Source organism: Lissotriton vulgaris, chromosome 8, assembly GCF_964263255.1.
Source record: "Lissotriton vulgaris chromosome 8, aLisVul1.2, whole genome shotgun sequence".
Classification (NCBI taxonomy): Eukaryota; Metazoa; Chordata; class Amphibia; order Caudata; family Salamandridae; genus Lissotriton; species Lissotriton vulgaris.
The window spans coordinates 146,845,796-146,917,884 of NC_141696.1; the positions used below are offsets into that span (position 1 = coordinate 146,845,796).

Genomic DNA, 72,089 nt, shown 5'->3' on the forward strand with positions numbered 1-72,089 from the left:
GACTGTGTCCCCGTGATAAGGGCGCAGATCCACCAGTCCAAAGGCAACGGTTAAAATCTTCAGAATGCGGAGAGTACCGCGCCCCCATTAATGTCTACAAGTCCATTGGCGCATCCAACTGTTCTGCGCCCAGAATCCTAAGAGGGAGGGGAGCTCACAGCTTCATTCCTACAAAATCTAGACCAAAAGATTGAAAGAACCTTACAACTAACTCCTAACCTGCTTGGGGTGGGGCTACTAGTGCCTCCACGGACCTCCAACGCAAAAACAAACCACTATATTCTCAATGACAGCTCTGACGCCGATTTGCAGAAATCACCTTCGACAACAATTAACAGCGCTACCAATAGCGCCCTACTGTGGCAGTTATCTAAGATGGAAGTCGAAATAGATCTTCTGCAATCGATTGTTGGCCGCATAGTTAGCAGAAGTTCTAGGGTGGAAGAACTGGAAAATAGCATCACCCAGTACCTGGTCTCCAACCTGTGAGAATGTTCCTGTTCCTGCTCAATCCTCATGGAAAATGGGCGTCTCTGCCTGAGGTGCTAGCGGGCATAGTAGAGATAGCCAACGGAAGCAGGGAGATGCCGACCTCGAGCAACATCGCCAACAGGGAGACTGTTAACAGTCATCCTCAGGCGGCAAGACAGATGGAAGGAGACCTATCTGGCCCGAAGATAATGGTCGACCCAGTCCAAATAATGGAACATAGGAATGAGAATTCTGCCCGCAGATGCAGAGTAGCACAATGCACACAAAGCCCCAACAGAGGGGGAAGCAGGGGCAGCGACGCCCTGGCAACGGACTCTCAAGAACATACTCCCAACAAAATGGCCACTCCAGAAACCACTCTATCAAGGAGAGCAAAAAAGAAGCTGAAGAAACAACTGATAAAAACAAAGTTAAGAGGGAGACAATCACAGCTATGGAAGACCAATGACCAACCCCCACAAGGAGATGCTAAAGTTAGCCAGCCATATCGAATCTTCATAGCCAAAAACTGGGGCAAGAAGGACCTTCCCATCGCCCCACATCCCAGAGACCAGCATTAGCAGCCAACCTTATCAAGCAACACCATCACGAAGGGCCAAAAAACGACAGCAAGCTCAGGCCAGCTCATAGGCAGCAAAACAATTGTAGAAATAAGCCCTGCACCTATTGTAAAAACTTTTAAGCCAGGGACACCCACAATGCTGCCGCATCCGGGTGGCTCCAATGCACTCCGGTTAAGGCCCGTGCACCAGTTCGGAACAAGGAGCAATCAAGGCCGGCGAAACAGGCCTCAAGTAGGACCTGTCATAAGCATGCAAGGAAGTACAAGCACTGGATTAATCACAGTAGAGCACGTCCTAGGAAGGGGAAAGGCAGCCCAAATTCCGGGTCTTCCAACAATCATCTATGAAGTAGTACTAACCCCAAGATTTCACAGCACGGGCCAGCACGACATTCTGAACTGGAATAACATTCTTCGCCTTTTCAAACACCTTGCCACCCTTGACCAGATTCACACGAGGATCTAGAATGGGTGATATTCTTGAGCATCAAGGGGGACATACATGGTTACTCAACAGTAGTGGGACTGAAACATAGGGAAATTCAACTAGCCGTCCTGAATAACTCTACACAAGTTGCAGAGTGGAGCATTGATGTTCAGCCTCTCTCGCTCCCAAAATATCCACACGTCTTAGCACCAGATAATGGGGGCAAGGGCCCCTGGTCGTTCCTGCACGGAACAAACAGCTCTGGTTCCTTGGCAGAAGAAGGATGGGCTCCAAAGACCCAATGGGTATCAAAATTTCATGCAGAAACAATCAACAGGTCATCTCCGTAACTCCCCTTGAACCAAATCTGATGTAATTCCAGAAAGTTGGCAGCTGCGTTCCTAACAGCTGCGATACCAGGCCTGGCCGGGAAGAGGCCAAGGAAGGAAAATCTTCTAAGCAGCAACTAACAATAATCTCATGGAACATTGCAGGGATCAGTAAAATCAGTGAAAACTAAAACTTAAAGCAGTTCCTGGAAACTGGAGATATACCCTGCCTTCAAGAGACCTGGGCACTGTCCAGCACTCCATTGGCGGGATACCACGAACACTATGTGGCAGCAACAAAAAGGAATCTCTTTGGCTGTCCGTCTGGCGGTCTATCCGTTTTTATAAAACACGCAAGCACCCTTGCTGCAATTGACATTAACCTGAACTCCTCCAGGCTGCAAGCTCTACAGATTGGTGACCTGAATCTCAACTCACATCCACTGTGCCTTCTGATAATAAATTGTTATATCAACCCGGCGCAGACCACCATGAAAGTCCATATGGAGGCACCGTCATGGAAATTAGATGACCTTTTAAATAAATACAAATCATATCAAATTATCCTAGCGGGAGACTTCAACCTGAAGGATCTTGATGAAGCTGAATCCCCCATCACAGTCAGGGCAGGGCTACTCTCTTTATGACCTCCTTGCTAATCACAAGCTGATCACAACCCACGCATGGAAAGAAGCACGCTCGAAGGCCTGGCGTCCCCAACCGACTTTCCGCAACATCTCCAGAATCGACTACATCGTGGTCAGTGAAGTAATGGCGGCTAGTCTGGAAGATGTTGATGTCATGGATAGGACGGAAAGCGACCACAGGCCACTAAATGCAGTGTTTCAGCTGGAAGTACCGTCAGCCACCAGTCTCCAAGTCATTGGGGAGTCAAGAGGGGAAAAAAAACAGTGTCCTGAGGAGGATCAAATGGTCGGACAAAATAGGCAAAAAGCTCCAAACCTGGTTGGATCAGAACCGGGAAGGAAGCTCATCAACGTCGATCTCACCCATAACGAACTGGGAGAACACAGTAGAAGATCTACAAGAGAAGATCTGTCACCACTAACCACAAGCCCCCAGGCTCAAAATGCAACTAACTGCTGGAAACATTTGCCTAACCAAAGACATACGTGAAAGTAAATGGCTCATGCGCAAGACACTTGAAATAAAGAAAAAAGGGGCAGACAAATGGAGGGTCCTTCGATTACATCCCTGAGGGCAGCCCTAAGGAAGAAACTGTGAGAACACAAAACAGCCCACATAGAGAGGGAATGGCTCAAAGTCTTCTCCCTGCTCAAGCAGAATAATCCAGCAGGATTATGGAGACATATAAATCAGCTGAGCAGCAGAGGAGTCCTAAGATAAAACAGAGTAGCAGAACAAGACTGGGTGACCCACGTGAAGCAATTATATTCAATCGCTCCCTCACGCAAAGCCAGCCCAGTTGAGACCAACCCTGGGCAGGACAACCTCAACATCCCAGTGCAAAACCAGGAGTAATGACTCCAAGCCACAGCATCGCGCCCACGGGCCAGACAGCCCAGGCTGAGGCACATTGCACCCGCAAGCCCAGATAAACCCTCAAATGATCATCAAGACCCTCAAGAAGATGAATAATGAAGGGGCCCAATGGGTTACCAGTACTGGTCTTAAAAACAGCTCCTGACTTTTGGGCAACAATATTAACCCCTCTTTACAACTACACTTTTTTGACCGCTAAAACCCCAGATTCCTGGAGGGGCTCTATATTGGTCCCAATCTTCTAAAAAGGGGACCGCCTGAAGCCATCAAATTACAGGCTAATTGCCCTGTTGGATCTTGAAGTCGAGGCTTATGTCTGCCTCCTATTGAAGAATCTGGAGACTTGGGTAGAGGATAAAAGCATCATCTCCTTCCACCAGGCCGGCTTCAGGTCACAGTCATCGACTATGGATAATGTACTGGCACTAGCACACCTATCAGCCCAGGCATCAAAGAAGAAAAAGCCTCCACTTTTCTGATGCTTTGATCTGTTAACTGGGTGTGAGTGTTTGATTGGTTCAGATGCTCCGTCCATCACCACCCCCATTTGTACCGTTTTGTTCGCCATAAATTGGCAGGGTATGCTCAGACGTGAGTCCCTTGCTCACTTTGCCACTGGATTCAAGCAAGCCGGGCTGAAGACGTCTGGAATGCCAGAAACCGGTCCTAGGAAGCCTGAATCCAGTCCAGGGAAGGCATGGCTTGGCAGTTCGGGCTGGACTGTTCCCATGAGGCACAGGGTCAGACTGATTTGCAGATGGCCATGTCTGAACTGGGGTGGCAGAGTGGGTTAAAGAACGGCGATGGATTCAACACAGATCTGTTGACTGGGTGTGAGTATTTGATTGGTTCAGATGCTCCGTCCATCACCACCCCTTTTTGTACCACTTTGTTCGCCATAAGTTGGCAGGGTATGCTCAGACGTGAGTCCCTTGCTCACTTTGCCACTGGATTCAAGCAAGCCGGGCTGAAGACAGCTGAAATGCCTGAAACCGGTCCTCGGAAGCTTATTTCCGGTCCAGGGAAGGTATGGCTTGGCAGTTCGGGCTGGACTGTTCCCATGAGGCACAGGGTCAGACTGATTTGCATATGGCCATGTCTGAACTGGGGTGGCAGAGTGGGCTAAAGAACAGTGATGGATTCAACCCAGATCTGTTGACTAGGTGTGAGTGTTTGATTGGTTCAGATGCTCCATCCATCACCACCCCCTTTTGTACCGCTTTATCTTCTACAGCACAGCCTTCGACAAAGTTCTACGCAGAAGACTATGGTGAAAACTAGAAAACTGGGGCATCCCGCCAAACCTCTTGAAGGCAATTAGATCGCTATTCGAGGACACCTGGGTGCATGTCAAAACAAATGCTGGCACAGTGTCCCCCAACTTGTATACTGCGGACTTGGGGGACGCCCTGAAAGGAACCAGCCGAGTAGCACCAAGGCTAGGAAGCGTGAGGCTGCCGGTGTTGCAATACGACGATGATACTGCTATAATGGATCACACGAAGGTGGGCCTACAAAGATACCTAAACGCACTGAACCATTTCAACAACGATAATAACCTAACAGTTAACCAGGAGAAGACTAAGGTTGTCATCTTTGGGCGCTACCATCTGAAAAAGAAAGCACAGTGGCAAATAGGAAACCTGCAAATAAACCCAGTGGCGTCATACAATTACCTAGGGGTTTCGCTTATGGAGGGAGCCAAGGTAAACGTTCATCTGAAACAACAGTCATCTAAGGCCAGTAAGGTCACACACCTGCTAAAGCAATTTAGTCAACACCTGGTAAGCCCATCGGCTGTACCAATATTGACCGCTATAATAGCAAAATTGCTGCCAGCTATTAGCTATGGTCACCTGGCCTTTCCTGGCTCACAGCATGCCCTTCTGATCTGAGCCAAAGCCAAAGCATACAAATATGTGCTTCTCATTCCGAGGTCAGCGAGGAACTCCAAGGTAAGATTGGAGCTGGGCTTGCCGAGGCCAGACCTGACGTGCCGGGGCAGATCATAAATTTATATATAAGGATTTTAAGGGACCCAGCAAATTCTTTAAAACAACATTTGAGATTCATCCTAGAGGGGCCTCGCTCGGCCTGGCACACCGGCCTTGGCAAAGCTCTCACTGTGCTGAAGATCGAGGAAGAGAGCATCCCGCGGCTGGAAATTCCACTGAACGCTTGGAAAAAAGCCATAAACAGACAAGTGTGCAAAATATCTTTTGACCTCGACCACAAATCTCTCCACTCCAGCTCCCTTCTAGACCTTCTCAACAACTCCTACATGGTAGGCAAAGAACAACCCTACCTAAGTGAGGCCCTCCCACCACAAGCCCGAAGTAAAATTCTTTCTATGAGACTAAGCACACTAGAAATTGCCGATTTTAACCCTACATGGGTGCGCAGGGGGAAACCACAAATTGCAGACTGTATCCCTACAGGAGGGAATCCTGGTTGCACCTCCTATGTTGCTGTCCTAACCTCAACAACAAACGCCAGTGACTCCTGCTCCCAATTTGTATAACCAACAGTACAAAGTCTTGCCGTGAAGCGTCAGCCTTGTGCTTTTCCTCAGCAATCACGACGACACTAGCAAGATTGGGGAAATTCACACACCATATTAGGATTGCCCTAAAGGCTGCCAATGAACACAATCAAAACCTGGAATGGATCACTGCAATTCCAGCGGAAGAAGGCAGCAAGGCCCCGAACCAGCACTGAAGCATCGGCCCCTCTTCTTTCGCCCAATTAAGATTGCACCACCCCATGGACTCCAACTGAGGTGCTATGACGAACGGCTTATAGACTTGATAAGTGGACTGTTTTCAGCAACCACTGGGGGCTGCCAGCTGTTCGAGCGGGCGTCGGGAGGGGGTGGAGGGTGGCATATCTTCCAAACAGAATCTAATACTAATTTTAGTCTTATCGACTGTTTTTTCACTATAAAGATTTTAATTAATTGTACAGTTAATAAATAAATACAAAATACACTGCACTGTTCCATGGACTACTGGAATGCTCAATCACTATCACTCCCAGGTCCAGTATCATGCCAATCTCTGCTTTTATGCTCTTTTTCCATGGACCTTGCTGTTCCTTGGCAATCTATCTCCTGTGTCTATGTCAAACACACAAAGAGCTGTCAACCCTGGGGTCAGTGAAAAGAGAGGGAAAATCTATACCATTAACTCTCTACACCTTTCTTGCTGATTAGAAATCATTTTAAGGGTAAGTTGGAACCTTTTTATAGAACCTTCCTTCTCACCACTGTGCAATGGGTCAGTGAGTGGATCACTATCCTCCTCAACCCCCTTTGTCCTTGCCATAATATTCATGGAAAAATCTTTCAGGAGATCAAGCTTCGGTAGTTTGGCATGGAACTCTCTTCTTGGCTTATGTGTGGCACCTATCTTCAGCAAGTACTTCACCTCAGAAATCTTTTTTACTATCTTGTATGTCCCACACCTCTTATCTTTCCTAGTGTCCAGTCAGTGTTGCTTTGTGGTCATACCACTCCTTCATATGCTCTTGCATCCAATTCCGGAGGCCAATCACATAGTCTATCACTCCCTTTTCTCTTACTAAGGCGAGTGGGCCAAGCACTGGGGGCATATTTACAAGGGGATTGTGCCACAGGAAGGTCACTTTTACTGACGTACCTGTTGCGCAATGCCCAGCTCCATATTTACAAAGTGGCGGTATGGTTAGTAATTGTGTTGGTACTGCCATTGGTAGCACTGGCAGCGGCAATGGGTTATGGAAGCAGCAGTGACCTCCTGGCGAGGGCAATGGCACCTATTCTTTTACATGTAAAAAACTGATACACCCTGACTTTTTGGGCAATAAGGCCTCCCTTAGGGGTGACTTACTAGTATTTAAAAGGACGCTGTAGCCCTGTCAAAAGGGTTTATTTCGGGAGGTCGAACTGGCAGGTTTAGAACAGGCAACAGTGATAGTCCTGGAGTTGAGTTTGTTATGTAACTGCAATGGGTTGCGCAATGTGTGTTGCAACCACTGCTGAAATTTGACAACCCTGTGTACACTTTGTACCACATACCAGGGACTAATATGTGAGTTAAAAGTGCCAATCAGGTGTGCACCAAGTGCATCATGTTTATTTGGGGAGACCCAGACTTAAGATGGTCAGTTGCACCAGTGCCTCACCTTGCTCTCCACCCTGGAAAAGCAGCAATGGGCATTACAGTGTGTGCCTCCACAAAGTCTGCACTGACCTACTCACTACCGTTGCAAATCTGAGGGTGTGATGTGCCTTATGTCAATCTCTGTGTAACCCATTTTCTGAAGTTAGTTAAAACGCTATGACTTCCTAGAGCTGAAAGGTAGCATAAATCTTTGTGATAGATTAACATAATTATGATTGAAGGACTGCCAATCGCAGTTTTCAAAATATTTGATTTTCTGTTTCTGTATTTTTGCGATTGTCTCGATCTTACTCATTGGTCATGTTTTGACAAAAAGGACCCAGAGTAGCTTAGCAAAATTAACAAGACTGGTTGATCAATTGGCATGTGCGAGGACCACAGGTTGAAACAGCTGTACAAAACATATTTATATAAAGTTATTTCATTTTCGAATGTTTGATAACTAGGTTGGGCTTCAGCTAAATATGCAAACATGATATGGTATATTGTTATACTACACAAATACGTTTAAACTCATTTCCACTGTGATAAAAGCAATCAAGCTTTGTACATTGGCACTTGTCAGAGTGATAAAACTGTGATAAAAAGACAGCGTATACAATTTGGCGATAAGGACACAAGATATTGCTAGTATTAGAACTGTATTTATAACATACATTTTGTTCAATACCACTTATGAAAAAATAACATACATATCATACATTTACGGAATACAAAAATAAATAAAATCCATATTTTCACCAAAAATTAAAATATATCTTTTTTTTCAGGAAAATGTCACGTTGGCCAATGACTATGCTAGAACAAGACCTTATTCATTCACAGTTTATAAATCAACCAATATGAATAATAGATTTGCTGCATTTTCATACAACCTTCCTTTTTACACAAACATATTTCACTTCTTCCAATTAATAGCTTGAGAACATGGTTAGCATTTAGTGAGAGTGCAAAGAGATAAGGTTGTACGACTGCGTCAAAGAACAGCTTTGTGGATGCAGTGGATGCAGATAGGTTTGCAAACACTTATCAAAGAATCTATTTGCACGTGTACCTTCAAATTAGCTGAGCAAAAAGCATGATTTACAATGGCAAAACATCGGATAGAAAGATCCAAGACTCACAATTGGGATTTTTTCACAAGGGAATTCCACCTGATTGGTTGAGTATCTATGTGAGGAAATCTGCACTCGGTGGTGGGTATTTGGGCTCCCTGCCAACGCTGGTTCCTAAGGCAGACCTACCGGCACTGGTTTCTAAGGCAGACCTGCTGGCACTGGTCTCTAAGGCAGACCTGCCTGCACTGGTTTCTAAGGCAGACCTGCCGGCACTGGTTTCTAAGGCAGACCTGCTGGCACTGGTTTCTAAGGCAGACGCGCCGGCACTGGTTTCTATTCTAAAGTGGACCTGCCGGCACTGGTTTCTAAGGCAGACCTGCCGGCACTGGTTTCTGAGGCAGACCTGCTGACACTGGTTTCCAAGGCAGACGCGCCGGCACTGGTTTCTATTCTAAAGCGGACCTGCCGGCACTGGTTTCTAAGGCAGACCTGCCGGCACTGGTTTCTAAGGCAGACCTGCCGGCACTGGTTTCTAAGGCAGACCTGCCGGCACTGGTTTCTAAGGCAGACCTGCTGGCACTGGTTTCTAAGGCAGACGCGCCGGCACTGGTTTCTATTCTAAGGCAGACCTGCTGGCACTGGTTTCTAAGGCAGACGCGCCGGCACTGGTTTCTAAGGCAGACCTGCCGGCACTGGTTTCTAAGGCAGACCTGTCGGCACTGGTTTCTAAGGCAGACCTGCTGGCACTGGTTTCTATTCTAAGGCAGACATGCTGGCACTGGTTTCTAAGACAGTCCTGCTGGCAATGGTTTCTAAGGCAGACCTGCCGGCACTGGTTTCTAGGGCAGACGCGCCTGCACTGGTTTCTTCTCTTTGGCAGACATGCATGCGCTGGTTTCTAAGGCAGACCTGCCGGCACTGGTTTCTATTCTAAGGTAGATGCACTGGCACTGGTTTCTAAGGCAGACCTGCTGGCACTGGTTTCTAAGGCAGACGCGCGGGCACTGGTTTCTATTCTAAAGTGGACCTGCCGGCACTGGTTTCTAAGGCAGACCTGCCGGCACTGGTTTCTAAGGCAGACCTGCTGGCACTGGTTTCTATTCTGAGGCAGATGCGCTGGCACTGGTTTCTAAGGCAGACCTGCTGGCACTGGTTTCTAAGGCAGACGCGCCGGCACTGGTTTCTATTCTAAAGTGGACCTGCCGGCACTGGTTTCTAAGGCAGACCTGCCGGCACTGGTTTCTAAGGCAGACCTGCTGGCACTGGTTTCTAAGGCAGACGCGCCGGCACTGGTTTCTATTCTAAAGCGGACCTGCCGGCACTGGTTTCTAAGGCAGACCTGCCGGCACTGGTTTCTAAGGCAGACCTGCCGGCACTGGTTTCTAAGGCAGACCTGCTGGCACTGGTTTCTAAGGCAGACCTGCTGGCACTGGTTTCTAAGGCAGACGCGCCGGCACTGGTTTCTATTCTAAGGCAGACCTGCCGGCACTGGTTTCTAAGGCAGACCTGCTGGCACTGGTTTCTAAGGCAGACGCGCCGGCACTGGTTTCTATTCTAAGGCAGACCTGCTGGCACTGGTTTCTAAGGCAGACACGCCGGCACTGGTTTCTAAGGCAGACCTGCCGGCACTGGTTTCTAAGGCAGACCTGTCGGCACTCGTTTCTAAGGCAGACGCGCCGGCACTGGTTTCTATTCTAAGGCAGACATGCTGGCACTGGTTTCTAAGACAGTCCTGCTGGCAATGGTTTCTAAGGCAGACCTGCCGGCACTGGTTTCTAGGGCAGACGCGCCGGCACTGGTTTCTTCTCTTTGGCAGACATGCATGCACTGGTTTCTAAGGCAGACCTGCCGGCACTGGTTTCTAAGGCAGACCTGCCGGCACTGGTTTCTAGGGCAGACGCGCCGGCACTGGTTTCTTCTCTTTGGCAGACATGCTGGCACTGGTTTCTAAGGCAGACCTGCCGGCACTGGTTTCTAAGGCAGACCTGCCGGCACTGGTTTCTAAGGCAGACCTGCCGGCACTGGTTTCTATTCTAAGGTAGATGCACTGGCACTGGTTTCTATTCTGAGGCAGATGCACTGGCACTGGTTTCTAAGGCAGACCTGCTGGCACTGGTTTCTAAGGCAGACCTGCCGGCACTGGTTTCTATTCTAAGGCAGACATGCTGGCACTGGTTTCTAAGACAGTCCTGCTGGCAATGGTTTCTAAGGCAGACCTGCCGGCACTGGTTTCTAGGGCAGACGCGCCGGCACTGGTTTCTTCTCTTTGGCAGACATGCATGCACTGGTTTCTAAGGCAGACCTGCCGGCACTGGTTTCTAAGGCAGACCTGCCGGCACTGGTTTCTAGGGCAGACGCGCCGGCACTGGTTTCTTCTCTTTGGCAGACATGCTGGCACTGGTTTCTAAGGCAGACCTGCCGGCACTGGTTTCTAAGGCAGACCTGCCGGCACTGGTTTCTAAGGCAGACCTGCCGGCACTGGTTTCTATTCTAAGGTAGATGCACTGGCACTGGTTTCTATTCTGAGGCAGATGCACTGGCACTGGTTTCTAAGGCAGACCTGCTGGCACTGGTTTCTAAGGCAGACCTCCCGGCACTGGTTTCTAAGGCAGACCTGCCGGCACTGGTTTCTATTCTAAGGTAGATGCACTGGCACTGGTTTCTATTCTGAGGCAGATGCGCTGGCACTTGTTTCTAAGGCAGACCTGCCGGCACTGGTTTCTATTCTAAGGTAGACCTGCCGGCACTGGTTTTTAAGGCAGACTTGCACTGTAACTTCACTGGCCTCATTTACCAGACTTTCGTTGTGGAATATAATCATCAGGGTGATTTTGAATTCTAACCATTCCTGGAAATCTTGGTAAACTTTGGATTCCTGACTTTGCCGGGGAACTTCTACACTGAAAGTTATTTGTATTCTGGTCTACAACTATTGGAAGTGTTTATATATTCATTTATTTACATGCGAGTGTCACAGGATAATTTAGGATGCTCAGTGTGCTGATTAATTTGAATTTGTTTAGGGCAGAATAAAATTTACCAAGTGATCATATGTTTATTTGTGCATTGGTTGATTTGCAGAGTATTGTATGTGCCAGTTGTTTCCTTTTCAGTTAATATGCTTTAGTCCTAAATAACAACATCTATTGCGGCAATGGAACACACAGGTCTTCCATAAAAGCAGTAATTATAAGGTACATTCTTTCAGTGCTTAATTTGAGCCAGTGGTTTCCGGCGCTCAGCACAGGCACTTAATCATCAACACTGGCACTTTTCATGAGCACTAGTTAAGGACACATTTATTTACGGGGCAATTAAGGGATTGGCCCAGAATTACAGGATGCTGAGCCGACGCTGAGACTCGATACTGGTTTCCCAGCTCCAAAGTTGCCAGCTCTGGCCATTACACCACATCCTCTCCCCACTTTTATGGTTAGTAGTTGGTTTTGTTTTTGGCGGCGCTAACAGGAGAAATGAGCTGCTGCAAACAGGCTCCCGATCAGAGCCACGGAGCTTATTTTTCTACAAATTAACAACTCCATTCTTTGAGTCTGATTCACAAAGGGCCTCCACTCTTGTGGCAGAGGCCCCGCAGTCATGTGGGAGTCTCCACTTTTGGGGCAGAATCTCTGCAATGAGAATTTTTACTGTGGAGATTACGCCCTGAGTGCGGAGACACGCCCACAATGGTGGGGCCTCCAACACGAGTGCGGAGGCCCTCTGTGAATCAGGCCTTTTGAGTTTATCGCCTACCCAGCTTATAATTCGGAGACGTTACGGTTGACTTGGGTTTTATTTGTTCTGTAGGGATCCATTTCATAAAAAGGACATTGAGAGAAATTAAGTTACACAGGGACCAATTTAGAGTTTGGAGAGTGGGTTACTCTATCACAAACGTGACTAGTATCCGTCCGCCGTATTACATGCACTATTCGATATAATGCACTTATAATATGGCGAACGGGAAATCCACCATGTTTGTGAAAGAGTGACCAGTCCGCCAAACTCTAAATGATCCCATAGTGTGCGTTCCACACATCCAGCAGTCATTGACATCTTAAATGGCACTCCAATAGCATGAGGTACTAAATTGGTTCTATGGTACTCAGAAGTATTATGTGAATGTCTTCATACAAAGACAATTTATTTTCTTTTTTTCTCTTTGACAGAAAACCATTCATGTTGTTAGGAAGTTTGGAATCCAGCGTCTTGTCTGAAGAGGATTCAGTATCCAGTGTTTTTTCTTCTTTCTCCATCCAACTACCCTTCCCTATCACTTAACTGAGCGTGTCTTCGCTACATGTGTTTTGAATGCGAGCTCAGATCAGAGCTGGGAATTATGGAATAATCTATCAGTCAGACCATATCCACCGATTTGGAATCAAAATACAGGTTGGTGGGTCTACTTACATTTGCCACAAAAGACTGTTCACGTGTGGTGTACCAATGACAGTAGGTCCAACTATTGAGCTGAAGAACTTAGAGGAGGTGCTGGATGGGAACAGAATTGTCCCTGAAATCTAGAATAACCATGTGCATTTAGACCCCTGTAATCTAGATCTGAGTGGTTCTCCTAAATGGAGGAGTGGCAGATGGTTTGATACAGAGATACTGACACAAGTCAGTACATACAGTCCCCATTTAAAATCCAGGGCACTAGCAATCATTCCCCTAGCACCAAATAGAGTGGCATTTATTATGGGATGAAGGGTGTAGCTAGAGGGCAGTTTGTGAAGCTAATACTAAGCCAGCATAGGTGTGGAGTTATTTCTATTAATACATCCGTGAACTTTCTTCCCCTGGCCGGTTGTGCCATATCACAGAACAGTACACACCCCCCAGGTGTGCTCTAACTTTGGCCATGTGATACAGAAGCCAACAGGGGTGTCGTAACATCCACTGCCGCGTTCTCATGTGTATCACAGCTGAAGCGACTAAAAGAGGCAACATCAATTTTGTGAAAGATGTGTTTTTATGCCAGTTATCTCATCACATTGGCAATTTCACCAAACATTTGTAAAATTTTTCTTGCCCCAAACAGATAGTGGGTGTCACGAAACTTGTGTTCACTTCCTTTTTATGTTGACATCCTCTGCTGAGACTAGTTTTAATAGAGATGTGATTAAGGACTGTCTCAAACTAGTGGGGGTAGCCAGGATATCATGGATCAAATATGTAAAGAAACTATCATATGACATTGGTCATCCTGAATATTTTGATTCTCCAAACTGTTTAGAAAGTATATCGAGGAAAAACCTGAAAGTAACTTGTTTGAATTACCTAGAGAACAAGCGTTGGCTTTCTGAGAAAGAAAATATCTCAGTCATGGAGAATCACCTGATGTGGCAATGTAATGGTATTCAACTCTATTTGATACAGGTTCAAGGTTGCTACTCCCGTATGCTACTAACACGTTTCCGTGGTGGGTCCTTTTTAAGAATGGTTACATTCCCAGAGGTAAATTCATGGTCTAAAAAACTGTTACCATGCCCGTGCGATGATATTTCCACCCAATCCATGTTACATTGAATACTTTTCTGTAAATTCTATGATTTACCCAGGAGAAGATTTTTAATATCTATTTTAAAGAAGTGGGGAGTTAGACAATGCAGAACGGCATTCTTGAGGCTTCAAATGCTAGAAAATGAATTGATTATGTTAGCTATGTCATCATTTTTAAAAGCTGTTATTAGACATAGGAACACCGTGCATTAATTCTCTAGATTTACTGAATGAGTTCAATATTTGTGTCTAAATAATACAGCTGCTTCTTATCATATTAATGTATTTGGTATAAAAAGGATAATGATGAACACTACTAATGTTTATGTAAATGTGCTTCTCATTTTTTATTCTATTTATTGTGCTTTTATGTTTTTTTAAGAAACAAAATCGAATAAAGCTGTTTTTGTTTTGATTTGATTTGATGTTGACATCTATTTCATTTCTATTGACAACTTTGATAAGCTCTTTTGAAAAAGGATTGTGTTTCAGTTTAGGCCAAATAAATGTATTTGACAATTATGAACCTTTGAGGGTCTCCACCACTTTCCTTTCATGATAATTGTAGGGCACAGTGTGAGTATTCCGCTTCCCTTTGTGAGAACGCTAGTGAAAAGCTAGCAACTAGAATAGACTACAATATTCAAATGATTTGCAATTTCTTCTCTTCTCCAGTGAACTACAGTGTGCTCTCTTTTTATGGGAAACACTGCTTTTGTTGGCGGTTGACCTTGGAAAAACAAGCTGGTTCTACTGATTTCATGCTCTGCAAACAAGAAGCTACCTGCAGTATTTTTCTGTATCCTTATTGGTAGCCTTACTGTTCCCAGATTTTACATGTCCATTGTGCTTCTTACTTGGATTTCCTTTGGCCTGCTAATATTTACTGACTTGTCTGCTTCCTGACCGAATGGATAGCCACACTTAATTCACTCCTCCAAGAATGGATGCATTGGCTGCTAGTTTTTCCCCTACAAGCCGAAGCCCCCTTTGGTCTAAAGATTTGCTGTCATCTTAACGTATAATCAATAACCATCCTCCGCACTAAATCATTTAACTCACATGCCCAACGAAAGCTCACTGTGCCCTTCCTCTACTATTGACACAAAAAACACCAGAACCACCAGTATTGACCCTGTCCTGCCCAACCTAAAGCAGATTTCTACCATGCTCATAAAATCTGTGGCCAAGACATCCATGCAGGAAATAGGCTCATTGGAACGGGTTGCAGTGATATACCTAGGAGAAAACAACTTTTGTTGGTGTGTGACACAGTTTTTGTAACAGATACAGTAAATAGCTTCTTCCGAATAATTTGAACCTTTTGTGCTTTTGCTATTGGCACCATAATTGATATCATTATCTTGGTGAACAATAAAACATTGTGCAATAAATTACGTGGAGTTGTCCTCACCAATCAGCATAGGTTCAAGGTACCAACTGCGTAACCATCACGCGGAGTCCAGCAATATCTAACAACTTCAGTATTCTGAGACATGCATTGTCTTCAGCCATTGTTCAACATATGATTTCACAAGCAGGAAACAGGGTGGTATGAGCAGTACATACAAATGTACCTAGTTTCTTCAAGACATAAGTGGAATTCGGGTTTGTATTGACATGCATTCATGTTGGCATTCAGGTCATAGGCTGTGGATCCAGAACTGTTGTGTTCATGCTAAATCGCAACATGTTCTGGAGGTTTACCACCTCCTTATTGGTGGCGGTTGTAAAACGTATGTGACAACGGCAAAATAGTTGTTGCAAGAACACTCACAGCATGTGTTTAACCAAATCAAGAATTTCAATGGAAAGTACAAACAACCACAGAGCTTAAGCCTGTACAACAACCCATGCTGTGCCATGCCAGAAGACATTTGGTGAAACTAAAATGTCACTAGATATATTTTTTAGACTACTTCAGTCAATTAAAACATGCCCTCAAGATGGTTGAGGAAGCTCTCTGAAATTAGAAGAGAGTTAGGCAACCGTTTGTCTACTTTCTGGTCCTCTCCCAAAGGGAAGGTGGAAGTGTCCGACTAACTGATGTACCTAACTGAACACTGGCCCCAATGTAGCGTGTCCTCTACATCATCAGTCATCTCATCACAGCACTAAGCTAATATAATTCCCCCACCCCCTCCTTAAAAGATCTGCACTGGCTTTCCCTCCACTTCTTAGTCATCTTCAAATCCCCATCAATGCATACAAAGCTGTAACAACCATTGCACGGCAGAGACAGGCAGAAACAGCCTTTCAATATGGCTGTTCTAAAGCAAGTAGGCAATATTTTGCTCCTCTCAAAGTGAAGAAGTTCAAAAAAGTCAAAATGAGGTAACAACCCACTTGCACTGGTTTTTCAACTCCAACACACAACAGGCGTGTCCCATTGCTCCTGTATGTCTGAAATTAACTGAAATCCCTTCTGTTTGAGGACCACCCCATCCTCCATTGTTAATGGTAGGGTTGGTCTATCACAGATCTTCGGATGCATTTTTGCCCATGCATGCAGGATGAGTGTAAGTCAAGGACAGACTATTTCCAATAGAATTTGAGTGTCTTCATTGGATACCACCCCTTCCTGCCTAATACTTTCAATGAGCAATTCATTTAGGGAAAATCCACTTTGTGGACCCGTGAGAGGATGAGACATTATCTCAAGGATTGCAGGTGTTCCGTTGCTGCCGAGGACGGCTTCCAAAGCACTTGCCTGCCAGCAGGTATATGCATGGATTAAGGCAACTGTTAGCACTGGCAAGGGGCCGGGTCACTTTATATGCGATATTCATTGCATTCTGGGTTCCACAGTCAAGGTCCAGCTTCCGAAAGGAATAATATAACGTCTGGGTGATGTGAAAAGGTAAGAAACACACAATGAAAACCCCTGAAACAATAACTATCATTTTGATGGATTTCTTCCTGTAATCAGAGGTCTGTGAGGTTGCTGCCGAAGGCTGCATCAGGGTTCTCACTATTAGGCAGTAGCAGACGATGATAATGGTGAACGGGACACAAAACAACACCGCCATTTTCACATTACTGTAAATGATGAACTGATCAAACAGATCAATACTGGAGGTGTCGTGGCAGACAATATTGTCACCATTGGTGCTTGTGGTCACAAAGTACAGGATGGGACACTGGGACCCAATGATGATCACCCAGACGCTGAGGCAAGCAATTTTTGCATAGTGGACCTTCCGCCAATGCAGAGACTCAGTGGGGTAGCAGATGCCAAAAAAGCGATGGATGCTGATGCAAAAAAGGATGAAGATGCTGCAGTACAGGTTGGTGTAGAATGAGAAACGTACGAGTTTGCACAACACCTTGCCGAATGGCCAATGATTCTCCTTTGAGTAGTAGTAAGTCAGGAGTGGTAGAGTGACAACGTAAAGCATGTCCGATATTGCCAGATTGAACATGTACATAGTGGAAGCGTTCCATGGTCTCATCCAAAAGACGAAGATATAGAGTGCAGCGCAGTTGAGAACCAGGCCAAGAATGAACACAATGCCATAGGATATGGGAATGAGAAGGTATTTGAAGTCCTCATTGTATATGCATTTGTATGGAATGAGATCAGGTTCATCATCCGTTGTCCAGTTTCCTGTGGTCGTAAGGCTTGTACTCCATTGGTAGGAAGTGGTAACATTTTCCATGGGCTGAAAAGTAAAACCAACAAAACATTATTTCTCTATATTGCATGGTATTGTATGACTATCAAGCTCACAGTGGTACTCACTTGACACGCTTTCAAAAAATGAATCTTGCATTATTGTAAATTTAAAAAAAAGACAATATTGTACGTATTTCTTCAGCAGTGTTCCAAAAACAGCTTTTGTTGGATACGTTTTGTCTATTTCATTGAGTATAGACATTCTATTGAGTATCAACATTCCAATGAGTATAGACATTCCATTCAGTATAAACATTCCATTCAGTAACAGATGGTTCAGCTGACTATGCCAGCTACCTAATGAAGAACTGCTTTTCTCCAGATACACTAATATTAATTATGTTGTCCTGAAAAATCAATGCAAATCTAAGACCTGACAAATATACTCCTAGACAATTTGCAGAAAGGGCAACTCTCCCCAAAATATTCCAGGAGTCTTATTTACTATTCTAACTCTTGTCCTGGAACATTATGGAAAAAGTTATACATTTCACAAGTATTTTTTTAGGAAGGGTTGAAAAACACACGTTTTGCATTGCAGAAAGTGCTGCCGAGAGAAAACCACTAAAGGCAAAAAGCTAGGAATACCCACATATACTGAGACAGGAAAGTGTAGTCACACAGCTCATTGAGTCATTTACACATGACACTGTTACCAATGATTTAATTCTTCTCTGTCATAGTTTATATTTTTTATTTCCGGCCAGGGGGAGCCTGAATGAATCTATTTGAGCGCCTCTGAACTAGTTTTAGCTCACATTTGTCTGGTCACATTTCACTTCCTTCACCACACTCATTTCACTTCAGGCATTTAGTATTCCTCTTTTAAACAAACAAAACATCCCTGAGCTCCTCCCTCTCAGTGAGGGCGTTGTGCCCGCATTATGACTAGATCCATAGTGCGAAGCGGTTACCCTATGATGAAGCATGCCACCTTCAGGTGGGTGAGGGCAACCGTCCTATAAAAGGCACACTCCACTAGCATTAGCCTTCTTCTTTTGTTCTAGGTCCAGGGTTCCTCTGTGTCTTTGATTCTAGTTTGGGGATACAACCCGTGCTGGTCTTTAACCCCTTTGATGCTGATGACGGCCCCCAGCCGTCATGGCACACAGTGCTCGTGTGCTGATGACGGCTGGGGGCCGTCATGACCACACCCGGGATCGGAATGTGCCGCACAGGAGCGGAATTCCGGCCGCGGGCAAGGGGTTAAATCTCCTCTGGCCCCTTTTGTGCTCTATAAGAGAGGACGCCTTTAGTTCTGTGCATGACATCCCCCATCCCTTTCGGAAGAGTCCTGCACTGTGTAGAAGGAAGAGATGAACATGTTGTAAACAATAGGGGTGCAGCAGTGCCCAGGTGAGAGTAGGAGGCGCTGCACTTGTGCGACTGTTTGAAACCTAGACAATGAAAGCTTGCGGTGCTCTATTGCACAGTCTGCTCTGGGAAATGAAAGTTTGCGTTACAAAGTGGAGATTATTTGTTTAGTCATTATCAGTGTGCTCAGTGGCGTATACTTTTAAAAGGAAATGTAGGGGCATATTATCAAGGGGGTTTATCTCCGCTTTTTTGGCTTTAAAAGCCAAGAAAGCGGAGATAAAATGATCTCCCTATTAGCTAGCTGTCGCTAACACCAGTTAGCGACAGCTAGTAGGAGATAGCGACCATCTTGGGCCCCACTTTGCATGTCAGTGATATTTATCACTAATGACATGCAAAGTGGGCGTGCCAAGATGATAGCGACTGGAAACAGTCGCTAACATCGCTATCTCCTATTAGCAACTTTTGGAGATATTCGCGCTAAGCGCGAATATCTCCAAAAGCTGACACCTGCCCTGAGCAGTTCTTAGCTATGTTATCCAATGGGAGGTGGATAACATGGCTAAGAGCATTAGCTCGGTAATGCATGAATATCGCGGACTTTTCAGCGATATTCATGCATTTCGGCCGATTTTTATCGCATTTGCGATAAACATTGGTAATACCAAGGTTTATCTTCGATAAAAATCGCCGCAGCTCAGCTGTAAATTTTTGTCTCTAACCAAGCAATAGCGATAATTATCGCTATTGCTTGGTAATATGCCCCGAAGTATCTGACATACCAGGGACAGATTCTCTCATTTGTGTCATGTAGAATCACCGTTTTCATAGCATACTTCTTACTACATAAATCCTACCTTAAATAATAATAACTTCTTTTATGTAGCACTTAGTACTGCATTTTTTGAGGTCCCTATGTCACAGTTTAATAGTCCTCAATCTACCAACTACAGTACAATGGAAGATTGAATTTGCATACACAGATTCGACCTTGTGACCTTCAGGTCACACACAGATGTCCACAGTGAGCACTTAACTTAAAGAGCCATCTTGTTGGCTATTCAAAAAGATATGGAGTAGTAGTTCATCACAGGAATTCACTTTTGCTTTATCATAGTACATGATTTGTGTTTAGCATGTGTTGCCTTATGCTGCATCTTGTAGTAAACACGTCCAAAGTATCTGGGACTCAGCACTCCAGGGCAGGGCTTCCACACCAGTGTTATGCTCCAGAGTCATGTAGTGTTTGGATTGTCTAGGCATGGGCCCAATAATTTTGTCTTTTGACCCTCAGGACCCATGAAATATTTTGAAAGATTTCCACTGGGATTTGATGGATCCAACAAAGCTGCTTTAGAGAATTGGTCCATCTAGTCAACATCTTTTTCGACAAGCTTTTTTCTTTAATCCTGTAGATTATGCTCTGGAAGGGCACTGCAACTATTCTTTTATGGTTTTCTATTGTTTTTGACAAAGCTTTATTTACCAGTAAATTAACTCTGGAGTCTTTCTAGGTGGTTGGCTTTCTATAATTTGTGTAAAATAGTTTCAAATGCATTTGTTTCCTTCCCTGCAGGACTGCTCGGGCACACTTCCCTCCTCCAGCATAGTCTGTTCACAACGTCCATAGTAAACCGGCCGCCATCTACCCAAAAGTAGGAATAAAAGTAGTAGTTGTATTTATTTCTGCACTGGTAATGTTAGGAAGTGCAGAAAATATACCAATACAGTAAAACAATTAACACAAACAAAACAATTCACAAAAACAGAAAACAAAATGATATTCTTCTATCTGAATCGTAAGCTAAGGAGAATTACATTTTAATAGTTTGTAAAATAAAAGTCTGCATCAATGAAAGTTGTTCTACCACAATATTGGTTTTTTTTTAATATGAAAGAAATTCAATGCAATTTTTTTTAACAAAAGGAACAAGGGAAAACAATACAGCTTATACATAGTTGAAAGCGGAGAAATAGTAAAAATGAACAAGTTTGGTTGGAGGATGCTAAGCAGTAGGAATCAGAAATCAAACCAAGACGGGTCACCTCAAATCAGGACTAGTTTAAATATGACTACAATAAATAATAAGTAAATAAATGTACAAACAGAAGACAAAAGGAATGATGAATGATCAGGAAATCCATCCTATAGCGCTATGAACCTAAGTACTGGAGTAAGTTGCCAACACAGCTTTTTTAATATACATAGTGGCACAGTGATATATTACTACATACATATATTTTGAAGATCGGACGGTGAATACAGAGAGCTGAGATCTGGTACCAGTTGCCAATGAAGTTGTTTTGAGTACATAGTGAGGCAGGTACAGATAGGATTCATCAAACATATGTTGTCAACCCCTCATTTATGAAAAGTGACGCATCGCTGCGTGAAAACAGCGATGCGTCACTTTTCACTGCGCACTCCTTGCGACACCAATGATGCGTCATATTTAATGTATGACGCATCATGTCGCAAGGACTTACAGGTACGTCAGTATTTCTGACGCATCTGTAAGCGCAAAAGTGACGCATTGCTGGAGTGTGTCACAAAAGTGACGCATCTCCAGCAATGCGTCCATTCACATGGGGAAAGCCCCATGTGAAAGGGCTTGCGTCAGTCTTACGCCTGCTGTGAGGCAGGCGCAAGATTTTGACGCAACAGCGTCCTAAAAGTGACGCAGTGAAATCTCATAGATTTCACTGCGTCACTATTACGAGGCTTTTTGCGGGGGAACGCCCCCTCTGCATACATTATACCTGACGCAGGTATAATGTGGCGCAGGGGTTTAAAAAGTGACGCATCTACCTAGATGCGTCACTTTTTAAATATGGCGCAACAAGGCGCATGTTTTACGCCGCAGATGCGTCACAAAAAGTGACGCATCCGCAGCGCAAAACTGACGCAAGGCCTCATAAATGAGGCCCATAGTGTGCAAACCTTGTATTGTATACCAAAAGTTCATGGGGGGTTTGATGGTGGCAAAATAGCTGTTAAGATTCTTTCATACAGAGGTGCTACATGATTTCCATGGGGAATTGTGGAGGGAAACGTTGTCACTCCCTCTCAGCTGAGAAACCTAATTTAACCAGGAATAAAATGAGGTAGCTGCTGTATTTTTCCAGTTAGCAAGCACTGATTTACAGGCAGCAGTAAGAAGAATATCTACCAGAAGGTTATCATGATTTAATATGTGGGTCTAGGAATCCTTGAATGAATCCTTGAGTTAGGGAGAGGACATTTCTTTTTAGCTCTACCCCACACAGAGAGTGTAAAAATCGAATATGGAATCCCAAAATGGGGAGACCGCACTGCGATGGAAGAGCAGGTTGGGGAAGTCTCCTATCGATTAGTTACAGTTCCTGTAAGATGGGCTTTTCCTGAGGGACAGTTTATGGAGTCGGGCCAGAGTTCAGTATGTTCTGTGAAGGAGACAGAATTATGTCTTGGAGAGGGAGGGAGCACTTGTGTGGGAGACAACGGACTTCCAGATTAGATGCCAAGGGCCTGATTCACAAAGGTAAACTTAGACCAAAAGTCTAAGTTTAGATCTGAAGTCTAACTTTACTAGTAGTAAAGTTAGACTTCAGGGCTAAACTTAGACTTTTGGTCTAAGTTTACCTTTGTGAATCAGCCCCCAAGAGTCTGGGGAAATAGTCTTGAGGGGGTCCCATTTTGTTTGAGGTTTTGAGACCAAGTTAGTAGATTTTGGTTTTAAGAGGTAATAGAACTTAGACAATTGGTGGCCAGACTTATTGAAGGTCAGTATGGTTTTGAAGAGGGAGGGATCTCCAGCTTGAGCCTTGATCTTGGATAATCAGTCTTTAAGTTCAAGAAAGCCGTAAAGTTGTGAGGATGTGGAGAGATGGAAGTCCCTGCCTCTGACCCTACTTGGCAGGACAGCCCTGTATAAAATGATAGTACTCCCAAAATTTCTTTACGTGTTACAAAGCACTTATCTGTTAATGCCAACGGAGGTGTTCAACCAAATTGATTGATGCACTCCGGACATTCCTCTGGATTGGAAGGCCGCTGAGAATAGTTCTGGCGACATTTCAGCGTAATCAATATAACGGCGGCGTTTCCTTGCCGGATCTCCGGGGTATTACTGGGTAGCCCATTTAATACTAATGAATGAATGGAAACATATTGAGAGGGCTCATCCCACGTATGCTTTGGAACGCACGCAATTGACTAGACACCCGTACACGCACTAGATATATGGGGGAGAGGGGCTACAAAACTCCTCACGGTGATGCGGATTGTTCTGGCGCCATGGAAACAAGAGGAGAGACAGATGAAGCGGTGCGGTCGAGTCACTAGGGAGACCCCGTTATGGGTGGGCAATCACCTGCCCGTAATTAAGAAGCTGCGAGGCTTCAGGAAATGGGACCTGTTGGGCATCTCACAACTTAAAGACATACTATATCGCAAAGAGTTAGTCACATTCGCACATCTTCAGATGGAATACGACTTGAGCACAACCCAACACTACAAGTACCTACAGTTGACACATGTCTGGTGGGCGCAGGGCCTAAACATGGACGACATCCACGAATACGCACACTTAGAGTGATGACTCTTGATGAGGAAAATAGCGGAAAAAGCGGTCTCCTGGACATACAGAACAATAATAAACAATAAGCCAGATAAACTGAAGAATTTGCAAACAAAATGGGAGTCAGAGTTTGGTGAGATTGATGATTTGGACGGGGAGATGGCATTGATGCACCCTCAAGAAGTAGCCATCCGGTCGCATCTCAGGCTGATTCAATATAAATAGGTGCATAGGGCATACTACGACAGAGCCCGACTGCACCGCGTAGGAAGGGCAGAAACATCTACCTGTTTGTGATGTCTATTGTCAGAAGGTACATTTTATCATATGGTGTGGGAGTGTTCTAAGATTCAAAGGTACCTGGTAACTCTGATGAGGGAGATGGGGAGTATCCTGGGGAGACGATTCCACTCAGCCCCTTGTTTGTTTTACTGGGAATAACTATGGATATTGAGCTCCCTAAACTTAGGTTGGTCTTACTGCAGCTGGGGTTGGTGGTTGTGAAACGAGACATAGCTAGGGCGTCGGGGCCGCAGCAGGTCCCTCACTTGTTGAATGGAGAAAGAGCATGGACATGTATATGCTAGGAGAGAAGACAACATATAAGGCATGGGGCTGCCCTAAAATGTTTTGGAAAATATGGAAGTCTTGGCTTGCACACTATGGTCTCTCGCTCTTTGACTCACAATGATTGTATATTGTTGAGTATAGGGCTGGAAGGGGAAGGTGGAGCCTACGATAACGCTCTGGCACATGGTAACATTGTTTGACTCTCCTTTACTGTTGATCAGAAACGCTGTTGCTGCATGCTTGAACATGTTTAACTATCATGTTGTCTTGCAATTTGGAAACATTTCAATAAAAAGAAAAGTTGTAAAGGTCTCGGTCTAACGGTTTGAAGAGAAGTTGTAGTTCTCAGAATGAGAGATGTGTCTGCGGGGAGTCAAGGTGTTTCACGAATTGAATGCCCCTAGACGACCAATGTGTTGAGAAAACTGGTTCCCCATGAATTTTGTCTATAGGATTGTCCCAAAGAGAAATCTCCTGTCCAGAATATCAATTGCCACAATATTGTGAAGGTAAGTATGTTTGATACTCTTAACTCCACATCTACGTTCATACCTATTTACCTAGTTATAGTACACAGTGCCACGCCACTGTGCAGTTCACTCACACTTCCCATTACAAAGGCATTTTTGATTCCCTTATAACTTTTGACCCTCTGGACTTATCAGTATAGAAGGTGAGAACTATTGCTGATTTGCATGGCGCATATTGAAGCTTCATTCTCCCTACAGAGGCAGTTTCTGTGTCATTATTGCCAAGGGTGATTTTTGCCACAGAACAAGACACACTTAGATCCCATTATCAGTTTCCAATGGGACTAGTAACTGGCCCTGCAGCCAGCCCCAACCCCAAGGGCAGCCAAACCCATGCAACGCACGGCCTTCATCTGTTTGCACTAAGCCACCTCAGATATTCAGGCTCACCACTCCCATGAGACTCCTGTAGGAGGCAGTCTAGCCCCTGCGCTCCAGTCGGACTCCCCCTGGAGTTCATAGGCATTCGCTGGGATCACAGAAAACCCCCAATTCTTTTTTTTTTATTTGGCCCCAGTGGGAGTCCATTGGGATGCACCCACTGGGTCTAGGGGGTCAAGATTCCCCTACCCTGCCCCTTTTTACCTTATCTTTTATTAGTTTTGTGGACACAGGGACAATGCCCCTGTAGTCCTGAATTGGTAGCAAAACATTCCTCTTCATGTCGCGGTCAGCCAATCAGAGCACAAGCTCCTGCAGTAGTGTGCCGGGAGTCTTTGGCAGTCAAAGGGAAGCAAAGCCCCCTCAGCCAATAAGAATGCTCTATTTTTTTAAGTTGCGAGATTGTGGGACTCTCGGTAGCCACCCACCGACCCAATCATCTGGATATACAAAGTTTTCTAACCTTAATTTTGCAGGAAAATAATAAACAGATTTACACCAAATAACAAAAACCATGCTTTCTTGACCAAGATGTAGGCTTTCATCAAATTTGATGTAATTCCGTTCAGCCGTTTTTACGGTAACGCTTTTCAATTTTCCTATAGATTGTTGCATGAGGAAATTGCATTTAGGGACCTCCATTTTTTCTCCGCCACTGCTTCACAGATCACCCCAAAAGTGTTAAGGAAGAAGTTGAGGTGGGTGTACTTTGTTTTCGGAAAGTTTCATTGAGATTTGTCAATAACAAGCGCTCCTCCACCCGAGCCTCATTAAATCCATGAGGCCCTGGGGACCACAGGGCCCTAAGTTATTTAAAGAGGAGGGAGGCAAAGACACCTCCCTACCAGAGCCTCATGAGGCCCTGGGGACACTGTCACACAGGTCCTTTTTTTAAGTGTAGGGAGGCCAAGTGGCCACACTCCCAGAGCTTTATTAGGTCCTGGGGACCCCATCCCCAGGGCCTCTACTTTAAATAAAGGGAAGGGGGCTGTGTGCCCCCCCTTCCTGAGCCTTTTTCAGCCCTGTGGACGCCATCCACTGGGGCCGACATTAATTGAGAGGTGGGGACCCACCATACACTCTTTGGGGGCTGTAGGGGGGTACCAGGGCTTCTGCTGCCCCAGCGGGCGCCCTGCATTGAGAAGCAGCCGGCATTGATCCCACCCACAGGGAGCAGCTACCTATCCTGCTTTCCTGCGTGGACCCCTCTGGAGCCTTTACATTGAGTGTGGGGGCCCCAAGGACCGCCACCTCCCCAGGGCGTTAGCCAAAAAGAATGCAGGGGGCCATGTGGCTCCCCTGCAGCCCAGGGACCACCTTCATGCAGCGCTCTTCTGCAGTGCATGTGGGGACCACTTGACAGGAAACATCATGCTGCTTTTATGGGAATTTGCATTTTTATGAATGCCTTTCTTCCTGCAAAGAGATAGTTTTATACTTAAAAGGTATTGTGGTAGATGTAACTTGCATATCTTTGAAGCTTTCCTGCCTCCTGTATTATGTTCCATCCGGTGTACATAAAGCACGCTTTACTTTGTTTATAGTAATATACCAAAAAAACATGGAGTGGCCAAGTAAATAGGGCAAAATACATCCTTACTTGGGAGGTGATTTGAAGCATTATGAGCCAAGTACTGAACCATGATTGAAGCTCTCGAAGGTGAATTGGAGTCTTTGAAGCACCCAGAGAGATTTAAAAGAAGAAAAAGAACAGGAGCAGGATCTTCTGCCTGTAGCACAGGAAGAGAGGAATGCACGATAGAGGAGGTGAGGGGAGGAGGCTGTGGGATGGGTGGAGGGGAAGGGGGAGTTGAAGGAGGGGTGATAGCTGGGATGAAGGCAGATTCTGCCCTGCAGCTATCTCCTTTTAATTTAATGTGTCATTTTTAACACCTCGTATTTAACTTGTGTGCAAAATGTTTTTTATGCTTTTTATGAAATAGCGAAATAAAGAATTTTGACTGACTGGCCTAGGACAGAGATGGCTGGAGGATCCTGGTTGATGGCCTATACCCCAGGAGGGGTTGTAAATATAATTGGGTAAGATTCATCACTGGGCATGGCACCGGATTGGTCAGGTCCTATGCCCACCCCTGCGAGCACCCAACCCTCTTCAAATGGCCTACTGTTTACAATTCTTAGAAAGGGCAGGACTTCAGCACAAATCATCATATAAAAAACAAGTTTTTGTTAACACCCCATTGCCAAGATATGTGCAGCAGCTCCATTCATGGTGATAACAGTGTGCACTCTGGTGATGGGCCACTTTAAACCGCATTAGAGGGATTTACCCCATGCTTTTTTATTTATTGATAAATGTTTGAGGAAATTACCATGCTGTTAGCTTGCTAAGTCGTGTATTATTTGCCAAATGCAGTATAACCCGTTCAGGTACCCTCGGCTGGTAGTAATCTTCATGCCTGAAATTTTGAAACTACAGCCTACACAGTGTTAGGTTTGCATGCATTGATGGACATTCTGGAAACATGTAGCTCTCTACACTCCTGTTGTATGGTATTTTATTGCTCATGTAAATAAGGCATGTGTTGTATACTACCCCCCTCGCAGTCCCATCACAATAACTATGAGCATATTGCACATCACTTGACCATGCTGATGCACAATGATACAATAACAAGACACATCTGACTGCAAATCACTGTGCAGGAGGCTTGCGGCACCGGAGCGTCACTTTTATTGATGTTCAGGCGGCGTAAGCCTGTCAATCATATCTATGAGGTGACGCAAAACCCCACTGCATGTATTTGCACGGCTTCACAGATATAGAGTAAGACAAAGTAGCGCATGTCACTGTCTTGCATTACTCTGCATTAGCAAGGCACTCCATGGTCATTGCGGCGGGTTTTTCCCACACAACACCCATGGATTTTGACACTGCTGCAGATTTACATGATCACGTAAATCTTGGGCAGGGCCAAAACCTCACAGCTCCCGGGAGCAGGAGTAAACAAGGAGAAATATTTTGCCGCACACATGGAAAGAGGAAAACGCCTCTCTGGATTGTTTTTGCACAAAAATAATCCTGCCTGCAACGGAGGCTTCCTTACACCATGGTGCCGCAAATTGTGTGCCAACACAAGGGGAAAGGACAGGAATGCACCAGTTTTCATAGATACAGTACTTTCCTGCCCTTTCACATTGGCTTAGAGCAGTGCAACAAGAAGACTTGCAGCGCTGCCCTATGCCAGTTCCTCATAAATGAGGCCACATGTGTGCAATGAAGTCTGTTTAATTTCAGCAGGTGCTGGTATTTTGGAAGGCAGGTGCACTTTGGAGTTATAAACAATAGAATCTACATGTTTACTCCAAAAAATCAGTACAATCATATTTATCACACTAGATAAATTCCGATCAGCAGAATGTCACATTATGGGCCACGAGCAATCAAGACCTAAATGAGGTGAGGAATGAGATGGTCAGTAATCCCACACTACTAGTAAACATAAGCTTATTGATCTTTTTTGCACAGTAAATAATGTCAGTAGAGGAGATAGGGATATTTTGGTCTATTCCACTAGTGTTCCCGAAATAATGGCAACGAGGGAAAATAACATTTAAATAAAAGTCACCAAGTCCGCGATGGGGCGAGCGCAAGGTAAGTGGTTTTTTTTTATTTGTATTTTCTCTCAGCATCGTCTGTCGATTCCCCCCCCCCCCCCCCCCCCCACCGCTCTTACCTGCATCGGCCATTACTGGTATATGGGCAACTACAGATTTACTATTCTTAACTGCACACCTATGTACCTTGATGATAGGTGCATCAATATTTTCGATAGTAAAAGAAAGGTTTCCCATGTTGCCTCCTTGCTCTCGGAGACTCCTAGACCCATGGATTTCGAAACCTCATTCTTTGTATCATCTTAGATACCATAGATATACGTCTATGTAATAAACGGTGTGAACTTCTCTTCTCTTTGATCTAATGCCTATTTGTTAATGAATAGCATGGAACACAAACACTGTTGTAATACCTGCGGATGGATATATCCTTGTGGCCAATTTGCCAGCTGCAAATCAGGAAATAAAGCAAGCAATTGTGGAAGAAACCCACCTTGGCTTAGTGCCCCAAAAAACATCATCCACCTTAACATTCCAGGGTACATGCTTGCCAGTTAACAGCCTAATTGCACAACATCTCCCAAGCCCTCATTGCCAACACCTTGCACCCACAGGTGTCACACATTCCAACAGGATGGCGTAGTTTCCAGCATCTCTCAAAGCACGTCCACACCCTAGGACTCCAACACTCCCTTTAATTATTTCACATTTACATACAGCCATTTCCTTAATATTGTAACTCACGTGACACACTTCATTGTCAACATTGCATAACTCCTAAACATGCATTAACCTGATGCATATGTGCACTCCAGAGGAAGTGATCATTTACCAGGCTAGAAAAGCACAAAAGCTCTTTCTTTCCTATTCCTCTTTCATAAATGTTTCTAACCGATTATCAGAAATATTTCTCGTAACAAGTCATTTGTTTTTTTTCTTTTTTTACTTCCTTTTAAAATGTTTGGTTTTCTCAAAACACCTTTAGTGGGTCAGCACTACAACACAATCAAATTAAGACAAATTAAATGTACGGGAGCTATATGGATTCAACAAAACCTATTGAGTATCCAGTTCACCACTAATGCTTAAATGATTCAGATAGAAGCACTTACAATACTAAACCCTGTTCCTGAATCACTAGTAACATGATTCGCCCCTACCCCCCCCCCCTCCCCCCCGCCCTGGAATGTGAAGGGCGCCCCTTAGTCCTTCATTTAGCACAGTTATTGATTGGCTTTGGGCTTAATAGAGGGGGGCTGAAGGGTTGGGGTGGAGGCAGAAGGGTTTGGGGCCCCTAGGGGTTCCTGAAGGGTTTGGGGGGCCCTGAAGTGTTGAGGGGTGCAGGGGCTTGCGCTATGCCCCCGCCGGTATCACAAACTTTTCTGAGTGAGTAGGTCGGCTCCTGGGGGCTGCCTGTGATGCTGCAGGGTGGAGACACCAACAAAAGGCGGCTCATTGTGTGTTTTTCGGGTTGGGAAGGAAGACTAGACACTCCAGAATTAATGGGGAGAATTGTAAGCAGTTTCTACATAGGCAAAAATATCTTCCTCGTGGAGCAACAAACAAAATGGTTATACTGTCCAAGTGCAAAGTGTGTTAATGTACATTTTATAGATTTCCACACACCTGATGTACATTTTCTAGATTACCCTATGCATAAAGGTAAGCAGTTCTTGGAAGTTGCAACAGCCACAGTTTACATACGCAATAGTCACATGTCTCCAGGGTAAATTTCTGTTTACTCTCCTGGGAGTTTTGTAAATTAGGTTCTAATGAGCCCAAAAGAAGTAGTAGAATTCTAACTGCTGAGTAAGACATCTATTTCAAAGTAATAACACGTTTAAAACTCCAGTGACACCATTCATTGACAGTGGGAACGAGTGATAAGGTGCTACAAACCTTTTTCGGTGACAGTACACAAGTATTTTTCCACCAGCCATCAAAATAGCCCAACAAGTTCAGCACTCGATGCTGACTTCTGTCATGATCAGCAAGTCCTGTGTTTATTTTGAAATTCCTTCTTTATTATATTTGGTAAACAAATATTGGCTAAAGAGCTGCTGTGCATCTCAAAAATATAAAATGTATTATACATGGTCAACTGCACAGAAAAAAACAACTCCTAAGCAGTAATTGTGTCACCATATGAAAAAAAACACCCAAAATATTTCTGAAACAAGTAAGTTTTCATTTTCTTTTTAAAGGACTGTAGAACTAGGTCAAACCTAGTGATAACTGAAGGTCACAAGTTAGAATCCCACCAAGGTCAGTTTCAATGTGGCCAGAAGTCGATAAATTGAGTACCCTTAAAATGGGCAATATTACTTTACATTGCTGAGAATGGGCAAAACTGTGTTATGGAGTGCTAGGTAACAAATACATTAATTTAGATGTGCACTAAATATGACTTGTTACTTTACACGACTCAATTTAGCCATAGTGATGTCAGAACAGGTTTCTTTGCCCGAATAGGGTCCACAGACTCAGAATTAGATAAAGCATTTGTGAGTCAAATCAAATGCAAGCATTCTGTATGTTAAAGATGGATGGCTGAGAAAGGCACAGGTGCATGTAACAAATTTGAGGAATCTAGTATTTTTCTAAATGTAATGCATATTTTCCAAGTGCATACATGTTTTGTTTCTCATCATGCCTATCATTTCCCCATTCGTTGCATGTATATGCCTCAACTTAACTCTCAGTAGGAGCTGTCCAACATTATTGAGTGTTCAATATCATGCTGTAAAAATATTCACCCATAATATCGTCTACCACCACATTATGAAGGTAACTGAATATAGGTCAGCTTAGGTTTAATATTAATACATCATTGTACCTTGGCAATATATTGTCTTCAAGGTGAGAATACTAAATCTACGCTTACCTATATGATGTAGTAGTAGCCGAAAATATAAGTATACAATTTTTTCAGGATAATATTGTCTACCTGGATACTGTAGCATAAGAGACTCCCAGACCATGCCCTCTATCACTCACCTGCCCCATCTTAGTACCGAATTAAAGCAGTTTGTTCTCCAACGCAGAGCAGTTGCCGTGTATCGGTGTAACCAGCAGGACTGAAGGTTCAGGCGGACTGTGCCCTGACTTGAGCAGCTTACAGGAAGACATGCTTCTGTTTGGCAGATGAGTGCAGAGTCTGGAATGCTGCTCACCCAGGCTTGAGGGAAAACCCATGCAACTGGAAGAGTGAGTTAGTGCCAGGGTACATTTATGATATTATGATTATGTCTTCTATTGTTATCATTGATTTAGTATGTTTATTGAAGCCTTGGGTGCTGGCATCTACAAAAAAGCTATAAATATGCCCAGTTGTTTATAGAGCGAGACATCTTCCGCTTGCGACTAGTTTGAATTTAAAGTAAATCAGAGCTTGTTTTTGGCTTACACAATCAATTGTTTATGTACTTATTGCATGGTTTGCAAGCATTGTATTTGTCTACTCGCCAATAGTTACACCTGGATAATCTACAGAATATAGGCTTAGAGCCCGACATAGTGGGCTCTGCTGGCTATTAACGGGCCGCTCCAGTGTTAAAGGCCCGAGCCAAAGGTGAGGGCCTTTAACAAGGAAGCGACCTTTAATGGCCGGTAGAGCCCACTACGGAGGGCTCTAAGGCTATCAGAACATTCCACACCTAAAGGGCAGATTGTTCTAATTTGTAAAACATAGGCCTCACGGAGCCCAACGGGATTGAAATCCCCTCGTGGTCCCTGCAGCATTTGTTCACAGCTATTTCTGTGAAAATAAACATTGGTATGTTGATGCTCCGGGCTTCCACTAGGCCTAGAAGCCCAGAGCACTTAATTTTCTTCAAAGGAGCGCTCAACATTCCAATGTTCTAACATAATTTAAATTATACTTACACGATGAATACGTAAATAATCCAAGGAAAAACAGCACTTGGGACTACTGATTACAGATTGTAATTTTGCAAAGGTGGGCGTGTTATCTACTGGTGCGGTGAAGGAAACACCTCCACAGCACCAGTGGTGGAAAGCCAACTCTACTAAAAGGTGACTGTCATGCTTTGAAGGGAGGGGAGCAGTGGAGTTCCATAAGGAAGCTACAGTCTCCATGGCAGAGGAAAACTCTGTTGTGACAATGCCACCATGCATCTGTAGAAGATGTGGGTATGGGCAATGCACCCACCAAGGGTAGGGTAAGTGCCCATATGCTTATTATAGCGGGCCTGATAAGCTTGAAGTTTTCTTCCAGCATACCAGCAGCATCACCTGCAGACAGCAATGCACTTCATGGCTTATCTTGGAATAAACTCTCCTATAAACTGCAGCTTGCCCATTACTCTAAATGAGGCACATGGTCCATTTTTAGTTCGAGCCTTGCTAAAGACATCTAGGGAGATTTTTGAACGTTTCTCTGGTAGTGGATTCAGGCCAGTGCTTACCATTTGCTTTGTACTTTGTAACTCCTACTTGCTTGCTTTTTTATATGCTAGCTGTGTTTGATTTAGGGTGTTCAGCTTGAGTATGTCCCTCCCATGGAGCACACCCTATCTACCGTATTCTTCTACTGATTGTTCGATTTCTGTAAGCAAGTCTTTAAGTCCTGTTCTTATCTGTCGCATTTCCTGGTAATTCATAGTCAGAGGTTAGATGTCAGGCGCTGTCTTCTGAGGGAGCTTGATGATTTCTTTCTATGACTAAGAGGATTTAAGTGACAATTTTGCTATGAAAGGATATGTGACAATGTTGCTGTGAAAGAAAGGCTTTTTTCTAGCACACAACCAAATGTAAATGTCTGTAAATGAACTGTGGAGATATTTTGGAATATATCAGAATTAGGAAAGCACAAATGAAGCAATTTGTTTTGAAGTTCTGAAGTGTAGGGAAAACAATCATTTTAATACGATATTTCAATACACTAGGTGATGACATTTCAACTCATTATCGTTTGGAAGCTGTATACTTTTATCAACAAAACTGTATGTCTATGCAAATGTTATGGTCATTTCAGTTGAAAATGTTATGTCTGTAATGGCAGCGTGCTACCTCACCATGCACTCCACTTTACTCCATGCCACTGCACTCTACTCTGCACCACTCCACTCTATGTTAGGCGCTCTATTCAGCACCACTTCACTCTACACCACTGCACTCTGTGCCACTTCGCTTTACGCATCTGTACTCTAAAGTGCACCACTTTACATAAAGTGCTGATGCACTTTATGCCACATAACTCTACTCCGCACCACTGCACTCTACACCACTCGGCTGTGCAACACTGCACTCTATGCCACTGCACTCTAGGCCAATATGCTCTATGCCAATGCACATTACTGTGTACCACTCCACTATACACCCCAGAACTCTACTCCAATTCACTCTATGCCACTCTAATCTACACTGCACCATAGCACTCTACCCCACTGCACTCTTTCTGCACCACTCCCCTCTACCCTGCATCACTACACTCTACTCTAAAACAATCTATTATACTCCACTGTGCTCTATGTCTCAGCACTCAATGCCAGTTGCACGCAGACCAAAGCTTGCACTGGTGGATTTTGATATTGAGTGAATAGAGCCGTTCACAGAAAGTAGCAGTGATATATGTTGGAAATATCTTGCAAGGAACAGAAACTGTGTGGTAATGAAATAAGCATGTGACGTGAAAAACAGAGACCAGAAGAGAAGTTTGGGTGTGATGATGTAAAATCCAAAACCCAAGTATTTATTGCTTTAAAAAGAAAGTTATAAAATGTATTATTCCAAATTTATTTAAAACAAATGCAAATTCCAAAAAAATAAACACAAATGTTAAGACTTCATTAAAATGCATTAAATTTTAAACAATTTTAAGAAAATTTAAATTTTAACTAAAGAAAGGAGCCAAAAAATGGAATGTGAACAATATTGTTTAACACATTTTACACATTATCAGGAAATAGTACTCCCAAAAACCCAATAAACCTCCACAGATTAATAAATAAACATTTTATTAAAAGAAATCAGAATAGGAAGGAGCCTAGCACGGGACCAAGATGGCCGCGTGATCGTGTAGCTCCGTATGACCTGTTCCTCCGTTCGTCTATCCTGCCAGATATCCTGTGACCTGAGGACCGCATTCGATGGGGGAATAGCATTGCTGCCCTCTGGTGAAATTGTGGCTCGAAAGGTGCAATTCTACCCTGCCGGATCGTCGTCTGAAGTTTTGGGCCTTTCCGCCGCCGTGGTGGCAGTTGTGGCCGGGCACTAATGCGACAACAGCGGCAGTGTCGACCAGAAGTGGTGCCTCCTCTCGAAACCGCTACCAGGAATTATCCCTGACGACAGAGCGTTTTGAGGGGGCCCTCTCTGCACTAATTGACTGTTTTTGATTTGGTTTTTGGAGCACTGAAGAGGTGTGAAGTGTTGTCGGAGGTGTGAATTTGTGCGACATCAGTCGGTTGATTGAGGCCCCTCAATCACCCGCCATGGCGGCCAGGTCGGAGATCGAGAAACCTCCCCCCAAAGGTGGGAGAGGACAGAGAGCGGTCCAGTCCAATAAACTGGACAGATATACGCTTCCTAAGGGATCTCCGAGCGACCAGAGGCAACACCCCGCAACCAGGCAAGCCTCAGCAAGTGGCGGCTCCGAGCCTTCTCTGAAAGACATAATGGATGTCGTCACTATGATTGAGGCGTCTATGGGGACCAGGATGGATGCGCTTGATACCAAACTGGGCTCGGTTAAAATTGATGTTAACCTTTTGTGCACAGATCACGCTAAGACTAGCGAAAAAGTGAAGTCCCTGGACATCAAAACGACTAGCCTAGTGGACGACGTCGCTGAAGTGCAGAGAGAAATCCGGGCATTGCAAGCGGCAAGGGAGGAGACCCGACGGCTGCTTGATGACTATGAGGGCCGTAATCGGCGCAACAACGTTCGCATCCTAGGTGTACCAGAAAAAAAGGCAGAAGATCATGCCCCTGATCTCTTTGTGGAAGACCTGATCCTTAAACATTTGAAGCCTAAGGGACTCAGCAAGCTTTTTACAGTGGAGAGGGCACATAGAGTTCCGTGCGGGCCGCCAAAAGTAGGGGCGCCACCTAGACCCATGATCGCGAGGGTCCTGAATTTTCGGGACCGTGATGTCATACTTCAGGCCTCAAGGGCGGATGGCCCGCTACGCTATGAAAATACTACTGTGTCCTTCTTTCCGGACTTCACACAAGCTGTACAGAGGATGCGCCAGAGTTTCCTCCAAGTCAAGCGGAGGATGAGAGACAAAGAGATGAAATACTCGATGCTATATCCTGCCAATCTACGAGTCGAAGCGAATGGGAAGACATGGTTTTTTGACAATGCAGAGGTGGCATCGGATTGGTTGGACACTGTGATGGCTGATGGTGCTGAAGACCGGCGACAAGAGGCTGAAGATGAGCTGCAGGGCCCAGGATGAGAGACTTCTATATTGCACGATTCAATTGATCTTTGGACACGGGGGGTGGATATAACCTTTTCTTAATGTGTAACAGTAATGCTTTGGGCTAATACATTTGTTCTTCCAGCATGATTCTTGGGGGAAGGGGTTTGGGGCTATTCGGCAGGCGCCTCCTCTTCCTACTTTTAGTTACCATTGTTGGGAGGGGCGACAGGCACACTGAGAGTTGGGGTTGGGGCGTTGTCCTAATGCAGGGGTGCAGGGAGGGGGGTGGAGTTTTGAGGGGGGGTAGTTCTTTGTTTCTTTTTCGTTTCAGTTTCGTTTTGAATTGCATTGGGTGTTGGCAGATGTGAATGTGCTCGTGTGGAGTGGGGTGAATGTCTTGCTCTAATCATGGATCGGGGATCCGGGTGTTGAGTTGGAACGTGAATGGTTTGGGTGACAACATTAAGAGAGGGATGGTTGGCCAGCTTATCAGGCGTCATTCACCTGAGGTGGTACTTCTGCAGGAGACCCATCTTGTTGGTAACAGTTGTATGACCCTTCATAGAGGGGGATATAAACTGATTGCGCATGCGGGGTTCTCGACAGGCTCCTGGGGAGTTGGAATCTTGTTGAAGAAGTCCTTTCCATTTGAGGTTCAAGCTACGTGGTCTGATCAGCGGGGCAGATAAGTGGGTGTCTCTGGGAGGGTCGGGGGTAAAGTTGTCACTTTTCTTTCTATCTATGTTCCCCCGGGCCTCCAATCTGACACCTTTAAGGATCTTGCTGAGGTCTTTTTTTCACTCCCACTTGGTCTTCTAGTTCTTGGTGGCGACTTTAATACTGTCGTTGATGGCAGTTTAGACCATACCAGCCGAGATCGCTCCCCCAATCGAGTCAATGGCTCCCCGAATTTTTGGATTCTTTGGGTCTGATCGATGTGTGGCGTCTCTTGAATCCTGCACTACGGAGCTATACACATCTCTCGGCGGCGCATGGTTCTATGTCGCGACTTGACTATATTCTGTTGCCTGCGGCCATGGCGGACACTATCAGGGAGGCGCGTCATTTGGGTAGGGGTGTCTCCGATCACTCCCCAGTTTGGGTTCGAGTTGAGATGGGACAGCCTACAGTGGGTAGAGTGGCGCCTATCAACGCCTGGCACCTTCGAGACCCCGTCATTAGGACAGAGATATGTAGGGCCTCGGAACAGTATTTTCAACATAATCAGGGTACGGTGGATTCTGCGCGGATGATGTGGGAGGCCTATAAAGTTGTTCTACGCGGAGAGGCCTTGTCTCTCATCGCGGGTAAGAAAAAGAGACGATTGGTGGAGATTAATACTGTTGAAGCGGAGGTTGTCAATTTGGAGAAGCAAGTTGCCAGTGGCGCATCTGTTGAGACTCAGCATCAGCTGCACCTCAAGCAGGACGAGTACCACAGGCTGTCTAGGGAATCGGCGGTGACGCAACATAATGATGTCCAGAGTAGGATTCATGAGCATGGCGATAGAGCTGGCAATCTAATAGCGTGGCTTGAGCGTGGAGAACGCACCTCTCGGTTGGTGCCGGAGCTTGAGAGTGGCGGTCCTGAGGCTCTCACGGATCCCCAGAGGACCGCAGATTCCTTTGGCTGCCACTATAAGAGTGTCTATGCTTCCTCGGACGCATATACCGGAGCTGAACAGGCTGAGATGATTAGAGACATTATTATGCCTAGTTTGTCTGAGGAAGATCGAAAATATACGGATTCTGCTATTACGGATGACGAAATAGGGGGTGCCATCAAGAGCATTAACTCGGGGAAGGCGACAGGTCCCAATGGTATTCCATTTGAACTCTATAAATTGAATGCTTACAAAATTGCACCGCATATTAAAGCCATGTTTCTTGAGAGTAAAGAGTCCGGTAGCCTCCCCTATGATCAGCGGATCGCGAATATCGTCGTTATCCACAAGCCAGGTAAGCCCCGAACCTCCCCCTCTTCCTATAGACCCATTTCTTTGCTCAACGCGGAGCCCAAGATCTTGACCAAAGTACTGGCGATCAGGTTGGTAAAGGTGATCTCCACCTTGGTACACCCAGACCAGTCGGGCTTCATACCACGCCACAACACTGCATTGAACCTTCGGCGTTTACACGGAGTACTGGGTAGGGCCCGAGATTTGTCGCAACCAGCCGTGTTGGTGTCCCTGGACGCCACCATGGCTTTTGATTGTGTCGAATGGTCGTACCTATTCGCGGTGTTGGAGAAGCTGGGTTTCGGGTCGGAGTTTATTGGATGGGTGCGCCTGCTATACACTGCCCCTTTGGCTCGCGTTGTTGTGAACAACTGTCAATCCGGTGATTTTGCATTGGAGAGAGGGACGCGGCAGGGATGTCCTCTGTCGCCCCTTCTCTTTGCGTTGGTGCTGGAGCCATTGGTGGCTTGGGTCAGATGGGATAGGTCTGTGTGTGGGCTGCGGTGGTCCCCGGATTGGGAAGATAAGATTTCGCTTTATGCAGATGACATGCTTCTCTATCTCACTTCGCCTAGATCCTCTTTGCTTGTCTTTCTCGACATTCTCAGAGTGTTTGGTGAGTTCTCGGGCTTTGCTATTAATTGGGCAAAGTCTGTAATGTTAGTATTGTCGGGAGACCCGCCGGTGATTCCACAGACCTGCCCCCTTCAAATTACTACCACGGGTTTTGTGTATTTGGGAATTTATATTGCCTTGGACGCCAGGACGAGATATGTAGAGAACTTGTTGCCTCCACTGGCAAGACTACGTACTGATATTCAGCGCTGGAGGGCGTTGCCTCTGTCTCTTCTGGGCAGAGCGGTATTGTTTAAAATGTTGGCGCTTCCTCTGTTCTTATATGCTCTCCAAAACGCTATGGACCCTGTTCCTGCTAAATATTTTAAGGAGATAGAGGCGCTTCAGAGGCAGCTTATATGGGATGGTAGACCCCGTATCTCTTACCCTAAACTCACACTGGCCTGGTATGATGGAGGTATTGGGCTTCCTGATCTGAAGAAATATTATTAGGCCTCCCAGTTGGCGGCTATTAATCATATAGTTTATGGCTTGCCTGGAGACCCTGGGTACTCCATGGATCGTAGTCAGTCGCCCGGGGGAGATTTCCTTCGGGCCTTATATAATCGCCCGGGACGGTTTTCGCTCGCGAGCCCCACCTCGCATGCGGTGAAGGTCTGGCATGCGGCTAATAGGAGTCTGGGATGGGAAGGGAGATTGTCTCACGCGACCCCTCTCTTTAGCTCCGCCAAATTGGGCAATCTGTGGACCACTAAAGGATTTGACAAGTGGGAGTTGATTGGTATTGGTCAGATTAAGGATGTCTGGGGGAAAGGGGAAATACTGTCCTTCGAAGCGCTCCAGCAGAGACATCACCTTTATAGCAATGAACGGTTTTGTTACCTACAGGTCAGGCATGCCCTCCTCTCCCATGTGCTACCGGGAGAAGCCCTCCCCGAGGCCTCCCCTCTTGAGGACCGTGTATTGGATGGGCATATACCAGAGAAAACTATTTCATTGATTTATCGAAAATTGATTAATCACATGGAAGATCCGTTGGGGTCTCTCAGGGTGGCGTGGGTTGCTGATGGTTTGGAGATAGACAATGAGGATTGGGTTGAAGCTGTGTCCTCCCCTAAAGTAATGGCGATACAGATGAGGTTGCATCTGGTGCAATTAAAGATCTTACATAGATCGTATGTCACGGGTCCGGGTCTGGTGAGGATGGGATGGAGTATGAATGGCGAATGCAAGAGAGGCTGTGGAGAGCTTGTGGCGTTTTTGCACATACTGTGGCACTGCGATAGTGTTCAGAATTATTGGCGCCCCACTCACGACACATTGAACGAGGTCCTGGTCTGTGAGGTGCGATTGGAAGCGCGCAGATGTCTTTTGAATATCTGGGAACCCACGGATCTTAATCAATACTTAAAGCAATGGGTTACCCTGGCCTGCATTATTGCGAAGCGCAATATAGCACAGCTTTGCAGAGCAACTCAATCACCGCAGCACACTAAATGGGCCCAGGATCTGGACTAGTGTATGTACCGGGAGCGTGCCATGTATGTTGCGAGGGGCTGCCCTGAAAAGTGGATAAAGGTTTGGGGGCTGTGGAATGCTTACCGTGGCGACATTTGTGCACCCCCAGCCGGGCGGTCTGATTCGGACACTCAGGGTTCCCCGTGATTCTAAGTTCTATACCATTCTGTGTATCATATTTGTTTGCGAGACTTCCTCTGCTCCGAGCACTGCAGAAATAACGTCGATGTACCCCAATGCATTTGTTAATTCTGTTTCATTGTTTGTTATATACTAATAAAAAGAATAAAAAAATAAAAGAAAATAAATAAAATAAAAATCAGAATAAAATGAAAAAATTAATTTAAACACCGAAACAAATACTTGAAAGAAATTATTTTAAAAATACTAACCACCCAATACCCCTTGTTTACCCCTTGTAAACACTACAATTGACAAATAATTAAAATTTAAAATACATTAAATAAATCTGAAAAAGTTTTAACAAATAAAAAAGTAGAAACCAAATAAAGAAATACCCACCCAATACCCCATAAAACATAACCCAAAATATTCAAATAAAACATTAAATAAAATTAAAATAAATACCCATTGAACAATATAATAAAAAACTATTAAACATCATATTCAAACAGTTAATATTTACAACTTTGATATTACATTTTAAAAAATAATATACTTAGCCTTGATATTTCCTAATCTTAATATTCTGTTACCCACGATATTAAGTCCTTGATATATAGTATTTTCATTATTTTTACATTCAGATTCATGATCTGTGTCTTGCAGAAACAATACTGATGATACTTGCGAGCAGATGGCAAGGATCAATGTAATATTTTTATGATATATCATATGTGGCAGTAAACACCAGCACAAACTTTGCCATTGTTTTACCTTTAACATGGTACATTTTGCACAAGTGGCAAAATCAGTTTATTGCCCTCTTATGTCAGGTGCAAATGATGATGTACTTTTGTTATTTGCCTTGTAGATTTTTCACTAACTTCAATGATCTCGAATTTGGGCCAGTGTTGCGCTTTTGAGACAAGATACCCTATCTCCACATCTGTGGGACAAATTGTGTCTGTAGCCCTCTTCCAAAATGAGACTCTAAGTACAGTTTCCAATATGGAGAAATCTACATGCCAACTATCACTATCCTTATCAATTTTGATTTGTTCTGCATTTTTGCTCTTTGATTGGAGGTACTTTCATTCTTGCATCTCTTTATTGCTATGGAGCGGTGGACCTTACTCATGCATTGGTTTCATGTGGTAGCATGTTATGTTGTGGTAACTCAGAGGGCTAATGTATCCACTGCAAAGTCCTCTGTCTTAACCAATGATCACACATTTTATTTCCAGCAGGTTCAGTCCGACTTTCATCCTTCTGAGGATGATGTAGTGAATCTGGTAGAGTTGGTGTAAGAATTTTGGGTACTTGTTGAAGGGGGTAAGTAATCCACAAGCAACAAACACAGTTCTCTTCAGGGTAAAGTTGCAAGCAAACCCTAAATTAACTTGTGCTCAACCCTTGGGTAGCTTGGCACAGAGCAGTCAGGCTTAACTCAGAGACAATGTGTAAAGTATTTGTGCAACACTTCAAACAGTAACACAGTGAAAACGCACCACAAAAGAAGCCCACAACAGAGTGTAATATTTAATTATTAAAACAAGACCAAAATGACAAACATTCAATCAGTAAAACCAGAGATATTCAATTTTCATGATTTTAGTAAAAATAGTGCCAAAAGGCATAAAAAACTGTTGTGGATATTGGGTTGCGCCAGACCGGGACATAGTCACAAGTTCAGGCCGACTGCGATGTAGTGTGTGCCGGATACAGGCACCCAGTTAGGCTCGCTGAACGAAGTGACGCGTTGGTTCAGAGATGCAGCTAAGCTGTGCTGCAAGGTCTTGTTGCATAGTCATTAAAGTTCTCAACGATGATGGCTTGCGTTGTAAAGTCCTGAGTAGGGGATGCGTCACGCAGTCAGGGCAATGCATCGCTTCCGCTGAGCTGCGAGGTTGAGATGCGGAGTCTGTAGTCATTGTCGAAGACATCATCAATGAGAGATGCGAGGGCCTGCACTGAGGAAGCATCAATCAGCGGCGGTTCCAAATTCCATGCAGGCTGGGTTGCGGGTCTTTGCGAGTCGACGGGTCTGATCCACCTATCAGCAGCGATGCATCAGTTCTGCTCTGGGGAGCAGAGGGAATGCGTGGGTTCTGCTGGATCCACAGATGATGGCAAAGCAACTTAAGCCAACTTCCAAGGGTTCAGGACTGGGGTGGCAGCACTTGGCAGGGTAGACTCACAGATGGCAGAGTCCAGGTGCAGGTGAAAAGTTATTGGAGCCTTCTGTCTCTGAGACTCAAATAAGGAGGCCAGCCAACTAGCTCTTGGAGTCACTCTGGGGTTCTGGGTTCATGAGAAGTAGGCCCCGTCCTTTTCACACAGGCAGGAGGGCAGCAGGCAGCCAGTAAGCACAGGTAAGCAGCAGCACAGCAAGGCAGTGGTCCAGCAGAATGCTGTCCATCAGATTGGGAGTCCTTCAGTAGCACAACAGTCCTTCTTGCTGGCAGTGTAGCCACAGGTCCAGATGTATACTGAAGTGGTGATATCTGAGCTCCAGTATTTATACCCGGCTGTGCCTTTGAAGTGGAGGAGACGCTTCTAGAGGTTTCTCTTCGAAGTCTCCAGGCATCCTGCCTCCCCTGACCTGGCTCCATACTAACTCTAAGGGGTATGTGTGAGAAGTTGGCCCGATATGCAACGTTCGCTATTCTAGCGACCGCTATGTATCGTTCCAACGACCCTTATGGTGTTTGGTTGTAAGTCAACCTATAGACCAGCTATCCTAGTAGCGTGGATACGAGCAGTCTAAGGCTAAAGACTCGAGAGGGCGCGTTAAGCCAGCTGTTTACCACACATGTACCCCTTGAACACCCAGTGAAAGGACACCACACAAGTGTTATGAAAATAAACAGGATATTTATTAAGATTCACAACAGCCCTGGACTCTTTATGAGGACAGGGTACTAAGCACAAACCAATCTCTTAGGAAAATACTTCAAGTGCACAATTAAAACAGGTGTCCGAGGACACGGAAAGTTTAAGGTCTCGGGCGGACCCGATAAGGCAAGTCGGAAGCGAGGGACTCGGGACCCTAGAGTAAAGAGGCTATGCAGGCACCGAAATGCCGAGTTACCTAGCCACGAGGGCTGCGGCTGCACAAGTCTTACAGGCGTCGGGGTCTTCGCTGACGAGCCAGGAGCCGGAAGAAAAGGAGTTGCTGGCCGGCGACCAGTGATGAATAGTTCGTAGAGATCCAAGCCTGGATCAGAGATTGTTGATACCTGAAAGCAGAGGGGACCAAGTTCGTACTACTAGCCAGTAGTCAGAGGGTACCAGGATGGCACCGGTTGGCCGTCACCTCGACCAGGTGAGTGGGCGACGCTAGGCTCTGCAGTCTCACGGACCAGGAGGCGTTGTCGGCGACCACGGTGGAGGTGCGAGCTGTCCCACGAAGGATGATGCTGTCGGCGTCGCTGGGCCCAGGATGGGGCAACAAGCCTTGGCAGATCTCAGGGCCACGTGGTGGGCCTAAGGTGGCGTCTTGAGTGGACCAGGAGGGTCCGGGGTGCTTCTCGCAAAGATGGAAGCAAGGGCCAGTCTGGAGCAACCAGACCAGCAGAGTTGTTTGTCGGTCGTCGTCAAGGAAGGGCACAAGCCAGCGGCTAGTGACCAGACAACGTGCTGAGCAGCGAGCAGAAGGGCCCCACGCAGATCGTGGAGATGCTGGGGGACTGCACTTCGGTGCTGAAGCGGCTCAGGGTCGGGGCTTCTCGGACCCCAGACCACTCACCAGGGAATTGCTTCGAAGGTCGTGCTGGTTAAGAGCGTGCAGGTTCTGATGATGGCCGGTCCCTCGAGGTCTCGTCCCACCCACAGATCACAGCTGAGCTGATGACGTGGGTAGAGGTCAGAGGTGCCAGGGAAGCCGGTTCTCGTCGAGCTGGGCCGTCGGATCCTTGAGGAAGGACTTGCAGCAAACCGCAGAGTTCTTAGATGGTGCCCGCTGATGCAGGGTGACTACTCCTTAGTCACAAGGGAGAAATCTTGAGAAGAGTCTTGAGTGTCCTTTCGTAGAAAGTAGTTCTTGATTCAAAGATGATCTAATTTGGAAGGGTCCCCGCTCCGGCCTTTATTCTAAAGAAAGGGGTGGGTACATGACTAGGTCCTGCCCTAAGGGTGGGACCAGGAAGGGGGGTAGTTACACCCCTCTCCCCTGCCGGACTTTCCCCAGGCCAGGGCTGGCGCCCCTGGAACTGGTTCTGACCGGCAGATGCGTAGTGAGCACCGGGGTGCCACTCCGCAGTCACCTTCTCGCAAAAGCCCTACCTACCCAGAATACACAAACCCTGTCTGGGACGGTGCGAACACCGCCCTCGACAGGAAACCCTTTGTCCAAGCGCTCCTCGCTGGAAGGACTCCCAGCAGCAGGAGGTCAGACTCGTGTCTGTAGTGGCAGCATCCATTTTGTGGAGCTGAGGCTTTAGTTAACTTTAACCGGGGTTCACAGTTACGTACATGTCGTGTCCCTCTAGAAGGGCGGAATGCTAACCTCGTCGCCAGAGTTGGTGAGAGGGCAGCATCCCGATTCGTATGACACCTTACTCGACATGTCTTGATAACGCGACACCGAAGTTACCGATGTGGTACGCGTTATCATGGAACAGCCATTGGGTCTTGATTCCGCAAGCTGCAACCGGGCTCGGCTCGGGCCAGAACCTAGTTCACACGAGCCCATGCACTCTGCCTTCAGGATTGTCAAGGCCTGCCATAGGAGTGACTGATAGGAACTCGAGTGTCCATTGTATGGTTAGATATAGGGCTACTATATCTAAAGCGAAGTGTGATTACACGACTTCGCCCCAGCTGTCATGCAGCCAGTTGTGTCAAATTTAGGAGGCCAGCCAGGGGTGGCATAATACATGCTGCAGCCCCTGGCAGCCCTGGGTACACCTATGCCCTGAGTTACAGGGTCTGATAGGGTGGCCCAGTACCAATTGGAAATGCACCTAGGGTACATGGAATCCATTTTACAGAGAGAGCAGTAGGCCTGGGGTCCTGATTGGCAGGATCCCAGGTCGACTATGTCCAAAACCAGCTAAAACACAGGGCAAAAAGTTGGGGGCAACCATAGTCAGGATGTACCTTCCTACACAACCCCCCCCAAACGAAAGGAGATAAGGCTATCCTTGTCCAGGTAAGCCTCTATTACCTAAGTGGCCATATAAGGAAGGACCAGCTCTGGCTTGGTTTCCCCCTGTGTCATGGTCCACTAGGCAACCCCTCACCCTAAGGGTATCTGAGGGTCTCCACCATAGGGAATCTCTGTCTCTGGTGTGTCTTGGGAAAGAAGAAGGCTGATGCTGGGATGGAGTACTGAAGTGAGGCTCCTCTACCTTTGGGCTCAACTTCCTCCAATCACCATTCATCATGTGTGCCTTCCTTTCTTTAGCTGAGATGCACTGAGCTCTCAGGGTCAGCCTCTGGCTACCTAAAGCTGGAGGCTGAGTCCCTCTGTTTGGCTTACTGGAGGGACAGGTCAGGTCTGGGGTTTTTAGGCCCCATGTTTGGCTGTGCCCAACAGTGTCCAGCTGTGGGAGTTCCCTAACTACTTTTAAGGGGGATCCCTCAGGAGTCTGTTCTATTTTCACTTGGCTAGGTTTACCAGCTTCAGTGATCCTAATCTGCTGATTAAGGGGTTCTTTTGGACAGGGGGCCCTTTGGGGTCCACCACTGGCCTCCCTAATCTCTTCAGCCCTGGGCTGACTGAGACAGGGTAGAGAGGTGCAGGTTACCTGCTCCAGACTGGGTCCCACCTGGGAAGGGTCCACTGCCATCAGGGGCTCTGCCAGGCTAGGCCTGACTACCTCTGGGGCAGTTCCTTCAACAGGGGTAGAGTCAGTTCCCTGAGGAGGCTGGCTCTCACCTAGTGTCTGGGAGGGGGAAGACTCTTCTTCCTCCTCAATGCTCTCTGTTTGAGTGGAGTGATCCATTGTTTCAGGCTTCACAACCTCACTATCTGTTTGAGTAGAGGCTGAGACCATTTCAACCTTGCCAACCTTTTCAGGAGGGCACTCAGTCTGTGTTTGGGCTGTGACTGTCACAGCCCTCCTATCCTGTTCTGGAAAGTCTGTCTGAGCCTGGGCAGTGGCTACCACTGCCCTTCCAACCTTTTCAGGGAGGAATGGTGCTTGGACTGGGGCTGTAGCTATTACTGCCCCGCTAACCTGTCTGGATAGGCTTATCATTCTGGAGTGAGTTTCTTGCTCCACCTCAGCCCATGCTGAGAGTTCCAGGTCGTTCCCCAGTAAGCAATCTACAGGTAGGTTATCTGTCACTGCCACTCTCATGGGCCCTGTGACATTACCCCAACTGAGCTTGACTACTGCCATGGGATGCCTTCTCTTCACTCCATGAATGTCTGTCACCTGATAAGTAAAACCAGGGGTCAGTTGAGCAGAGGGGACCAGATGGTCACTCACCATGGTGAGGCTGGCCCCTGTGTCTCTGAATGCCTCAACTTTCTGCCCATTCACTAAAACTTCTTGTCTATACTTCCCCAGAATGTGGGGTCCAGTAGTGAAGTTGGCAAACCCCATGCCAGTCTCACAGACAAGAGTGTGGTCAGGGAACCTGGCTAGGCCATAGTCCTCCTGTTTTCCCAGAGTAATGCCCACCACATTCTTGGGGGCACTCCCACCACCTGGGGGATTACCACTAGTGGTAACAGGAGGTTTAGGAGTATTGCCTGGGGTTATATTTCCCTTATTACCATTTTTAGGGCAACTGGCATCACTTTTGTAATGACCCACCTGTTTACAGGTATGGCAATAAGGTTTCTTCTGTTCTGAAGGAGTGTTCTGGGACCCACCACCCTTGTTGGAGTTTTGGGGCCCTTGGGAAGTCTTCTCTGTGGATTTATCCCCACCCTTCTCTTGAGGCTTGGTTGATTCCTTTTTCTGGTCACCACCCTGGTTTTTAGGCCTAACCCTGGTTCTGACCCATTTGTCTGCTCTCCTACCCAATTCCTGTGGAGAGGTCAGATCAGAGTCTACCAGGTGCTGATGTAATAACTGGTTCTGACAATTATTTAAGATTTGCTCCCTCATAATTAGATTATACAATCCTTTAAAATCAGTAACCTTACTACCCAGTAACCAGCCTTTAAAAGCCTTAGTGGCACAATCAACAAAGTCAGTCCAATCTTGAGACTGAGTTTTCGGGGTATCCCTGAACAGCACCCTGTACTGCTCAGTGGTTAGGCCAAACCCTTCAACCAGTGTATTCTTCAAGACTTGGTAATTGTTAGCATCCTCTACCCTTGTGGTGAGGAGCTTGTCTCTACCTTTACCTTCAAAGGAGAGCCACAAGATAGCTGCCCACTGACTCTGGGGAACACCTTGCACCGTGCAGGCCCTCTCCAAAGCAGTAATCCATTTGTGGATGTCGTCCCCTTGTTTAAAGGGGGGCACTATCTTACCAAGGTGTTTCGTATCGAAACTCTTTTCCCTATTGCTAGGTACATTGCTGCCACCAGTGGGGACTACCCCACTTAACTGTTGCTCTCTAGCAAAGGCAAGCCTCTCTTTGGCCAGGGCAAGTTCTTCCCTTTCGATCCTCAGATTAGCTGCCCTTTCCTTAGCTTCGTACACTCTCCGCTGAGGGGACGTCATCCCTCTTTGCGAAGAGTTGCGAGAGCCATTGGTTTGAAGGGATCTGCCAGAGTCTCTTGACAGAGATCGGGCTCGTCCATTCCCAATGTTAAGCGGACCTGACAGTAGCGCTGAGGGTCCCCCAGTACCACTATCATGTTTGCTTAAGTTGGACCTGCTTAGTCTAACGACTTCTACCTGTCCCTTATCTGCCTCATCCCCAGAGGGATCCTCATCCTCATCGTCCTCCACATCTTCGTTCTCAGTTGCGAGGTGGATGAGGTCAGGATCGTCTCTGGTTCCCTCGAGGGGAGGCATGTCTCCTTCTGGATTAGAAGAGCTAAGACGGGTCTCAGCTTTTCTGGCATCATAAGTCTCCAAGAGACCAATCAGAAAGGACGTGGTGGGGTTAGACCCCTGCTTGATCTTCCGGGAGTGACACACCTGTCTTAACTCCTTGAAGCTCAGCACAGTATATCTTGAAGGGATGACCTGTGGAGGGTCAACTGACACAAGGGGAGACTCAGAGTTTCCTCCTTTGTCCGACATACTGTTTCTAGTGTGGTGTAAGTGATGCACCTACCTACACTACGTGTTTACCTACTGTTCCCTTGCTAAGAGTTGCAGCCAAGGTGTGCTAAGCCTTGAGGAGCTGCAACAGCTGGTTCAGTAGAACTCAGAGTATTCTAAGCTTTAGTTATATGTACTAACAGTACTTATGTGATCTTTCAACAAGATATTCTTAGGATACGTGTGGTAAAACAACAGCAAGCTCAAATCCCAACCGCTGCTCACCAATGTGAGAAGTTGGCCCGATATGCAACGTTCGCTATTCTAGCGACCGCTATGTATCGTTCCAACGACCCTTATGGTGTTTGGTTGTAAGTCAACCTATAGACCAGCTATCCTAGTAGCGTGGATACGAGCAGTCTAAGGCTAAAGACTCGAGAGGGCGCGTTAAGCCAGCTGTTTACCACACATGTACCCCTTGAACACCCAGTGAAAGGACACCACACAAGTGTTATGAAAATAAACAGGATATTTATTAAGATTCACAACAGCCCTGGACTCTTTATGAGGACAGGGTACTAAGCACAAACCAATCTCTTAGGAAAATACTTCAAGTGCACAATTAAAACAGGTGTCCGAGGACACGGAAAGTTTAAGGTCTCGGGCGGACCCGATAAGGCAAGTCGGAAGCGAGGGACTCGGGACCCTAGAGTAAAGAGGCTATGCAGGCACCGAAATGCCGAGTTACCTAGCCACGAGGGCTGCGGCTGCACAAGTCTTACAGGCGTCGGGGTCTTCGCTGACGAGCCAGGAGCCGGAAGAAAAGGAGTTGCTGGCCGGCGACCAGTGATGAATAGTTCGTAGAGATCCAAGCCTGGATCAGAGATTGTTGATACCTGAAAGCAGAGGGGACCAAGTTCGTACTACTAGCCAGTAGTCAGAGGGTACCAGGATGGCACCGGTTGGCCGTCACCTCGACCAGGTGAGTGGGCGACGCTAGGCTCTGCAGTCTCACGGACCAGGAGGCGTTGTCGGCGACCACGGTGGAGGTGCGAGCTGTCCCACGAAGGATGATGCTGTCGGCGTCGCTGGGCCCAGGATGGGGCAACAAGCCTTGGCAGATCTCAGGGCCACGTGGTGGGCCTAAGGTGGCGTCTTGAGTGGACCAGGAGGGTCCGGGGTGCTTCTCGCAAAGATGGAAGCAAGGGCCAGTCTGGAGCAACCAGACCAGCAGAGTTGTTTGTCGGTCGTCGTCAAGGAAGGGCACAAGCCAGCGGCTAGTGACCAGACAACGTGCTGAGCAGCGAGCAGAAGGGCCCCACGCAGATCGTGGAGATGCTGGGGGACTGCACTTCGGTGCTGGAGCGGCTCAGGGTCGGGGCTTCTCGGACCCCAGAGCACTCACCAGGGAATTGCTTTGAAGGTCGTGCTGGTTAAGAACGTGCAGGTTCTGATGATGGCCGGTCCCTCGAGGTCTCGTCGCACCCACAGATCACAGCTGAGCTGATGACGTGGGTAGAGGTCAGAGGTGCCAGGGAAGCCGGTTCTCGTCGAGCTGGGCCGTCGGATCCTTGAGGAAGGACTTGCAGCAAACCGCAGAGTTCTTAGATGGTGCCCGCTGATGCAGGGTGACTACTCCTTAGTCACAAGGGAGAAATCTTGAGAAGAGTCTTGAGTGTCCTTTCGTAGAAAGTAGTTCTTGATTCAAAGATGATCTAATTTGGAAGGGTCCCCGCTCCGGCCTTTATTCTAAAGAAAGGGGTGGGTACATGACTAGGTCCTGCCCTAAGGGTGGGACCAGGAAGGGGGGTAGTTACACCCCTCTCCCCTGCCGGACTTTCCCCAGGCCAGGGCTGGCGCCCCTGGAACTGGTTCTGACTGGCAGATGCGTAGTGAGCACCGGGGTGCCACTCCGCAGTCACCTTCTCGCAAAAGCCCTACCTACCCAGAATACACAAACCCTGTCTGGGACGGTGCGAACACCGCCCTCGACAGGAAACCCTTTGTCCAAGCGCTCCTCGCTGGAAGGACTCCCAGCAGCAGGAGGTCAGACTCGTGTCTGTGGTGGCAGCATCCATTTTGTGGAGCTGAGGCTTTAGTTAACTTTAACCGGGGTTCACAGTTACGTACATGTCGTGTCCCTCTAGAAGGGCGGAATGCTAACCTCGTCGCCAGAGTTGGTGAGAGGGCAGCATCCCGATTCGTATGACACCTTACTCGACATGTCTTGATAACGCGACACCGAAGTTACCGATGTGGTACGCGTTATCATGGAACAGCCATTGGGTCTTGATTCCGCAAGCTGCAACCGGGCTCGGCTCGGGCCAGAACCTAGTTCACACGAGCCCATGCACTCTGCCTTCAGGATTGTCAAGGCCTGCCATAGGAGTGACTGATAGGAACTCGAGTGTCCATTGTATGGTTAGATATAGGGCTACTATATCTAAAGCGAAGTGTGATTACACGACTTCGCCCCAGCTGTCATGCAGCCAGTTGTGTCAAATTTAGGAGGCCAGCCAGGGGTGGCATAATACATGCTGCAGCCCCTGGCAGCCCTGGGTACACCTATGCCCTGAGTTACAGGGTCTGATAGGGTGGCCCAGTACCAATTGGAAATGCACCTAGGGTACATGGAATCCATTTTACAGAGAGAGCAGTAGGCCTGGGGTCCTGATTGGCAGGATCCCAGGTCGACTATGTCCAAAACCAGCTAAAACACAGGGCAAAAAGTTGGGGGCAACCATAGTCAGGATGTACCTTCCTACAGTATGCAGCCCTTTTTATGGAGGCAGGACACAGCCTATTCATGTGTAAGTGGTACTGAGCCCAGCTCCTCCTTCCCATCGTGCCAGTGACTGCCCATCCAGACTTTCCTTAGCTCCTTATTGTATGTGGCTGCCTAGGAGAAGTCCAACTGTCAGCTACACCCAGTCAAGTGTCCAGACAGAGTCTACAGGCACTAAATGGCTAAGTCAGGAAAATGCCAAGCACTTTTCACCCCAAGTGGGATGGGTGTGCCCAGACATGGGTCCTTTGCTCACTGTGCCACTGGATGCAAGCTAGCCTGGCTGATGAAGGGTAATACCCAGAAACCGGATCAAGGATGCTTGTTTCCGGTTCAGGGAGGACTTGGCTTGGAAGTTCGGTCTGGACTGTTCCCATAAGGCACGGGGTCAAGACTGATTTGCATATGGCTAGGTCTAAACTGGGGTGGCATGGTGAACAAAAGAACAATGGATTTAACCCAGATCTCTTGACTGGGGGTGAATGTATGATTAATTCAGCATTCCATCCATCATTTTTTTGCGTACAACTTTCTAAAAGTGGCATGTTAAAAAGTGCAATTTTAAATTTGACTTCACTATAAATTAGGATTTTAAATTAGGATTTCTGAGACACCATTCGTGAATTGGGTACCGATTCCCATTTGGAACTTACACTTACAAAATATAATAAGGTAACTACAATGTTATCTTATGTGAGGGATAGGCCCTCCAGTAGTGAAAAACAAATGTAAGAGTTTTTTATAACCAAGACATGTAAAAACTAAAAGCCCATGTCCTACGTTTTAAAGGCACTGCACCCTGCCCTCAAAGCTGTCCTGGGCCTTCCTTAGTTGTGACTTATATATTAAATAGGAAGGTTTGGGCTTGACAAAAGATTCATTGCCAGGTCGAAATGACTATTTAAATTGCACCCTTAGGCTTTGCACTGGGAGGTCTTGAGACATGTTTAAAAGGGATTCTCAAGTGGGTGGCAGAATCAGTGATGCAAGGCCAATAATAACATTTAATTCACAGGCCCTAAATGCAGTTAGTACCTCTTTACTAGAAACTTAGAAGTAAATTAAATATGCCAATTGGGAACGGGCCAGTGTTACCATGTTTTAAGGAGGGAGCACTTTAGCACTGGCTAAGAGTGGTAAAATGTGCATAGTCCTAAGGCCAAAAAAAACGAGAATATCCAAAAAATGGAGGAGGAAGGCAAACCGTTTGGGGAAGACCACCATTAGTCTGGCAGGTCTAACAGTTGAGTAAAAGAAAAGATGTGTTATTCCCCCCAGATCTCCCACAGGTGAATGTGAGCTTTACAAATACACGTTTTGAAATGGTTTTTGATTGGATCCATAGTTCTAGCCAGGACGAGTCCCTCCAACTGACTGCAGTGCACTGCTCAGACCTTCTTTTATTGAAATGTTGTGAGAAAACATTAACAAGCGGCCAAGCAAGACTCTGTCCTCCCCATTTTGACCTGAAGATTAAGATTAAGATGGGTCCTAGAAATTTGCTGAAACTGATTATGTTGAGGTCTATAATTTTGTTGAGAGAGAAGGTTTTTACTGCTATTCTGAGGTTGGTTTGGGTTTAAACCAGGGCAAAGTTTTCTACTGTGGCTTCTTCTGTGCCATCATCTTCCAATTATTAAACCTATGCATGTTAAAAAGATGGTTTGCACTTCCTTGGAGGAATGATTATTTGAGGATGAGTAATCCAGATCACTATGTTTTGGCCCTGCGGTTTGCCTGGGGCAGTTATTTAAGTATCTTAAAAGATGTGTGTTGTGTTGATTAATTACAATCAATCACTTGAAAGGCAATGTATGTTTAAGTAATTGAAAAAAACAAAGAAAAGTACTGGTTATAGGACAAGAAGTATCCCAGGATTAATAGGGCCCGCACAGGGGGCCGTCTTTTCTCGTATAATGCGGCTAAGTTATGGAATGCTCTTCCTCCATCCCTCCGACAAGAGCCTAACTTACTTGCATTTCAAAAGAAGCTAAAAACTGTCCTGTTTCCCAGGATCTAGAGTCTGGGACTCCGCATCTTCTGCAATCCATTTCCCCTTGGTCAGTCCTAAGCGCTGGGATGCTCCCGAGTAGCCATGCGCTATAGAAGAGCCTTTACAATACAATACAATACAAGATGAGATATAGCAAAACAGAAGTAGGCAGCGTTGGGTTTGCCAATAGTCAAAGAGGTCATATAGTTGTGAGAAGATAAGGATTTAAAGAGGAAGACATGGATTTGGGATACACTGAAAACTTTTGCAACACTATCAAGCCAGAGGTGAGCGTGTCTGCTACAATGTGGGTCATGGCGATGTGCCAGACCAGCGTGGGAGCATCAGCCAGTACAATGCAAGTGCCTGTGCCAGTGAGGCTGGTAACTGAGGGCACAGTTCCAAAGAGCGGAATGTGTTGGCGTAAAACCAGAATTGACAGCTAAAAGATGTCAGGTCAAATGTTTTAATGCTTTTCACTTATTAAAGTGTAGTAGTATGAACCACTCAAACCAGGTGAAGGTCTGGGGTGGGGGTGAATGGGGGGTGTTGTTTCTACTCAAATATTTTTTTAAGATAGAGACATAAGATTATTTTCTGATGAACATTTTTAAATATTGTGGATAAAAACACAGGTTTTGCAGGCAATGTCAATTCAGTCCAGGTAGTCCAGGTGCCATGCAAGAGCCTGCATAAAATCCATGCAACTGCTCATCAATGTATGGTTTCCTCTTTTTTAGCTCAAGCACTTTAGCTCTTTAAAACCTTTCATTGGCGTTTAATTCAACAATCTCAACATCGAAACTAGAAAGTAGGAAATGAAGTAAACAACAACACAGCGTAAAATACAGGACCCTCATGATAACTATGGAAGAAACTATTAGAGTATTGGAAACAACGAATTATGTGCTAACAGTAAGTGATATGAGCACATCAATGTGCAGGTGTATGTGTAAACGTCGGATTCTCTTTTGAGGTGGAGAGCAGTTTATTAATCCAGAAGTAACTAGACCAGGCCACGGTTGGTATGAAGAGGCTGTCTCTAGTGAGTAATGAGAGGCTCAAGAACTGCCAGCTTTACCTATTCAGCAGTGGCGGCCCGTTCAGGTAAGTGCGCTGGGCGGTGGAGGGGGGCAGGAGTGAGGGGGTGAAAGTGACAAACAACGGAATAGGCAATATAAAATAAATAAATAAAACCACTTACCTTGCTCTCGCCACACTCTCACCCCCACCCGCCCCAGCTCCACCGCCCACCACGCTTACCTGCAGAGGCCGCCACTGCTGTTTAGGGATTTTTACAGGTGTTTCTTTCCACATGGGAATCCTGGTTGGGGTGATGTGAATTTGCTTTAAATGTATAGTTAATGGGATTTGAAATAGGGCAGTGGAAGACATGTTGGGGGACAACAGCAGAGAGTAGGTTGCTTAAATTAATGAATTACTATTAAGATACCTAGATAATGACCTACATACCAATATTGCAGGGTCTAGGGGGGCATAAACTGTGGCATTTTCTTTATCGAGTAATAAACCTCTTGCAGAATTGCCGAAGCACCCGCATTATTGTAGTGTGCGGGCTAAGGCACTTTCTGATTTATTGGGATTTAGAAAAGGAGGTGGAATTTAACACGCAACACAGTTTCTACCACAAATTGCAGATTTTGGTGCATATAATGAGTCTCTGAGCACAAAAACCATAGATACTCGCCAGCCCACACATTCTGGAGACCAGCGGGAGAATACTTCGGCCACGTGGCAATTGGTGGAATTTGGCCAGAACTCAGCATTAAAGAGTAACGCGGAGTCGCCAAAATTCCACCAGTCCAGCTGGTGGAACAGAACATTCCGTCTACCCCTAATTGAAATCTTATACCAATGTTGGGTTAGTGATAAATACTTGCAACTAAATGAGCTGTTATTTTTATTTATATAAATACATGTTTTAAAAAGCAACTGAACAAATCTAGCCTCAAATTTGAGTAACACTTTGCCTCGCTTACTCTGAATTGATATACTGGGAGGGTGAGAAATAGATGAAGAATTTACGTTCAAGTCTGTCACCATCAGAATACAAAGGAAAAAGGACTAGAGCTAAGGAATTCCACAGCTCCTTTGGTAAGTTCCTTTAAGGAAATTATACCTGGTCCTGGCAACTCCCTATCAGCTTCATTTAGTTAATTTCAGGGTGCCAACTGAAGGGTTCAATTAAAGGTTTGATTGCTCATTCTGAGCTTACATTTCCTTTTGAATGTGCCAACTTGGGTGTGTACAAACTGAATCTCTTTGGAATGTCTTCCCCATCTCAAGAGTTGTTTACAAAATCACTAACAAGATTGTGAAGAATTGAGGAGGAGCTCCGCTTTTCTCCAGACTATGTTTACTATAGCCTTATATACCTGCTATTAAAGGCCAGCTGCAGCGTTAAAGGCTCGAGCCGAAGGCGAGGCACTTTAACAAAGCAGCTGAACTTTAATTGCCGGTATAGCCCTGCTACGAAGGTCTATAAGGCTATTAGAACTTTCTGCCACTAGAGGGCAGAATTTTCTAACAAATTAAACAAAGCCTTCAGGGAGCGCGAGGGGATTGAAATCCCCTCAGTCTCCCTGAAGCCTTTGTTCACAGCCAGAGCTCTGAACAAAGAAAGATTGGAATGTTGGAGCTCCAGGCTTTTACCAGCCATTTTAAGCCCAGAGCACTCCATTGTTTTCAATGGAGCTACCAACATTCCAGTGTTGTAATATAGCCTTATAGCCCACCATAGTGGGCTATACCGGCTATTAAAGGCCCGCTGAATCGTTAAAGGCCCGAGCCGAAGGCGAGGGACTTTAACGAGACAGCTGGACTTTAATAGCCGGTATAGCCCTGCCACGAAGGGCTATAAGGCTATTAGAACATTCTGCCACTAGAGGGCAGCATGTTCTAACAAATTAAACAAAGGGTTCTCGAAGCTCGAGGGGATATAAATCCCCTCGAGCTTCGAGAAGCCTTTGTAGAACATTGGAATGTTGCTCTGCGGGCCTTTACCGGCCCGTAGAAGCAGGGAGCACTCCATTGTCTGCAATGGAGCTCCCAACATTCCAATGTTCTAATAAACAATAAAATGGATCGCTGGTTAGCCAGAGATCATTCCCTTTGTCTTCTTTGTCTTGAGTCATCAACCTAGGATAAAGTGTGTAGCATCACCTTCGGTTGCAGTCAACCATTGTGTTTAAGAGGAGGAAGATGGCACTAGGTAATATTATAAGTGGAGAACCCATTCTGCATCCCCTAAACACCCTGGCATCAGGGACATTTTAAGACATGGGCAAAGTGGGCAACTGCCCAGGGCCCCCACTTTAAAAGAGGCCACCTAGGAAAGTGTACTTTCTCTCTTTTAAACCCCTATCTATTTTACCCTCTAAACCTCTCTCCCTCTCTGCCTACATGCATCTCGGACTCCCTCTACCCAGTGCCATCTTAAGTATTTTTAGGGTCTCGGGCAAGACATATTTCAACTGATTTTTGTGACCCTGTTAAAGTTTAACATATACTTCAGTATTGTTTAGCATCATTCGAGCTTGAATCAGAAGGATATTGGTTATAAAAATGTATTTTGCTCCATACAGGGGCTCCCAGAATATGTTTTGCCAGAGGCCCCTAAAATCCCTAGCATGGCACTGCCTGGCAGCTGTCTCAAGCTTAGGGCAGGGTTGTTTAGCCCCTCAACTCGATGGCAACCGGCGTTCACTGAAGACCACTCTAATCCCAGATTCCGTCAATTGCTAGCTAGCTTTGACGAACATCTGCATCTTGAGCGTGGGACCATTGCTCTTTCCTGATGAATACGTAAATGGACAGACGTGATCCCGTTGTTGCGTCTTGTGGTGCCTGACCTACACGAAACCAAAGAAAATGGCAAAGTGCTCTATCCAGCTAAATTAATCTTGTCATCTTTCGAAAGTAATCAGGACCCAATCTCCAATGCTCTGATGCATAGCTGCACTGCATCACTTGATGGGCAAATGCAGACGTTTCTCACCTTCATGAGATGCCACCACCCCATCACCTTCAAGGATCGTACACGGCACCCACAAATGACTGAACCCAAAGGTGCTCTGTCCTGATTTCCTCTAGCACTGGCCCAGTAGGCCAGTAGATAGTTCAGTTAACCAGTTGTTTGTGTTCAATCCTTCCCTGGATTCTATTTCTGTAGACTACCAAGATGTTTGCCCAGGAATCGTTTTACTATTTTCTTTGCAGATTGCTTAAAAATATATTACTTTGAGTCTTTCTCCCTTAGCTTCTCCTTGACCAAACAGCCATGGCAATCAATGTTTTGTACCTATAATAGTGAGGCTGTCATTGGTGGTAAGAATGTGGTCATTATGAGGATCCTCCCTCCCCTTAGATTTTCCTTATGATGTACTACTATTATTGTTCTCACTTATTGTCTCCATGATGTACGATTTTGCTACCTCCTCTGTATCGAATCTAAGATGCCGATGTATGTTAATAAAAAGATTTACATAAAAAAAGAATGCTTTCACACTGCACCACTAGGCCAGTGAATTCCTTATTGTCTGTTTAACTGTGTGCTAGTGTGTATACATATGTGTGTACGTGTGTCTGTGTGTATACATGTGTGCTGTTGCTTGTGCGCATGTATCTGTGTGTGTGTGTGTGTGTGTGTGTGTGTATACATGTGTGTTGTTGCTTGTGTGCATGTGTCTGTATGTGTGTGTCTGTGTGTGTGTGTGCATACAGGTGTGTTATTTGTAATGGTATTTTAAAGGTTTCTGTCCACTTGAATAGCCTACATCAGTGACTACTTATTTTGCGAGGAATGATGCGCTGGGAGATGAGATCTAACCCAGACATGTATTGTCCAGCCTGCCTTCAACAGAAAACAGAAGTAGGAGGAAGGAATATAAGAAATGACACTAACCTCTGGGAAGCACGTTTCACGTTTCAGGAAACGACATGTTGTCCAGGACACTCATTCCCGATGATTGCATCATTAATAAAAGGGAGATTCCTTAAGGGCTCAACTAAGGGTGGTGCCAACCTGAGAGTATGCAACAGCAAACAGATTCTTTTTGGAACGTCGACTTCACTCTTTCGACAAGAGTTTACAAAGTTATTATCAACGCTATGAAGACATCTGAATTCCAGCTCAGGGTGCTCAATCTACCTTTTTCAAACCACCACTAATTCAGAAGAGTGTTCTCTTCTGTCATTTACCTTCCTGCACCAAAGGCTGCTGAAGTGAGTTGTATCATTTCGATATCACACTCTCCACTGTGAAGAATAAGAGAATCACTGCACAAGAGTCGGCCATCTGTAGTGGACTCATTCTTGTGGACTCTCTGACCATTAGTGTTAGGCACTAGGCAGGAGATCTTTAATCTCTAAGCCTCCTTGTGCCAGTCGAGGCCAACTCTTGCTCCAGACGTCATCATCTTTCCTGCAGAGTTCGATGACTGGTTCACCAGTTGAGTGCTGATCCATTACTGACCCTTGATACATCTTATATGGGGAGGGAGATAGTGGTCTTGTTGTGTCTAATAGAGACTGAGATATAATAAAAGAAACAGTGTAAACAACTGGATGAAATGTGTCATCTCCTAGACTAAATAGAGAGGAGTTCTGCAATGCTCTTGTTTGTAGCTGATTGCGAACAGCAGTTCCTGTCCTAGGGAAGAGATCACTACGAGGCCAGCTATACAATGTTCACAATTGCGTTGTTATGTGCTTTGGCCCTTCCATCAATCCATTGGGCAAACAACTATGGGTCAGATGTACGACCAAGAAAATTGCACATTGCAAATTGTGAATCTTTTGCGATTCACAAATTGCGAGGCGCTATTTTCGATGTACACCAGTGTAGTCCACACTGTTTGCTATTCCTAATGGAGTCACAAATTGCGAGGCTTGTTAATATTACTGAGCCTCTTGCAATTTGCGAGCCCATTGGGAATGTCAGCCCGTCCGGGGATGGTGGCCTGCTGGGCTCAGCATACCACCATGTTTGGGACTGCTTTTTAACCACATCGTTGCGGTACAATTTACCGCCGGGTGCTGACCCCTAATGGAAACGGGCGTGGTCATGACGGAACGGTTCCGTCATGAGCACAGCTCAACCGATGCTCCTGACGGAACCGTTTCGTCATGAGCATCGAAGGGGTTAATAAAACAGCTTTTTTTTTAATGCATCCATTTTTCCTTAAAGGTAAACGGGATGCATTTACAAAAGAAAAATTTAAGTTTTCAGTTTCATTTTTTTAGGCGCAGGCAGTGGTTTCTGGGACCACTGCCTGCACTGAAAAAATATTTTCCAACATACTCACATGAGTGGTTTACCACCTACTTGAAGTAGGTGGGAAACTACGAGTGTTTTGCGGTCGCAAAACACTAGTACATACCATGTTGACTCGGTGTTAGGAAAGGAAGCCCCTTCCTAATAGCCAGAGTTGCAAATGCTATTTTGCGAGTCAGGGATTCGCTAAATAGCATTTGTATATGCTATTACCATTTTTTGCGCCCGCAAATGGAAGGTTCTCCCGTTTGCGGCCGCAAAAAAGGGTCGTTCATCTGGCCCTATATCCGTAATTTAGCAATTCGCTAGTAAGACTGTGTTGGTGATTACTTGATTAAGCTTTTACTTTTTCCTCACACCACCACAGGGCACGATGACGGCACTGTCTGGAGGCTGTCAGTATTGCAGCCGCTTCACAAAAAGTGTCTCAAACAATGAGGAGCTCAGCTTTGTTGTGTTGCTGCACATCCATGTCTGAACTAGAAGCAAAGGGATGGTAAAGGCAGAGGGCTGAGGTGTAGATTTCATCTGAAGCAAAATGTACCTATTGTGCTGAGCAGTAAAGTGAAGTGTATCCCATACACAAAGATGTGTATGAAAAATGACACTAAGGACCGAAGGCTGAGGGCCACAAGTTAGAAAGTCACTGATTCACCACAGTACCAATCCCTGGATCCTTGCTTCTTGAAGCCTTTTCATTAGTAATTTTCAAAAAGGGTAACTGGGGCGTCAGCAAAAGTCTGACATTTCTCTGTCAATCTATTTTGGACCATCCCCAACTGGCATCAGGACTGGATCAGTTCCATGTGCCTATAAAAAACCGGCCTATGTTGGACCAAGAAAATCAGGCATTTCACTAATAGAACCATTTCAGTTGGTTGGCATGTGTGAGAATGTTGCAAAAACAGCATAAATATTCTTCAACATCTATCAAGTACAGTCTCACAACCCAATTTCTCCCATAATTCTTCTATCATGTTGCAAATACGTGGCCCAGATACATATAGGCATCATGTTGGGTCATATAAAACCATAGAATTGTGAATTAGTATGTGATGTATCAATGATTTGAGACCGTAATCCAGTAGCGAAACATTGAAAAATGACTGACTCCTGAGTTGGGGTGGTAATGCATTGACAAAAGGGAAGAGGTCGACTTGGGGCCCCTTTTCCTTTGTGAATCAAAAAAAGGTTTTTTTGGGGAGGAGGTAGTGTTCCAAGGGAGCACTAGCAACTTACAAACAACCTTTTTTTTTTTTTTTAAATGCAAGCCCATTTCTTTTACTTTACTTAAATATGATCTCTGACCCCAGCAAGCTACTATCCAAGCCGGGCTGAAGACGGCTGGAATGTCAGAAACCGGTCCTCGGAAGCCTGTTTCCGAACCAGGGAAGACATGGCTTGGCAGTTCGGGCTGGACTGTTCCCATGAGGCACAGGGTCAGACTGATTTGCATATAGCCATGTCTGAACTGGGGTGGCAGAGTGGGCTAAAGAACGGTGATGGATTAAACCCAGATCTTTTGACTGGGTGTGAGTGTTTGATTGATTCAAATGCTCCGTCCATCCCCACCCCCTTTTGTTTCGCTTTTGGTCGCCATAAGTGTGGCAGGGTATGCTCAGACGTGAGTCCCTTGCTCACTTTGCCACTGGATTCAAGCAAGTCGGGCTGAGGACGGCTGGAATGCCAGAAACCGGTCCTCGGAAGCTTGTTTCCAGTCCAAGGAAGACATGGCTTGGCAGTTCGTCCATGTCTGAACTGGGGTGGCAGAGTGGGCTAAAGAACAGTGATGGATCAAACCCAGATCTTTTGACTGGGTGTGAGTGTTTGATTGATTCAAATGCTCCGTCCATCACCACCCCCTTTTGTACCACTATCCATGTGGTGGCATGGAAGATTGTGACCCACTTCAAATGGGAATTTTGTGAACTGACCCATGAGCACATAGGTAAGTTCATGAAATTCAACACTGGTCACAAATGGTCACAAAAATGTATCAACCAGTGTTTTGTACTTTAGGTTGATAGATATTACTACAAGTAATGGTCTGAGGTATTTTCCTTCTGCCATTTATAGTCTATTAGCACCTCTGTGAATTATACTCGCACAACAGGGTTCAGCACTGAGTCCCCTAACTCTTCAATGTCTACCTCACCCCGCTTGCGACTTTGGTGGAGACTCTCGGTGTGAAAGTGATCTCCTACGCTGATGACACCCAGCTGTTGTTATCATTCGGAGGTGGCGTTTGTCAACTTCAAGCAATGCCTGAATAAATCTTGGCCTGGATGACTAAAAATTGCTTAAAGTTGAACACTGAAAAAACTGAGGTGCTGTTCTTTAACCAACCGGTCCCGGCACCCTCTGAGCTCTAGTGGCCATCTGAGCTGAATCCTCCTCCGGTTCCAGTGGACTCGGCTAGAAATGTAGGGATTAAATTCGATAATGATCTATCCTTTAAGACCCAGATTCGCAAGGTCTCCTCATGCTTATGGAAGCTTCAAGCCTTGAGGAAATTCCCCCATTTCCTCCTGATGGAGTGCAGGAGGACTGTGGTCCATGCTTTGGTCACATCTCGACTGGACTATTCCAATAATCTCTATTTAGGGCTACCAGGTTATCTGGTTTAAAGGCTGCAAATGGTTCAAAATGCTGTGGCTAGAATGATCAGAAATGTTCCATTCTGCCATTGTATCTCGCCCTATCTGTGGAGCCTTCACCGGCCACCCGTCAGTAGGAGAATCAAATTTATAGCACTTACTCTGGCCTATAGAGCCAGCAGTGGTCAGGGCCCGGCCTACCTGAGAAGCAGATTGCATAATTACCAACAAGACCAGTGTAGGGAAGTGGGTTTCTGTTTCATTAACCCCACACTTTTGCCAGACTACTGATGACTTTCACTTGATGATGACCTGGGTCCCTGCCAATCAGGTGCCCAGGGCTTGTGTTCTTTCCCCAAAACCAATCCAATTGGCATCTCTGGTTACAGGGCAGCCCCTGGTAAATGGTGCCACAGGTACCCAGGGCACTGTGACCAGGGAAGGCCTCTAAGGTCTGCAGCACTTATTGTGCCACCCTTAGAGGCCATGTACCTCTACACACACACACACTGCCTTTGTAGGCTGTGTGTTTTGGTACAGAACAAAGTGAAGAGTTGACATGGCATACACCTCTGTGTGCCATGCCTCCAACCCGCTGCCCTGGCATAGATCAGTTACCCCTCTAGCTGGGTGCACCACACCAGTGGTGAGAGCACATGTGTTTGAGCTCTGTACCCCTACAGTGTCTACGTCCATTTGTAGACATTGTAAATGCAGTGCTGCCATTAAGAGTATATGGTCCTGGGAGGTTGTCATTACAAACTCCACAGCACCATAATGGCTACACTGACAACTCAGAAGTTTGGCATCAAACTTCTCAACACATTAAACCCACACTGATGCCAGTGTGGGATTTAATGGAAAATGCACACAGAGGGCATCTTAGAGATGCCCCCTGAAAACTAACCTACCACTAGTGTCCAGGCTGAGTGGCTGCTTCAACTGCCACCACCAGACATGTTTCTGAACCCCTGGGTTGAGAGCCTGCTGCTCTTTGGGGCCTGAAACAATGTACATCCTGGGACGAGGTGCCAAGCCTCCTCCCCCAGGATGGGCAGGGTTCACGAAGGGGAAGCTTCAAAGGCCTGCCGCCTTTGTGAGCTTCCCCAGGCCACTTGCTGCTTTCAGCAACTGGTCCCCACTGGTTCTGACCCCCACTTTGGGTGGGATAACCGGCAAGAAAAACAAGCGAGGAAGAGAGGTGTGTCCACCTCCGTCAACTCCACCCCTCAGGTGGGGGAGGCGAGGTGAAGCACAACTCCCAGACCCTGCCATCTTGCAGATGGGGGGACTCGGCCAATGAGGAACAGGCTATGCCCCCCTCCCACTGGAGGGTGGCATAATAGGGGGTGTTCCCACCCCAGGGAAGAGACCCATTGATCCCTACCTTTTACCTACCTGTAACCAGTGTTCCCTCGAAGGCGCGCGCCTGCGTGCCCGCGCACCTCTGTGCCCCGGAGCGCGCACTGCTGTGTCTGTGACGCGCACACATCCCCGAGAGCATTCCCGCCGCTGCTACATTTAGCAAGTGCTCCCTCTTGCTAAATGTCTTTTGTTTTCTGGAGTGCAGCTGTGGGGTTCATTGTGTTAATTACAGAGCGCGTCACGAGCTGCGATTAACATTAATGCTTTAAACAAAAGCTCAAATCTGCCGCAGCCACACTCTGTTTGTAAGCTTGCTGCATTTCTTCTCTCAATAGAGCTGGGCTGCTGGGTGATAGTGTGCCTTTTTTAAAGTTTTCATGTTAATTGCAGCCCATGAAGGGCGCTGCCATTAACATGAAAACATTAACAGAGGCACACAATCACCCTGCAGCTGCACTCTATTATGAGAAGAAATGCAGCAAGCTTACAAACGCGGCATTTGCTTGCAGGTCACATATGTATGTGGAATGTGTAGCGACCACTTTGTAACTTCTAAAATCAAGCGGTTTCTAGCATTTAACAACGGTATTTGACAGTACGTATAAGCCAATGGATGACAAGTAATTTAAATAGAAAATTGCAATACTCCTTTATGAATTTTCAGTATATATTTAAATACCTTCACTTCTATGTGGCTAGATAATGAAATCTAGTACACAATCTCAATTTTCTGAGGCATATTTGAGAGTAGCTCATACAGTCAAGTTTTATTATTTGCATGCAGGACTTTTAGTTATTGTTTAGACTGAACTCCAATCCCAGAATGCAATGAAAAACCTGGACTGGATAAGCTACACATGCATGGACCTAGAACATTTTAGAGCTCTCTAAGCTACTTTATTTAAAGGTTTCTCTTCTCTTCTGACACTAAGAGAACGGATATTGTGGTTACAACCACATAATGATGTTTTCTAAATGAGAAAAAGAGCCTGAATGAGCTGGGTGCTTAGATAGACCCATAAACCAAAGTTTGTATTTTCATTTTATTTTAGAACAAGATCAAAGAATGGCCAAATACCAGCTGTAAGTGCTGGCCTATTCCAGAAAGTTACATTCCAGTCAAGGAAAGTGGTGTATATTTGAGCAGAGCTTTCAGTCCACCGTCAAATTAGAAGTAGGTTATTGCTACTACCACCAAAAACTAAAAAATAAAGCCTATTTTCACATTACACAAATACTGCCTTCGCAGAATGTACTGAAATAGGAGGTAAAAGAAAGAAACCTACAGGATTCCTAAAATAATAAAAGAGGTCCTGGCTCTTCCCATGCAATTGAGGGGCGTACAAGAAACATGAAACACGTGGGGCATATTATCAAGGGGGTTTATCTCCGCTTTTTTGGCTTTAAAAGCCAAGAAAGAGAAGATAAAATTATCTCCCTATTACCTAGCTGTCGCTAACACCAGTTAGCGACAGCTAGTAGGAGATAGCGACCATCTTGGGCCCCACTTTGCATGTCAGTGATATTTATCACTAATGAGATGCAAAGTGGGCGTGCCAAGATGTTAGCGACTGGAAACAGTCGCTAACATCGCTATCTCCTATTACCAACTTTTGGAGATATTCGCGCTAAGCGGGAATATCTCCAAAAGCTAACACCTGCCCTGAGCAGTTCTTAGCCATGTTATCCAATGGGAGGTGGATAACATGGCTAAGAGCATTTGCTCGATAATGCATGAATATCGCTGACTTTTCAGCGATATTCATGCATTTCGGCCGTTTTTTATCGCATTTGCGATAAACCTTGTTAATAGCAAGGTTTATCTTCGATAAAAATCGCCGATGTGCGGCGATAATTTTTGTCTCTAAACAAGTTAGAGACAAAAATTATCGCTAGTTGTTGGTAATATGCCCCACAGTTCACCGCAGCACACCTACATTATTGGACAAAAGTTAATTGCGCCAATGATGGCAGCTGTGCCCAGCTGGCATAAAAAGAACAGAATATATCACAATACTTGCCTAGCAGCAGAAGGAGCAGAAATACACACAGCTGCGTTTGCGAAGGCGTGCTTGGAGGAAGGAACCAGATAACATGGTAAACAAGGAAGTGGTTCGAGGTCAGAAGGGCCTGGTTACATGGAGTAGCAGGGAGCAAACTCAAAGCTTTACAGTCCACAGATAACAGGATAAAGGTACTTGTGTCGCTTATAAATTGTGAGAATGTATTATCAATATACCACTGAAATACCTGGATTAAAATGGAGAAACCTAAATAAAAACATACCCGGCATTTACATAGGTCAAGTCTGTGCATGCGGCCCTTGTAAAAGTATTTTAATTTAAATGTCTGTGGGAGAAATAAATATCTCTTGATGCCGCATCGAGTTTGGAACCTGGAATTACTATACTGCAGGGACCATTAATACTGAAATGCAGGAATGTCTTGGTATTCCGAGGAGAAGCCTATAAAATGGGCAATTGCCACCCATCTTCAAACTGGGTCTCAAGTGTTCTATTGGACATTACCAGAGGACCTTTGATCAAAGGGCAGACAAGATCATGTGTGGACCTAGGGTCACCTTTCCCACTTTAGCCTTCTCTGGAGGCTTTTTGAACTGTGGATTTGCAAAATAGTGATGGATGGAACGTTTGAATTAATCTCTGCCACTGTTAATTATTAGAGCCACATCCCAATCCATCCCACTCCGTCGCTATTTTGCTCTCCATGCCACCTCGGTTTGGAGCCAGCCATATGCAAATCAGTCTTGACCCTGCTCCAATGAGAACAGTCCAGCCCGACCTGTCAGACCAGCAGCTGCTGGCCTGTATATTAAGCTTCACAGCTCCTTTACACTGATTCACACCCACACTTCTTTGTCCCTTATCGCTGCTAGAGCCCCTTATGTTGTGGACAACTCCTGCACAACAACCTACTCCCATGTTTCTGTCTCCTGGTTTTGTCACCTTACCTCACACAGCGCACCAAACACTCCTCTTTGCACAAATACCTTGCCCAGCCCCTCCTCCCAGACTGCGATCAATGGATGTTGTTTACTTCTCCATTATAAGTTTCAAAGTGGCCAACATGACATCTACCAAGGTTATTGACAGAATCCAATATGGGTTTGCTGGCAGGAATTTGGAGGTATAAAAGGCCTTCTTCCTGCCTGTATTGACTTCACAACTTTGCCCTAACACTTTGGTGGATCCCTGCTGTTGGTTCTCCTGATCGAGTGGGTTATTTTCGATCTTCTCTACAACTGGATCTTAGGACTTCAGTGTTTCTGCCTTCAGCTTTTTTCTTATGAGTTTTTTTCTGGACACTCTCTCACGTTGTTCCAAGACGTTTCCTCAAGTAGGATGGATTGTGGTTGACAGGCCTTTATGGTTAAATCACAGTTGCCACCGTTAGGGTACGCATGATGGTGCAAAGACACCAGGACTTCTAAGGTATAGCAAGGGAATGTGCTTCCTCAGGAGAGTGGTCTGGTGGACTGGTCATGAAGGCTGAACCTGGTTCCCCAGTTCCTAATTCGGCAGCTCTAACCATAGTGCCACATCCTCTCCTCCACTGAACATCATACTGCACCATTGATAGAAACTTGCACTGCCTTCAGTCCCGGCCAATTGTGACCCGCTATAAACTCCTGGATGTGACACAATTCAAATTACGCATTAGACGAGAGTAATATGCTGCCTAAAAGAAAAAGTTGCAAAATCATGGAAAAAGCAAACACTCATAGGGAATGCAAGTTTAAGTAAAGAAATTGAAATGTAAGCAGGAACAACATGGTTACCTTGACGCTTTTACATTAATTATTCAGATATCAGTGAGTGATTTTGGCAGTGGCAGAGCAGAAGTGGACACTGTCCATGTCTTCTCTGGGCAAGAAGGAAGAGACAGAGTCCTTTTCCTTCTGTACCCGGCCCGCCCTGAACTGCCACAAATGCTGAGCCTTATCTGTGGGCCTTGACTATTTCTGCCATCCTGGGGCGCATGTTTAAAATGAAAAAGCAGTGGAACGGAATCTTTAAAATTAAAGAAGTAGGGACACGCCTTGCCGATCCCGCCTACTTCGACCACTGCATGTGTGGTGCTTGTAGGAAGCAAGCATACTACTTTGAGGGTTAATGATCATCTTGCTACTAGAATGGCTGAACTACAGTGCATGAGGTGAATCAACATGATTGGACAGAGTCACAACAAAAAAAATGTTTGTGCTTGGTGTCGGAAAAGAAAGGGAATCTGATGGACATAGTTTGTTTGGCAGTGAGAGGCGAAAACCCCGGCAGAGCTGCATTTTCATTCTATTGCTGAAAGATGTTTTATTCCCTTCTCTTGGCAGTATTCTAATGAAAGCTCTACTTTTTACTCTTGGGGCACTGAATCATGTGCACTTGGGATTACTAATCTCATTCCCTTTCCCTGAAAACCTCACTTTTGACTCCATAAATAATGTACCCCCTGCAGCAGTTATCCATGACAAAGCAGTAAGACTGCGGCTCCCCATTCTTGTGGAGAAGGTGGTAGCTGAGGTAAGGGTTGGGTAATGACCTGAATCTCCCGCAGTCCATTTTATAAGAATTTTATTTTGTCTTTTTCAGATGTAAAGCAAGGTTCATTGATGGTGAGACTAGTTAAACGACGATGATTCAAAGCGTGTGGCAAAGCTGATTATTTCTAAAACAAAGTGTTTTGAATTATGTATAAACGAGTATTGCTTTAAACCCAGATCATACAAACAGAATGTCTGAAAATATGGATTATAAGCGTGTTTTTAAAAACGCCTCCTACCTCTGCCAGTTGCACTTACTTGTGTGCTGCTCTGTCGACAATCAAGTGACAAGACAAATACTGTGCCTCCGGTTCAGGAAAGTACACATGTTCAGCGGGCACGGCAGGGGCTGAGAAGTTGACTGTTTTGTCAACATTCTCTCTCTCCAGGCTGAAGCGGGGGCTTAGGAAGGAATGGGCCCAGCAGGCTGTAAAACTATAACATCCTGACCATGAGGCTCAGGTAATGTGATTTCTCAGCTGGGGGGTGCGAAAAGGAAAAACAAAGCTACCACCCGCCGGTGTGTCAAATCTTCAAAGCATGTGTGTGCTTCTGGTCACCAAAAGGGTGGTGTGATTGTGGGAAAATAGCAGGCAAGACTCGCTCCATGGATCACCCTGGTGATGGCTGGTACCCCCCCCGAGTAGACACACAGGAAGGTTGGTTGGGGCATGGCTAATTGATCTGTTAAGTTCTGGCCTGCCTGCTCAGCGCTGTTCATGAATACATCTCTGACGCATAGCATTTAAAATTTGAAGGCACAGTTGCATGCTCTCATATGTTAGACAATTTTAGCATGCTGGTGCTGCCTCATTGGCAGTGTGCCTCAATTACAGTATTGTCAGAGGGGCGCTAGAATACGTGACTAATGCATTTTAATGCAGTGATACGGACACTAGCATTAAAATGTGTTAGTCAAAAGCCTGATGCGGCCCTACCCTAACCCAGCCCGAAACTACAAAAAGTTAAATTATAATAACGTAATTATAATTTTATATCTCCAGCTCAAAGAGAGCATTTTTTAAAGTTTTCATGTCAATCACTGCGCCCCTCATGAGCTGAAATCAACATGAAAACTTGAACAAATGCACACAATCACCCCGCAGCCCAGCTCTATTAAGAAAAGAAATACAGCAACATAGCTGCTAAGGTTTCAATTTGCTATGTGGGATGGTTTCAAACCTACCTTAACACCATTCATGTGGATCTGTATCTGAGGAAATGCACCGTCTTTTCACTTTTTTAAGCAAAAGTTTCGAGTGATATTTAGTGCTGCACCCACACGTGCGCCTGGTTACTGGTGCACATAGCCTTGGTTGCAGCGCACATAGACCTTACACTGCCGCACACAGTGGAAAAAAATTAGAGGGAACATTGCCTGTAACACTCCTAAATCTAGTATTTAGGGGCACCTTGGTTCCTCAGACAAGAACCTGCAAGAAGAAGAAAAAGAAGAAGGAACGAACAGCCATGTAGCAGCTAACAAGAGGAAGACGTCCACTGACTTGGCCCCTGCCCTACCGGTCTGTCTCCCCCTCGAACCTGCTCCTGTGAAATCCCAGTGTGTCCTGCAGCCAGCAACCTTGAAAACCCCGGAGGACCTGCCTGCCTTCAACTACAAAGACTTTGTTTCCCGTGAACACCGGATTTGTTCACCTGCAACTTCTGGCTCTGGCCGGACACTGCAAATCCGACCCACTCTGCACCCACCGTCCAGGCCCGAGCTCGAGTGGGCAAACACCACGAGGAGGTCACCCTGGCCTTCCTGACCGAAGATCCGATGACCCCTGACCTGCCTCAAGCCTCAAGCCTCCAGCTGATGCCTGCACCCTAAATCCAGAAGACCCCCTAAACGCGACCAGAAGCTGATAAAAAGATCGGATCCCAAAAGGCACCCCTGCGCCCAGCGCCCCATGGTCTTGTGTGCCCAAACCGACGGTGCCTAACCAACCCCTAACTTCCCAACTTACCTCTCAAAGTGGTGGTCACATCCAGAAGACCTTCGTCCCCAAGCTTGCAGTGTCTTTCCAAACCGGAGATTCTCCATTGAAAACAACAGGGCGTCCAACGTCGAAACAGCACTCTGCACCCAGCCGCCCTAGTGCCGCTGTGGGTGCACCTTTGGTGCTACTGTGTTTTCCCACTTGCCCTGATCTAAATTCCAGGAGCTTTTCTCCCACAGGCAAGTGGCCTGCTATGTCAGCAGTCACCAACTGGAGGCCCCCTATACCCTATTGGATAACATTGGGCCCCAGCACTCTGCACCCGGCAGCCCTAGTGCCCCTGAGGGTGTAACTAGAGTGCATCCTTGACCATGAGGGGCCCCTGAGTCTACCCCCAGAGCCTCAACTCCCACTACCAAACACTATTTTCCGCTATAGAATAACATTGACTGTTTTTCCGTGAAAAGTTTCTAAGGGCCAGATGTAGGTAATCTCAATTTACCTATTCTTAAATACCGAATTTTACCGATTCGGTATTTAAGAATAGGTAAATGGGATGTAGATACATTTTCGGTAAAAATTACCGAATCAGTAAGATTCGGTATTTACCGAATCGGTATTAACCGATTCGGTAATTGCCATTCATTCCTATGGGCCGATTCGGTAAAATGGGGGAAACATTCAAGGGTGCCAGGGTGTCACTTTGACACCCTGTTGCACCCCTGAATCGTGCTTGTGTGCAGATGTGGCACACATACATGTCCTAAGGGCATGTATGTCTGCCACATGGCACAGTTGAAAATGCACAGATTTGCATTTTCAAAATTATTCCTTATTTACCACCAACTTATAGTTGGTGGTAAATAACGAATCCTAAAATGGGAAAAGCACTAATTTGAGTGCTCCCTACATTATAAATTCGGTAATTTACAGATTCCTTAAAATACCGAATCGGTAAATTACCGAATTTACAATTTAGGTCACCTACATCCCAAATGCCCAATACCGGTCGGTAACGGCCGAAATTTGGTAATTTCGGCCGTTACCGACCGGTATTAGGGTTCCTACATCTAGCCCTAAGTGTGGAGTTTGAGAAGCTAAAAAAATTCCTTAAAATTGCATAATCTAACAAAAACGATTTTACTTACCTATTTTCAGGAAATGTCCCAGAGTAGTATCTAGGTATACTACTCTGTGTAAGCCTAGTAATCTCAAAAGTTACTTCCCTGCTATTTTACTAAAAGGCCTATTCAAGTCTATGTACTGCATTTACTAAGTATTGCATTTCTCTGTAACCATACTGTAAATCAAACCATAGTGCATATACAGTTATCATTCAAACTGTATTTCAATTGCACTACTACTGTAAAGTAATTATTGCTTACCTGTGCCAGGCTTGCTTGGTTCTAGAAAATAAAATAACTAAAATAATATTTTTATACAAAAACAATTGGTCTGAAGTTCAGTCTTTGAGTGTGAGAATTCATTTGCTGACTAAGTGTGTACAACAAATGCTTAATACGGTCCTTTGAAACTGCCTCACTGCTCGGCCACACTACTACAAATAGAGAGTAAGGTTCCGTCTAACTTTACCTCGGCCTACCTTTGGGGTTCCACTGGACTTTGTGCACACTATACCTCACTTTGGTACAGTAACAACAGAGCCAGCTTCCTACAACCAGGTCCTGAGATCAAATCATTTGAAACTGCTCACGATCCGTGTTGTGTGAATCTGCTTCCTTAGCACCAGGACACCTCCGTAGAAGGCAGGTGTGTGCTTTATAAAACTTAAAATAAATAAGGCTGCCTATCAGTCAACTGCTGAGTCTGTAATTGGGAGATACATACACAAGTGTGTTTGCCTTCTTGGACTGCAGGGGGCAGGCCAAATGTGGTGGGAGTGGCAGCAGTCCAAACTGCACTTGTGCCCTCTTGTTCCCCGTCTACCTTTGCTATCTATGTACATTTTAATTCACAACTAGATGCCTAAGCAGCTACTGGGAGTATAGCATGCTGATTTTCCCTTAACGTGAATTTCTTTTTTTTTTAATATTGTTTTTATTAACATTTTTATATACAGCCTACAATCATCAAAATCTGTGGCATAGAGCACCTCAGTTGGCAATTAATCGTTAGTACATTGCTATAGCCGTGCTTACCCACTTGCTGGTATGGTTTGATAGAGAAGGAGATGAAAGGCGGAAA

General features: G+C 45.7%; 1 protein-coding gene across 1 annotated transcript; it reads right to left on the bottom strand.

Moving 5' to 3' along the window:
* Positions 1 to 16,416: 16,416 nt before the first annotated feature.
* Positions 16,417 to 31,772, bottom strand: LOC147693641 (P2Y purinoceptor 2-like). The gene is made up of 2 exons (XM_086933246.1): positions 31,664 to 31,772; positions 16,417 to 17,716 (listed from the first exon to the last, which is right to left on the bottom strand). Exons 1-2 carry the CDS (start codon positions 31,670 to 31,672, stop codon positions 16,712 to 16,714), a joined length of 1,014 nt encoding a protein of 337 aa, XP_086789372.1. The 5' UTR covers positions 31,673 to 31,772; the 3' UTR covers positions 16,417 to 16,711.
* Positions 31,773 to 72,089: the final 40,317 nt, after the last annotated feature.